The 68677-nt window shown below is 32.6% G+C and overlaps 11 protein-coding genes across 33 annotated transcripts in view; 5 read left to right on the forward strand and 6 right to left on the reverse strand.

Moving 5' to 3' along the window:
- The first annotated feature begins 5216 nt into the window (after positions 1–5216).
- On the forward strand, positions 5217–6587 carry LOC131178447 (putative calcium-transporting ATPase 13, plasma membrane-type). Its single transcript, XM_058143411.1, has one exon. It carries the CDS (start codon positions 5217–5219, stop codon positions 6585–6587), a length of 1371 nt encoding a protein of 456 aa, XP_057999394.1.
- Positions 6588–7522: 935 nt separating this feature from the next.
- On the reverse strand, positions 7523–16701 carry LOC110662585 (protein NDL1). 2 transcript variants are annotated; one of them, XM_058144491.1, is made up of 11 exons: positions 16475–16701; positions 16182–16281; positions 15676–15773; positions 15448–15536; positions 14524–14584; positions 14343–14429; positions 9187–9264; positions 9045–9101; positions 8792–8847; positions 8367–8505; positions 7523–8100 (listed from the first exon to the last, which is right to left on the reverse strand). In XM_058144491.1, exons 1-11 carry the CDS (start codon positions 16532–16534, stop codon positions 7861–7863), a joined length of 1065 nt encoding a protein of 354 aa, XP_058000474.1. In that variant the 5' UTR covers positions 16535–16701; the 3' UTR covers positions 7523–7860. The 2 variants fall into 2 exon arrangements, with proteins under 2 accessions (XP_058000474.1, XP_058000475.1); XM_058144492.1 differs by having other exon boundaries at positions 8367–8502; positions 16475–16698.
- Positions 16702–20019: 3318 nt separating this feature from the next.
- Positions 20020–22540, reverse strand: LOC110662586 (uncharacterized). 3 transcript variants are annotated; one of them, XM_021821601.2, is made up of 4 exons: positions 22248–22540; positions 21835–21916; positions 20382–21746; positions 20020–20287 (listed from the first exon to the last, which is right to left on the reverse strand). In XM_021821601.2, exon 3 carries the CDS (start codon positions 21657–21659, stop codon positions 20757–20759), a length of 903 nt encoding a protein of 300 aa, XP_021677293.2. In that variant the 5' UTR covers positions 21660–21746; positions 21835–21916; positions 22248–22540; the 3' UTR covers positions 20020–20287; positions 20382–20756. The 3 variants fall into 3 exon arrangements, with proteins under 3 accessions (XP_021677293.2, XP_021677295.2, XP_021677296.2); XM_021821603.2 differs by lacking the exon at positions 22248–22540 and having other exon boundaries at positions 20020–20305; positions 21835–22179; XM_021821604.2 differs by lacking the exon at positions 22248–22540 and having other exon boundaries at positions 20360–21746; positions 21835–22179.
- A 2935-nt stretch (positions 22541–25475) lies between these two features.
- Positions 25476–29843, forward strand: LOC110662587 (uncharacterized). Of its 6 annotated transcripts, none has more exons than XR_009147750.1 (8): positions 25476–26081; positions 26517–26618; positions 26828–26892; positions 27374–27429; positions 27514–27543; positions 27623–29229; positions 29344–29461; positions 29602–29843. XR_009147750.1 is itself a non-coding variant. In XM_021821605.2 (6 exons), the coding sequence occupies exons 1-6, from the start codon at positions 25885–25887 to the stop codon at positions 27743–27745; spliced, it is 573 nt and encodes a 190-aa protein (XP_021677297.2). In that variant the 5' UTR covers positions 25476–25884; the 3' UTR covers positions 27746–29843. The 6 variants fall into 6 exon arrangements, 1 of the variants encoding a protein (XP_021677297.2); XR_009147751.1 differs by having other exon boundaries at positions 29347–29461; XR_009147753.1 differs by having other exon boundaries at positions 27623–28850; positions 28979–29461.
- Positions 29844–30465: 622 nt separating this feature from the next.
- Positions 30466–32644, reverse strand: LOC110662588 (peptidyl-prolyl cis-trans isomerase FKBP16-1, chloroplastic). 7 transcript variants are annotated; one of them, XM_021821606.2, is made up of 8 exons: positions 32416–32644; positions 32109–32297; positions 31938–32011; positions 31631–31724; positions 31428–31488; positions 30926–30971; positions 30769–30839; positions 30466–30632 (listed from the first exon to the last, which is right to left on the reverse strand). In XM_021821606.2, exons 1-8 carry the CDS (start codon positions 32472–32474, stop codon positions 30555–30557), a joined length of 672 nt encoding a protein of 223 aa, XP_021677298.2. In that variant the 5' UTR covers positions 32475–32644; the 3' UTR covers positions 30466–30554. The 7 variants fall into 7 exon arrangements, with proteins under 7 accessions (XP_021677298.2, XP_021677299.2, XP_021677300.2 ...); XM_021821607.2 differs by having other exon boundaries at positions 32109–32294; positions 32416–32643; XM_021821608.2 differs by having other exon boundaries at positions 31938–31972; positions 32416–32641.
- A 504-nt stretch (positions 32645–33148) lies between these two features.
- LOC110662590 (zeta-carotene desaturase, chloroplastic/chromoplastic) lies at positions 33149–42989 on the forward strand. 2 transcript variants are annotated; one of them, XM_021821614.2, is made up of 14 exons: positions 33150–33778; positions 34354–34478; positions 34764–34898; positions 35869–35941; positions 36125–36198; positions 36760–36864; positions 36954–37198; positions 37300–37387; positions 37622–37664; positions 37774–37930; positions 38083–38211; positions 39007–39079; positions 42201–42365; positions 42715–42989. In XM_021821614.2, the coding sequence occupies exons 1-14, from the start codon at positions 33598–33600 to the stop codon at positions 42880–42882; spliced, it is 1761 nt and encodes a 586-aa protein (XP_021677306.2). In that variant the 5' UTR covers positions 33150–33597; the 3' UTR covers positions 42883–42989. The 2 variants fall into 2 exon arrangements, with proteins under 2 accessions (XP_058000479.1, XP_021677306.2); XM_058144496.1 differs by lacking the exon at positions 38083–38211 and having other exon boundaries at positions 33149–33778.
- A 1467-nt stretch (positions 42990–44456) lies between these two features.
- On the reverse strand, positions 44457–45760 carry LOC110662591 (DNA damage-repair/toleration protein DRT102). The gene has a single exon (XM_021821616.2). The coding sequence runs from the start codon at positions 45655–45657 to the stop codon at positions 44686–44688; it is 972 nt and encodes a 323-aa protein (XP_021677308.2). The 5' UTR covers positions 45658–45760; the 3' UTR covers positions 44457–44685.
- A 1460-nt stretch (positions 45761–47220) lies between these two features.
- Positions 47221–51022, forward strand: LOC110662592 (uncharacterized). Of its 7 annotated transcripts, none has more exons than XR_009147755.1 (9): positions 47221–47354; positions 47453–47604; positions 47682–47788; positions 47876–47941; positions 48061–48143; positions 48882–48928; positions 49507–49618; positions 49719–49797; positions 49940–49956. XR_009147755.1 is itself a non-coding variant. In XM_021821620.2 (9 exons), exons 1-9 carry the CDS (start codon positions 47316–47318, stop codon positions 50747–50749), a joined length of 666 nt encoding a protein of 221 aa, XP_021677312.2. In that variant the 5' UTR covers positions 47221–47315; the 3' UTR covers positions 50750–50978. The 7 variants fall into 7 exon arrangements, 5 of the variants coding, with proteins under 5 accessions (XP_021677312.2, XP_021677313.2, XP_021677309.2 ...); XM_021821620.2 differs by lacking the exon at positions 49507–49618 and adding an exon at positions 50739–50978 and having other exon boundaries at positions 49940–50021; XM_021821621.2 differs by lacking the exon at positions 49507–49618 and adding an exon at positions 50742–50978 and having other exon boundaries at positions 49940–50021.
- An 883-nt stretch (positions 51023–51905) lies between these two features.
- Positions 51906–52928, reverse strand: LOC110662633 (uncharacterized). The gene has a single exon (XM_021821674.2). The coding sequence runs from the start codon at positions 52926–52928 to the stop codon at positions 51906–51908; it is 1023 nt and encodes a 340-aa protein (XP_021677366.2).
- A 2130-nt stretch (positions 52929–55058) lies between these two features.
- Positions 55059–55644, reverse strand: LOC110662514 (uncharacterized). The gene has a single exon (XM_021821488.2). It carries the CDS (start codon positions 55573–55575, stop codon positions 55198–55200), a length of 378 nt encoding a protein of 125 aa, XP_021677180.1. The 5' UTR covers positions 55576–55644; the 3' UTR covers positions 55059–55197.
- A 9666-nt stretch (positions 55645–65310) lies between these two features.
- LOC110662594 (probable serine/threonine-protein kinase WNK9) overlaps positions 65311–68677 on the forward strand; it is a 3780-nt gene continuing 413 nt past the window's right edge. Inside the window, exons 1-8 of one of the 2 annotated variants that reach the window (XM_058144498.1) lie at positions 65311–65467; positions 65611–65774; positions 65865–65902; positions 66126–66353; positions 66460–66680; positions 66812–66969; positions 67048–67486; positions 67597–68677. The exon at positions 67597–68677 is cut by the window's right edge and continues 413 nt beyond it. In XM_058144498.1, coding sequence (XP_058000481.1) covers positions 65700–65774; positions 65865–65902; positions 66126–66353; positions 66460–66680; positions 66812–66969; positions 67048–67486; positions 67597–68609 — 2172 coding nt within the window. In that variant the 5' untranslated portion in view covers positions 65311–65467; positions 65611–65699 and the 3' untranslated portion in view covers positions 68610–68677. The other variant, XM_021821626.2, reaches the window with a different exon arrangement.

A 68677-nucleotide genomic window follows, 5' to 3' on the forward strand; every position in this document is an offset into this window, starting at 1 on the left:
TGTTGACCATTTAATTGTACTGGCGGAAATATGGGAGCACGTTGCCAAAGGCTTCCTATTTTCTAGTTTTGTTTGTTGAGTTTTCATATATAAAAATGGTGCTTGGTCAGTGTTAAAGATCATCACCACAAAAAGAGTTAAATTAATTGTGTTGTTCTCTTGATTACTTTCCCAATTGTTTCGACATTTGGTATCAGAGCCTGGCTGATCAAGGCCTGAAACATGTCTCATCTTGAGATTGAGAGAGCAAGGAGAGAGAGAGAGCTGAAAGAAAGAGAGGATGCCGCCAGCAATGCTTCAAATAGAGAAAGCGTGTCGAGTCAAGAGAAGGAGGGCTCGATTACGCTAAAATATCCCATGTTGACAAAGAGAAATTATGCAGCATGGGCTATTAAAATGGAAGTATTTATGATAGCTCAAGGTGTCTGGGAGCCAATTGAGTCTGAAGGTCCAGTTGATCAACGAAAGGACAAGATGGCATTGGCGGCCATCTATCAAGGTATAGGTGAGGATACCTTGCTTCAACTAGGGGCCAAGAAGACAGCTAAGGAGGCATGGAATATGCTCAAAATTAAGAACCAAGGCGCAGAAAAGGTGAAGGAGGTTAGAACTCAAACCTTATGGAGAGAGTTCGAGGCACTGGGGATGAGTGATTCAGAGACAATAGATGATTTCTCTGGAAAACTCACCATTATTGTCAATAAATTAAGAAGTCTTGGTAATATAGTTGAAGATGAGAAGGTGATTAAGAAGTTGTTACGTTCTTCTTCCTCAAAATTTCTGCAGATAGTTTCCGCTATAGAGGAATTTAGTGATCTGAAAACCAAATCAGTAGAGGAGGTAATTGGATCACTAAAAGCTCATGAAGAACGATTGCTTGGTTGTGGAGGCAATTAATTGAAACAGTTCTTCTCACTAGAGCTGAATGGAAGGCCAGAGAGGAGGGAAGCTCTTCCAAGAAAGCTCAAAATGATAATGGTGAAAGAGGAGGCAGAGGTCGAGGCCGAGGACGCGGCCGTGGTAGAGGAAGGAGTAACAGTGATTCAAGAAGAACCGGTGATGATGAGACGAAGCCACAGAAGAAAGACAAAAGCAAAATCAGGTGTTATAGTTGCGGCCAAATGGGACATTATCTTTGTAGAATGCCCATCGGAAGAATGGGAAGAGAAGGCCAATTTAACACAAGAAGAAGAAGAGGAAACCTCCTTGCTGTTAATGGAAACAGTAACCCTCAATTCATCTCAAAAGGAAGTGAAGGAAGTGGAGTCTTTTTTGTTGATGCTGGAAACGTGTGAGCTCGAGGTGATACAACAAATGGAGCCAGAAATTGCTATGGTAAATGAAGTCGTGAAACAATGACCACCCAAAGGCGAAGAGACCACTTGGTATTTTGATACCGGAGGCGAACCACATGTCAGGTGATAAATTTTGCTTTCAAGAATTAGATACTTCAATTACAGGAAGAGTAAAATTTGGGGATGGCTCAGTTATTGAAATCTATGGACGAGGATCAATACTTTTCAAATGCAAAAATGAAGAGCATTTGATTCTGTCCGAAGTATACTATATTCCAAAACTTAAAAGCAATATTCTGAGTCTTGGACAACTTGACGAAAATGGTTGCAAAATCATAATTGAAGGTGGTTTCATGAAAGTCTATGACAGATTGAAGAATCTGATTGTTAGAGTTGAAAAAAAGTCAAATAGATTATATGTGGGCAAACTTTGACTTGCTAAAGAAATTTGTCTCATGACAAAGCTGGAAGAACAAGGATGGCTATGGCACGCCAGATATGGTCACCTCAATTTTCACTCCTTAAAGAAGCTGTCCAGCAAGGGAATGGTAGATGGAATGCCCAAAATCAATCAATCTGCTCAAATCTGTGATGGGTGCATAATCGGTAAGCTTCATAGATCACCATTTCCACAGAAAGCTACTTTTAGAGCAAAGGAGCCACTTGAACTCATCCATGGAGACCTGTGTGGACCGATTTCGCCACCCACATGCGGAGGTAACAAATATTTTATGTTGTTAGTTGATGATTTCTCATGATTTATGTGGGTTTATATGTTGAAGAGTAAGGATGAGGCTCTACCATTGTTTAAGAAGTTCAAATTGAGAATTGAGACTGAAAAAGAAAGAAAATTGAAGGTTTTCAGAACAGATCACGGAGGAGAATTCATGTCTATTGCTTTCAAAGAATTCTGCGAAAATGAAGGATTACAAAGACACCTCACAGCACCATATTCACCACAACAAAATGGTGTGGTGGAGCGACGAAATCAAACAGTTATTGAAATGGCCAGAAGCATGCTTAAGAGCAAGGAGATGCCAGCAAATTTTTGGGGAGAAGCAGTTAAAACAGCGGTGTACATCCTGAACAGAGCACCAACAAGGAGCACTGAAAATTCAACACCATATCAGCTGTGGTTCGAAAGAATTCCAAAAGTACAGCATATGAGGGTTTTTGGTTGCATTGCACACGCAAAAAATTTTCCACATCCTCTCAAATTAGCCGATAGGAGTGTGAAGACAATCTTGCTTGGTTATGAGGAAGATTCCAAGGCGTACAGGTTGCTGGATCCTTTGAAGAAAAAAATCATCGTGAGTCGAGATGTAGTGTTCGAGGAAGATAAGAGCTGGTGCTGGACAGAAAGATAACATGACGTTGATACTGGGAAAATTTTCACTGTACATCATTCTAACGCAAGGGATAATGTTCCCAGTATCAACGAAAATCAAGACAATCCCGGACAAAATTCACCATCAACTCCTTCAACTCCAGCCACGACATCATCCTCAGATTCCACATCATCCTCAGATTTCTCGACTCCAAGAAAATATAGATCTCTACAAGAAATCTATGATGAAACAAGAGAGGAGGTTGGGCTTTGTTTTCTCTCCATCGAAGAACCAGCCTCCTATGAAGATGCTGCCAGAAATGTGAATTGGAGATTGGCAATGCAACAAGAAATACAATCCATAGTGCAGAACAGAACCTGGGAGCTAGCAGATTTACCGTCGGGTCACAAAGCAATTGGTTTGAAGTGGATTTACAAACTAAAGAAGAATCCAAAAGGTGAAATAGTAAAGCACAAAGCGAGGCTCGTAGCAAAAGGGTATGCACAGAAGTTTGGAATCGATTATAGTGAGGTGTTTGCACCTGTGGCTCGACTTGAAACAGTGAAATTGGTGATAGCTTTTGCTGCCAACAAGATGTGGGAAATTCACCATATGGACGTCAAAACAGCTTTCTTGAACGGTGAAATTGAAGAGGAAGTATATGTAACACAGCCTGAAGGTTTCAGCAGTGAAGAATATCCGTACAAAGTCTTAAAACTTCACAAGGCTTTATACGGATTAAAACAAGCACCGAGGGCATGGTACTCCAAACTCGACAAATGTCTGAAATCTCTTGGTTTTACAAAATGTCCTCAAGAACATGCATTGTATCAGAAAGATCAAGGTGATAATGCTATGATAGTTGGTGTTTATGTTGATGATTTGATCTTGACAGGTTCCAATCAGCTTGTCATTAATCAATTTAAGCAAGATATGCAATGCAAGTTCGAGATGAGTGACTTGGGTTTACTTAGCTACTACCTTGGCATCGAGGTAAAACAAAATCAAAGAGAAATCACTCTTTGTCAAACTGCATATGCTAAGAAAATCCTAGAAAAGCTTGGAATGGGGGAGTGCAACCCTTGCCAAATTCCAATGGAACCGAGAACCAAAATGAGTAAGTTTGGAAATGGAGAGCCTTCAGTTGATGAAACGCAGTATAGAAGTGTCATTGGGAGTCTCAGATATTTGGTGCATACCCGGCCTGATCTCGCATATTCAGTTGGAGTCATGAGCAGATATATGGAAGCTCCAAACACATCACACTTGACTGCAGTAAAGCAAATTCTCAGGTATGTGAGGGGAACTTTGAATTATGGTTGTGTTTATCAGAAAGGACAGTCGAGCCTAGAGCTTGTTGGTTTCAGCGATAGTGATATGGCAGGTGACATCGACGATAGAAAGAGCACTACTGGAGTAATTTATTTCTTAGGAAATAATCCCATAACATGGGTTTCTCAAAAGCAAAAAATAGTGGCTCTTTCATCTTGTGAAGTTTGAATATATAGCAACTCTGAGGAACTTGTCAAGGAGTTTGGCTTGACGAGTCTTGAGTAATATCGAAAGAAAAGGTGACTGCCACAATGAAAGTCGACAACAAATCTGCAATAGCACTAGCAAGGAATCCCGTTTATCACGACAGAAGTAAGCATATCGAAACCCGTTATCATTTTATTCGAGAATGCTTACAGAATGGAGACATTAAAGTGGAGCATGTGAAGACAGAATTGCAGCTTGCAGATATGTTAACAAAACCACTCGCAAGACAGAGGTTTGCAGAACTGCGTAAGAAGATTGGAGTGGAAGACATTTCAAAGTTTGGGTAACAAGTTTAGAGGAGTGATTGTTGGCAATTTAAACTTGTTACCGTTAGCTTTAATTATTGTTAAATTTTCTTATATTTTGTAAATAGGAAAATAAGTAATCTGCAGAATTTTTATTTTTATTTTTTCTGTTAGAGCATTATTAGGAGTCTTTTTCTAGTTGTTGACCATTTAATTGTACTGGCGGAAATAGGGGAGCACGTTGCCAAAGGCTTCCTATTTTCTAGTTTTGTTTGTTGAGTTTTCATATATAAAAATGGTGCTTGGTCAGTGTTAAAGATCATCACCACAAAAAGAGTTAAATTAATTGTGTTGTTCTCTTGATTACTTTCCCAATTGTTTCGACATATTGTAGTGGTAGCAATTCCAGAAGGTCTACCCTTGGCTGTAACCCTAACTCTTGCTTACTCTATGGAGCAAATGATGGCTGAAAATGCGCTGGTGCGTAAACTCTCTGCTTGTGAAACAATGGATTCAGCCACAACAATCTGCACCGACAAGACAGGCACTCTCACTATGAACCAGATGCAAGTTTCAGAGTTTTGGCTTGGAAAAGAGCTAATTGAGCATAGTATTTCAATGGAAATAGAACCAGAATTCTTTTTGTTACTAGAAGAAGGGGTTGCTTTAAATACAACGGCCACTGTTAACAAACCACATTCTACGTCAACCCTGAGATATCCGGTAGTCCAACCGAGAAGGCAATACTCTCTTGGGCTGTCCTAGATTTGGGAATGAATATCAATGACACAAAGCATAAGTGTGAAATAATGTATGTAGAAACATTCAACTCAGAGAAAAAGAGAAGTGGGGTAATGATGAGGAAAAGCAATGAGAAAGCTATTCATACTCATTGGAAGGGAGCTGCTGAGATGATATTAGCAATGTGTTCAACTTATTATGTCAAAAGTGGGGAACTAATAGAAATGACTGAGGAGGAAATGATGCAATTTAGGGCACTAATTCATAATATGGCAGCCAAAAGCCTTAGATGCATTGCCTTTGCCCACAAAAAAGTCATAGAAGAAAACAAGCAAGTCTCTCAGAAACTTGAAGAAACTGGATTGACCTTGTTGGGGCTTGTGGGATTGAAGGATCCATGTAGACCAAGGGTTAGAACAGCTGTAGAATCATGCAAGAAAGCAAACGTGAGCGTTAAAATGATCACTGATGACAATCTACACACAGCAAGAGCTATAGCTATTGAATGTGGAATTCTTAATCCTGAAGAGGACATGGACAACAAAGCAGTAGTAGAAGGTGTTGAATTCAGAAATTACTCACCTGAAGAGAGAATTACAAGGATAGACGATATCAGAGTAATGGCAAGATCATCCCCATTTGACAAGCTTCTGATGGTACAGTGCTTGAAAGAGAAAGGTCATGTGGTAGCAGTCACCGGTGATGACACGAATGATGCCCCTGCTCTTAAGAAAGCAGATGTTGGGCTTTCCATGGGAATTCAAGGTACAGAGGTGGCAAAAGAAAGCTCAGACATAATTATCTCGGATGATAATTTCATCTCTGTGGTGACAGTTTTGAGGTGGGGGAGGTGTGTCTACAACAACATTCAGAAGTTCATTCAATTCCAGCTCACTGTTAATGTTGCTGCCCTTGTCATCAACTTTGTTGCAGCCATCTCTTGTGGTAAAGTCCCCCTAACTGCAGTTCAGCTACTGTGGGTGAACCTCATTATGGACACCGTGGGGGCACTAGCATTGGCCACTGAGCAGCCCACCGATGAGCTCATGGCAAAGTCACCTGCAGGTAGATCGGAGCCACTTATGACCAAAATCATGTGGAGAAACCTTATTGCTCATTCCTTGTATCAGATAGTCATCTTAATTATTCAACTTTTTAAGGGGAAGTCCATCTTTGGGGTGGATGAAAAGGTCAAGAATACGCTCATCTTTAACACTTTTGTCCAGTGTCAAGTCTTTAATGAGTTCAATTCAAGGAAGCTGGAAAAGATTAATATATTTGAAGGGACACTGGAGAATAAGCTGTTCTCAGTGATCATTGGATTTATTATCATTCTTCAAGTGCTAATGGAGTGCTTGTATTGGTATTGCCGCTTTATCTTTGCTCCTTGGTTGTGCTGTGAAGTGTATTCCCATATCCCAATGATATGTACATTTTAATGGATAAGATGTAGGTACGAACAAACATATTAGATTTAATTACTTAAAATTAGGTCTTTAATTTCAAAATTATAAAGTATAAATTTGAATAATTATATGAGTTTCAACATAATTAACGCGGAGAGATAAAAATTTCAGCGCGGAAGAATGCGGAAATTGTCCTACTTTAACTTTGATTGGTAAAAGAATCGACTCCATTCAGCATTGCTTACAGCAACCACCTTTTGCCAACAATTTTTTCCAAGGAAACAAAGGTCCAATTGGTAACCTTGAGAAAAGCAATTCAAGGAGTAGAAGGAGATAGAGGCCTAAATGGCTATCCCATGGACCAATGACAGTGGTAAACAAACGCACTTGACATTTGAATGTTGCATTGATTATTCTTTGGAATTTTTATTTTATTTTATTTTCAATGAAGCCTCCTGGATGACGAATGGGTATCACAACATTATGACACAAATATGACATGTAACAAAGAAAAAATATGTTCAGTCCTTTTTCTCATTTTTCTGTACATTAAAATTCGAAAACCCATCTCCTTCAACCTCCTGCATATGATTTCTAGTGGGAACGTCAAAATCAAGTTATCGGCGACTATGCCTTTGCTGTGGCCACACCGGCTTGAGTTGTCTGTGGCAAGGCCAAGGCCTAGGTGATTTCTCTTGGTCTCCGGCGAAGCTCCCCTTGCATGACGTCTCTTCACACCTCCCGGAACAATTTCAGAATTAATGCATTATCGGCAATAGCACCCTTCGTTGAATTTCTCAATGATATATATTAATTGTCGGATGGAATTAACTTTAAAACAATTTATAATAAATGTGATTAGTAAAATTTCAATATCTTAATTATAAGAAAAATTCAAAATATCAATAATTAATTAATTTTCTCATTTCTGAACATTAATGAATTTTAACCCTAAACGGAAAATCCAATTAAACAATCATTATTCTTTGTGTTCTCATTTCTGATTATTAATGTATGCTACACACATTAATCCACCCCCACTATTTAGAATAATCCCACAATAGCACAATCTGACGGTGGAAGAGCTTCTTCATTCAAAACAAAGCTATCTTAATTTCCCTCAAGTATCTATATCTATTCTTTCAACACCAAAATTCTTCCCCCACCAACACAATAAAAGAATATGAATATGCTATTCTAGATATTGTACATTTATCACGGTTATGTGCAAAGCTGAAATCAGCAACTGCTGCTTCGCCCGGATTGCTCAGTAATCTTGTTGAGTTCATGAAATCACTTCAATACATCAAACTTCAATGTTCACACGTGTTTTGATTGGTTTGAGCTTGATACCCAAACTCTCAGGAGAAAGAAGTTCTGGCGCTATACAAGAATGGCTCAAGGGATTGGCTGGGCTAGAACCATTACTTGATGAGGAAGTAAAATGAGGTTGCCTATGGTAGCCAAATCCCATTAGAAAGAATTCCATAGGGATTATCATGGCATATGGGTGTTCTTCTGTCACTAGTGAGCCGCATGCTTGAACCTGTCAACAGAAAGCGGGATTTGGATGCTTCAGTCACAATGCTAATGTGTGTGCACACAAACACAAGCGATTATGGTTGTATGCATGTGTCTATGCAAGCAAAAAGCAGAGCATTTTATAGTGGCTAAAAATACAAAAGAACTAGGAGGCCAAGTGGTAAATGTCTAGTCATTTTCAACGATTAATTGTTAAGGGTTTCTAACTGGTGCACAAACTACAGCAAAAATAACATTGAGAAGAGAAGCAACAGATGAAGATCATTGTACCTCAACAAGAGCACATATTTTCTTCCCCAATTTGGCACTCATATACACAGATTCGTCGCGAAACTGACTACTCTCTCCCACAAAAATAAGCGTCTTGCATTGTAACTCCTTCAAGCCGTCTGTAAGGTCATGCCTCCTGCTTTTTGATGATAGGCATTATTATAAGATCAGGCAAATATAATGTGAGAACATAACTTGTTTGAGGAGAACAGTACTTCAGGTGAACTTTTCTGATAGTAGGAGATTTTGCAAGTGGTGGCTAGGTTGCAATTCTCATTACCAGAACAAGTTCAACCAGGAGAAGGATGTAATTACAAGAGCCTTGAACTTTGGTATTGCAACAGGAGAGGCTTGAGTCTAGTAGAAATACAAAGAAGACAGGAAAAAGAAAGTGAAAATTACTATAAGAAGCAACAATAACTCACTCATTAATTGCTTGAAGAATGCGCATGACATTCAAACTTTGCCTCTCATCCAGCAACTGTGTCCACCACCAAAAGGGATTGACATCAGTTCATTACAGGTATTAATAAATTTCATCCCCTACTAGACATTATTAGCAGTTCCAGTGTTCCACAGACAGACTGCTCTCAACAATTCAATGTTTCTTCACTGTTTACTTGGTGAAAAATTACACAAGGAAAAAGCTATTGTAAGTTGCAACAGAGATTTCCTTACCCTTCTACATGCTTGAATGATGTCTGATTCTGCGCCATGCACACCACACCTAATTTCCTACATCAGGAATTTGAGTGTCACAACACACATTAGATAATAATAATTAAAAAGAAAAACTAAAAAATGTGGTCACTATTAGTACCTTACTGAAGTAACGCTGGATAAGGCACTCCTTCAGTACACCACACATACCATAGAAGTATAACAAATTTAATAATACCTGGAAAAAAAAGGTCAAAGTTCATAAAAGTTCTAAGCAAATGCCTCAATTGACATAAGCATGTGTATCTTTTACTTTATTCTTATTTTTGTTAATCTCCACTTCTAGGAAAGAAATGTTATAGGTGTCAGCCCAAACCCGCATGGATGATGCAGCTCTGGTTTGATGTCATTTAAAGGTCGATTAACAAGTGATAATTACATGACTAAAAAAAGATAATTACAGTGGAAATGCACATTTACACGTATTTGGATAAGAATTTTTCATTTCTAATTGAATTCTTTTTAACTGTTACAGTTCAGCTTTCCATATAACCCTGGATGACGCAAATATGGCTTGCATTTTATAAACATGCAAGTAGAAATTAAAATCATAGTCTGCAACCATGAATGAAGAAGGAACAGCCATGGAAACTAAAATCTAAAATATTTTCTTAATGCTTAAAAATTTGATCTTGGAATGATGAGTACTGACAACTAACTATTAGTCCCTATAATGCTAATGTTATTTTCATTTGGTTTTTGTGTTACTCATACTAATGCTGTACAACAATGTGACTCTATTTTAGGCTTCATTTGGTTAACTAGCTAAAGTTTCTTTTTTGGCTTTTTGCAATTATTATAAAAATATAACAATAATGAAAAAGCAACTTTAGCAAGCGTGCCTATAGAGCCTTACTTTTTCCAAGTTTCAGCATGCATTTGGGATATTGATTCATGTTTGAAATGTTTATGCATTTGTGAGGCGACCATCCATTTCAAGTTGGGTGCACAAACCAATGATGAATCACATAGCAATTTGGTTTCTTTGGGTTTACAAGATCAATATCAGTTATAGATCCTGTAGTCAGTGATGGAGCCAAAAATTTAATTTAGAGGGGCCCAATTAAATTGATAAGAGAATTTATTTTAAATAAAATTGACTCGGTAAAAATTAAATGAAATTATTGTTAATTAAAATATAATGAAATCTTAACATTAGGAATTATTACAATATATTAACTACTCAACTAAACTAAACTAAACTTTTATCCCAAAAATTTATTGGAGTCGACTATATAGATTCTCTTTCTCCACTCTAAACTTACAATATATTAATGGCCTAAAATTAAAAACCTTGTCAAATTTATCTTGAATTTAATTTTTTCAAAGTAATCATGAACAATAAATTTAATTTAAATTTTAGATTAAATAAAATAAATGACATAATTTTAATTTGTGAATTTTTTTTTTAATTTGAGTATGATGAAATTATAGCAATTGAGAGATCCCAACAATATCAATGAGACTATGAGCAAAAAGTCAATAAATTTTAAATTGATGAAAAGAATATGAGAGAAATGTACTAGACTTTCATATGATAATCTTATCCAATAATTTAAATTTCAAAAAATAAAAATTGGTAATTGTGGTAAAATAGAATTGATAGAGAATAAGAGGCCAAGAGATAATATAAAATTATTAATAAACCCCTAAAATTTTATTGGGGCCAGTGCCCACATAATTTATATGGCAATAGTAAAAAATACTAATATTTTTGATAAATTATCACTGTCACGACCCCCAACTCATGGGCCAGACCAGCACTAGAACCTGGGCCAGCCTAAAGCCCTCGAGACCCGTGCCGGAAGTTCAAGGAAGTTGGTGACCTGATGATAGGGGAGCCGGCGACCGAAGCCCCGGTGAACGGCGGCCGTAACTATAACGGTCCTAAGGTAGCAAAATTCCTTGTCGGGTAAGTTCCGACCCGCACGAAAGGCGTAACGATCTGGGCATTGTCTCGGAGAGAGGCTCGGTGAAATAGACATGTCTGTGAAGCGCAACTACCTGCACCTGGACAGAAAGACCCTATGAAGCTTCACTGTTCCCTGGGATTGGCTTTGGGCCTTTCCTGCGCAGCTTAGGTGGAAGGCGAAGAAGGCCCCCTTCTGAGGGGGTCCGAGCCATCAATGAGATACCACTCTGGAAGAGCTAAAATTCTAACCTTGTGTCAGGACCTACGGGCCAAGGGACAGTCTCAGGTAGATAGTTTCTATGGGGCGTAGGCCTCCCAAAAGATAACGGAGGCGTGCAAAGGTTTCCTCGGGACGGACGGAGATTGGCCCTCGAGTGCAAAAGCAGAAAGGAGCTTGACTACAAGAGCCACCCGTCGAGCAGGGACAAAAGTTGGCCTTAGTGATCCGACGGTGTCGAGTGGAAGGGCTGTCGCTCAACGGATAAAAGTTACTAATATTTTTGATAAATTATCACTGTCACGACCTAATCTATGGGCCAGCCTAAAGCCCCCGAGGCCCGTAGTAAGCCTAACTATTCTTTAGCCCAATCGTAAGGCCCAATTTTAAGTACAATTTCTATAGCTATCTAAAGCCACACCATGTGGAATGAAATACAACATCATAATTTTCATACAATTTACATCATAACAGCAAAAAGGCAATTTGGAGCACTCACACACCCAACACTGTCAAGCAATACATATATGGGAGCTGATTCTCTATACAACCCTTAATCCAACCTTTACCAGCGAGTGTTTCTCAAGCCGGACTTTCGCTTAATAAACCAAATGCGGGGTCCCAGCGAGTGTCTCTCAAGCCATGTCTACCTCGAAGGACCGGGTCCCAGCGAGTGTCTCTCAAGCCGTGTTCTACCCCGAAGCACCAGGTCCTAGCGAATGTCTCCCAAGCCGTGTCTACCCGTCCTGTCCATATCCAATACCATACCACACGCACGCCAACGCACACACACTGCTCCAAATTATCACAAACAACATACATGGCACTTCAACAATTATGAATGCAATATAAGTGATGCATGGGTATGCTTGAACATATAATAATATCGAAATTACAATTAAAATTAATATTTTACTCACAGTACACCAAAGGCTATCGCGGCTGTTGGGTAGGAGAAAATAGTTGTCCTCAATCACCTAGATAATTATATTATGGATTTATTAGCACTAATTCAGAATAAGACTCTAAAGAGACAATAGACAGCCTAATTCATGCCGAAAATCCAGCAGAATTTTCCCTATACCCGGGGACCTACCCAACCTGCAAAACGGTTCAAATAACACTTCTAAACTCAACCCCATATCTCATTATCATTTTATGGCCTCTCTTGGACCCTCCAAAATAGGCAATAATCACAACATCAGACAAATTAACTATAAGATTTTAAAACTAACATTTTTCAAAAACTATCTAAATTAACTTTAAAAATTCTATAAACTTGTCCCGCGGTCCTTAATAATATTATAAGGCTATTGCAAAAAAAAAATCATAATTTTCTGATCATCCACGAATAATTTATAAATTTTATTTTAAATCAGTATTAGTCGAAAATGAGCAATTTGGAGTTCGGGTTTACCTATGACAAATTTGACACCTGGAACGCGTCCAGAACGTTTGAAAATGCTAGGTTTGACTATAATATCGACTACGTTCTGAGACAGGCTGCCGGGCAGCCAGATCTGGCTGAAATTGTAATCTCGGCGCCAGTGAGCTATCCTCGATCCGATTGCACCTAAATTAATTCCAAATTTTGTTAATAATTATCATAAAATTATTTTTAAATTTTTGAGAATCGAAAAAGTGCGAAAATCTCACCAAGCAATTTGGATCGTCTGATTATCGTCTTTTTCAAACGATATCTGATCTGAGCAGGACCAGTCCTATCTCGAATATTTCGCAGTTTTGAGTCCATCGATGGTCTCGAATTTTTGATCCGACGGTCGGATCGCCGGGAAATTGGCCGGAAAGTTCACTGCCTCAACTTTCTCTCTCCTCTTTCTCTTAATCTCGTCGGAACTCCATGGAACCAAGTCCTAACAGCCGATTTGGGTAGCTGAGGTCATTAGGAGTCACTTCCCGTTAGTCCTATGGTGACTGGTGACCATGAACGCTGGCGAGGGGGTCTTGAAACTTACGGCATGGGTTTCTCTTCCACACCCTTAATCCACACGATTTGCTCCTTTGCACCATTTTCCTTCACCACCATGGTCCCTCGAGTTGGTCTTGCACCAAAGGGCTGCTGGGATTGAAAATTTGTCTTGTCATCGGAAACAATGGAGGAAAGTTTTTGGTTGGAAAATACTAGAACGCGAGCTATGGGTAAGAGAAGGACAAAACATGATTGGTCCATTGTAATCTTATTTTATTTTATATATATATATATATATTTTACACGCTGCACATGCCAAAACGTTTGGTGTATATGTATTAAACAGGAAACCTTACCTAATTTTGAAATAAATAATACTTAATATAATTATAATTTATAATAAAATTTTAATAGAATAATTTAATTAATTATACCTATTAAACTTTATTATAAATTATAATTGTTGATTAAATTATATATATATATATATATTACACGCTGCACATGCCAAAACGTTTGGTGTATATGTATTAAAAAGGAAACATTACCTAACTTTGAAATAAATAATACTTAATATAATTATAATTTATAATAAAATTTTAATAGAATAATTTAATTAATTATACCTATTAAACTTTATTATAAATTATAATTGTTGATTAAATTAAAACTCAACATATTTTAAAATAACAAAGACTAATACTGTTATTTAATATTTTAGTAGCATCAATAAAATAATATACTTTCATAATATTACCCATTAAAAATAGAAAATTAAATTAAATTAGATCAAGAATTTAAATAATCTCTTAAATTAGTAATAATAACATCCAAGTAAAATTAAAAGTACAACAATATTATTATAATAAATATATAATATTAAACTTTAAAGATAATCATTTAAATTAAAATTGAAGCTTTAAAATAATTTCATAAAAAATATATAAAAAAAATAAATATTTATTTATTCTTATTTTTCAAGGCATTACAATCACTATACTCCCAAAAAATTTTAAAAACTCAAGGTCCAGTGGCCCCCTTGCCCATATGTAGCTATGCCCCTACTATTAGTGCTTGTAGTAATATTGATTGTTATTTGTTTTCTAACAATGTATCAAAGTTGAGTGCATTTTTCCCTCTTTTTATTTTTTATTTTGTGTTCACAAGTAGTATTAGCTTAAATATGGAGAAAAGAACCTTATTGTAAAGCCATTCAGTCCATGAGGGAGCTTTGCAGATAGGGGAAACAAGAATTAACCCAAGCACTCGTTCTTTATATTTTGTCTGCAAAAGAAGGAAAATTAAACAAACAACTGTTAAATAACAGAATAATAAAAAAAAAATCAGCTGATTGGGTAGCTAGCTTTTGCCAACTTACTGCAAAAAGCGTCAGGATGTAAGCACCAGCTGTCACACCTAAGCACAGGACCTCTTTCAGCCTGATTTAGAAAATCAGTTAAACCTTAAATAACCTAAAACTAACATTCATCAGAAAAGAGATCTGACTTAATCTATTACCATTAAAATCCCTCTAGGAGTTTGATGCTAAGAAGAAAAAAAAATGTGACAATATGATATATATTCATATTGGTAACAGTTGGCTAGAGTGTATCTTTTGTACAATTCACGAACTTACCTTATACATTAATACATAATGGGATGGAACCCCACCAGTAGGGCAATGATTCACTCTCTATTCCCATCATATCAGAGCTAAAGGATTTTTTTAGAATAAATGATCAAACTTTACCTCTTAATTCTTCTTCTTTTACTACTTCTTCCCTATCTTCATCCTCCTCCCCATCTCCTTTTCAAAACAATTTCCTAGGTCTTTGGATCTTTCCAATTATGTGATTTGGAAAACCTTATTCATTAATGTTCTTCATGATTATCATGTTTGTAAATAGATAGAATCAATGCCCTACAGATGATGGGGCACTAAATAAAATTGTGAAAATATATCAACTAAAATTGTAAAAAAGATACATTGTTCCAGCTGTGCTATTAATTGGAAGCAAGAAAGACTCATGTCTGGGTTACCACTTGGATTTTGTAAAGAAAAGCTAAGTTCTGTTTTGATAAAAAAAATGGGTTTATCTAAAACTGAAAAACTGTGTTTAAAGGTCAGACAATGGATTGAACTTAGAACCAGAACTTGCAAATCATGAAAATGTTATGGTTGTGGTACATGATCGTAACATCACTTAATTGATTATGTGATATGAATTAGAACAATCTAATATAAAAGTTTTTCCATTACAAAGGGAAGCAATATCATTACCACGAGAAGCTACATACATACCCAAAGAAATCAAGCACTTCAGCAACCTGGTCTGCTAAGTCATCCACACTGAGTAATGGAACATCTGAAGAAATGACATCTGCTCCCAACTGCAAGAACTCTTGAACAAAGGGTTGAGAGAAACTTTATTAGTTTCATTCAGAGTTGAAGAGGAAAGACCCCTCCAACAGAAACAAAGTTAAGCAATTAAGCAACACAACACAGCTAAAGCCAGAGAAACAAACTGACCTCATGCCCGGGGGCATCAATATGGTAAATGCAGAAGTTATGAAGCAACAAAGAAGCTGCCTCTGGGCAAAAGAAGAGACCTTGGAAACAAGACATGTCTGCGAAATCCAGAATGCCAAAAACTCAAAACAAACCAGAAAATTGCTAAATTCAAAACTCTAGAACCTGAAGTCCAGAAGCAACCAAAGCGAATGGCATACCAAAAACTAAAGGCCACATCATTACAAATACGTTTAGAGTGCACCACAAGTCTCTACTTCAGCTAACTTCAAACACTTCCATTTAAGTCAACAAAGTTTTTAATTAAAACACCACAATTAATCTACACAACTTGTCTACAAGAATGCACAAGCTAGCACCAATTTTGGAACTGAATCGCCAAATAATACCAAAAGCTATTCAATTTCAACAAATACGAACTAAGCATGGAAAACCATCGAAGTTACCGCTGAGGAAAAAAGAAATTTCAAATAGGAAGTAAAAGGGTGATAAGAAATAAAACATACAATTGAGAGCAACATCTGGGTATGTTATCAAAGCAGGCTTCTCTTGATCACCACACACATACACTGAAACTGAACCTCTACTCGTTTTCAACACATATTCCTGCAACAAGCATTAAATTAACAACAAAACACAAACACCTACAAATAAATAAAGCTGAAAATTTGTAACGACCCAAAATAAGAAAACAAAAAAAAAAAAAGTGCATTTACAAAAATAGTAAATACCAAAAGAAGAAAAAGAAATAGCTGAATGTTATTTCTTGGTGTGCTTGTTTAGTTCGTTAATTAATTACCTTCCCTTCAAAAGAAAGCATGTCAATATCTACAGAAACCGAGTCACTTGACTCGCCCATGGCTCAGTTCTTTCACACTCCCTGGTTTGTATGCCTTCCTCCCTCCTCCTCCTCCTCTCCTTCTTCTTCTTCTTCCTTTCCTTATTTTTTCTTCTTTCTTCCTTCTTCTGCGTGCACTCTCTCTGGGTTTTCCGTGTGTTCTTTGTGTTTTTTTTTTTCACAACATCGCTAAATGAGTAAATGACCAAACCACCCTAAGAGAGACAATGAAATTATGACTCAAGTCTTTCTGATTCGGATAGAATGACAAGTTTACCCCGACGTCAGAGCATTGACAAACAGGATGTAAAAAGTGACCGTTGGGGGTCTTCGTAAAACGGTCGGTGAGGGTAATTTTGTCAAGAGATAATAGTACAAAGGGCAAGAGAGGGTTGAGGGGGTTCAAGCGGCGTCGTTTTGTGAGGAATAAGCCAATAAGTTCTTTCTGGAGAAGCATCAGACAGCTGTATGCCACCTGGAAGCCGCAAAACAGCATGGTCCAGTGATCTAATCCATCCTAGTGCGCCAGCTCATCATCCCCGTGCTCTCTCCAGCTCTTACCCTCTTCAATCTTCAATGAGTTGGTTTTTTTCATAATTATTTGTGTTTTTAATCATAAATTAAATTTAATCTCCTATATTACGGAACAAAAATTTGTTTAAAAATATTTTTATTAATATATTAGTCATCCAATAGTATATTTATTTAAGTAAAAAAATGATTATGAAGGAAGAAAATGGTGAGTAATTATTTAATTTTAAATAAAAAAGAATGAGTTAAATTAAAAATAATGTATTTTTTATTATTAATTAAAAATTAAATTTATTTAGATACATTTCCTAATTATTTAAATTTTAAATATATTAAAATACTATAAAAGGGAAAGAGGGCAAGGGTTTAGCATCCATGATTAGAGGGCAAAATGAAGGGAAAAAGTGGGCACGGGCACCACTCTATATTTAAAAAAAAAAAAGGTGTTTTGAAACGGCAATCACGGGCACTACTCTAATTTTTAATTATTTTAAAAGAATTATTGTTATTATAAATTTAAATTTATATAAAAATAATTTTAAATTAAATATTTATATTAAAATTTATATACTCATTATTTTCTACACATTAGTGCTTTATAGAGTTTTTTTTTTGTCTACACATTACATAGTATTTTTATTTAATTTTCATTATTTGATCAAATAATTTTAATTGTTTATTTTTATAATTAATTAAATTTTTCAATAAAATCAAATCATAATTCTTTAAAAAATCCCATTAAAATCAAATAATTCATTTTTTATTTAATAATAATATTGGTAGATATATAAACTACAGATTAGTATTTAAATTAATAATAAATTCACAAAAATAATTTAATACAGTGAATCAAATTATTTCAGAAAAATTTGATTCAATTAATAAAACTTACATTCCTACGTGGTATTTTTTTTATTTTTTTGAAGAAAGAAAATAGGGATTTTATAATTCATAAATTATTTAATACTATAATTACTATATTAATTTCTGTAATTTAAACAGTTAAACAGGTGTAAAACAAACTCTGACAGAAAACAAAGGGGGTAAAAACACGTCTGATAAAAAAAAAAAGGGTGAATGTGAAGACACGCGAAATTGTCGCGCATGTGGCCCACGCGCGTAGAAGGGAGATGGCAATAAATGCACATGGGATTCGGGACAGAGTTTTATTCTTTAATGATTCGGTGGAATATAATATTTAATTCTTATAATAATATGGATAAAACTGTAGCGTTCACAACTGGAATTGCTTGCTGCCATTTCTGTTTTCTTTTCTTGTCCTGACTATACTTCATACTCTATGCAATTTGAATTTAAAATTAATTTAATTAAAACTAAATTTAAATTTAATAAAATTAATTAATTTAATTACTCGAACTCAAAATATAAATATATACTATTAATATATTTAATAGATGAGTCTTATCATACATCTTATATTTTAGATTCACAGTGAATCTCATTTAGACAAGAAAATGCATAATATCATCAGACTCAGGCCTTTTAAAACTCTCAATTTCTATTCAAAGCATATAATAAAGTCATTGTAACCTGAAATTACCAGTTGCCATTCTATTCAAGGGAAAAAATGATTTTGTTGGAGGTTGAGGAGTTAATGGGAAACAATTTTATGTGGTTGGTTTGTTGGTCTAGTTAAAGATGTAAAAGTAGAACAAAGGGATGAGGCTTATAATGAACTTCAATCAATTCCCAACAAATGGTCTATGTAATATTTGTAATTCAAAGTTTTCTAAACAGGATTACATGTGCACAATACATTAGCTGCTTGGTTAAGAGCAGAGAAATTTCTTAGGTCACCAATTGTTAAATGATCCCAATCTCTGCTCCCAACTTTTCAACTTATACTCCTGTAACCTGTTATGCAGGAATGCATTTCATGAAAGAGCCATGTAGCCTATGCATGAAGAAAATATATGCACGAGGATGAGGTCACAAATTCAAATATCAAAGCTTCCCAGGTAGAGACCCAAATTTAGAATTAGATTCTCAAATCAGTATCTAAGCATATATATGACTCCATAACAATCATTATCACTTGACCTTGAAAGCAAGCAGCTAGCTGAGATTCCTATATATCATCTTTGTCCTTTGACATTATATAAGCAGTTTGAGGCTCAGAACAGCAATTATCTAAGCACACATGTTTCGATCACACCTTGTTAGAGTGTTCAGTTTTGAAACTCCCAAGTTATTTGGCAATGAAACTTGCATCAAGCCTCACATACAACTAGTGTGGGGTTCTTTTCCAGAAGATGATAAACTGATGCAGTATACATTCCTTCCCATAGGTGTAGCCCTAGTCTTGATCATGATCCAAACCCATCTAGGAAAGAAGGGCATCTTAACAATTATCATGCTTCTTTTACTAGCAGGAAATTTAATAAACAATGTTATAGTTTTATAAGTTTTTGGGAAGTTTCATATTTTGGCAGGACTATTTAGCAAATTCCTATTTTCATTTCTCTATATAAGCTTGTAGCTTCTAGAGGCATCATTAATTTTTGGAATTAAATAAGCATTTTGGGTGTGAGAACTTAGGTTCTACATCATAAACCTAAGCAGAAAAACACACACATTATGTGCGTGTTCTTTTGACATAAAATTCATGCTTATAACATGAATACGAATAAAGGACAAAGAATCATGAAAATGGTCTAATTGTTAAAAGGTAGCTACAAGCTTGATACGAGACAGAGACTAGCAAATTCAACAATTTAGCACTAAAATATTATATGTATGGATGAAGAAAATAAACTATGGCAAATTAATAATAACTGCAAAGGCTAGAGTGGTGAGAGAACACATACAATCACTGCTGAACTTATAGTCATGAAGGACATCAGATCCTAGACAACGAATCAGGCAGACAAATCAACATAAATTATACTATGGTGTCATGGTTAAAGATCTTTCCAGTATTGGAGAGGCATAACCCAGAATCAGGCTAATAGAGATGGCTAATTGAGTATATCATTTCTGTTATAGTTTCATAGATACTACTCAACAATATGAAAGTAATAATAATAATAATAAGCAAAAAGAAAGGTTAGAATTTCATGCCAATATCCATCAATGACAAAATTTACATGTCCAAACTGGATCATTCCCGTATGTTTAAGTTCATGTGCAACATTACAGTATGAGACCGTCATTATGTATGAACAGGAAGCGTGCTCTGATCTTGAATGTTTTTTCCTGCACAAGTTGCAATAACAGGGGCACCTGAAACACAAAGCATTTCTTCCCATCAAATGGTAAATTAACAAGAATTAATGCTGGCATTAATTGAGATACCTCTAGGAAAAGGAGAGCATACTTGCAACTAAGACATAGCATGCTGTAGAGTGATCATAAGGGGGATTTCAACTCAAAAGCCAATGAGCCAGGATGTCCTAGATGCTGCATTTCACATGAACAAACTCAAGTCGCAAATAAAGAAAGTTTCAACCGTGAATTTAGTATTTTGTTGATAGTGGATTTTGTAAAAAAGGAAAAATAGAAACAAAATGAACAATTTGATAAGGATATACAGCCAACTGAGAAAGTGAAATTGTATCAATTGCTCAAGTAACTCAACTGGGCAACAAAGGAAGAAGAAAACTGTCCAACTAAGTGTAATAAATGACATAATCAATAAAAATCACGACTCCTAATTGTTCTGTTAGCACTCAAAAGAAAAATTTCTGAGTCTCTACTCATTCTTCCAAGCATATAAAATCAGTGAAAAACCAAGATTTTGTGATATGGAGTCCAGAAATCTCTGTGAGAAGGACCATGGCAACACATTTGGATCTGTAAGTGGTTGGTGGCTTGACCATAACTTCTCAGCTGAGAGGCATGTCTTGAACATAAAAACAGCATTTCCAACAGACGTGCCAAACAGCCAATTATGAACATCCCAAAGAACTTCCACTGCCAAACCATCAACCAAGATGGTATGATTCCCTCGGAACTTCCACCGCAGCCGTTTCACTTGCATCACAGTCTTACAGTCCACACGAACCACAAGGCATGGATCACTGATACCAATTGTGTCGCATTCAATCACAAGATCATGAATTTGACCATTGTCACAAAACTGAGCCTTCGTGCTAAAAACCTTCTTGCCAAACACGTGTTCTCTCTTGGAAACAAAAACAGCATTAGAAGGCATGGGCGTGGCACTAGTTTTCTTGAAAGCTTCTTTTCTCATATCCCCCAGAAGGAGAACCATTTGCCTGTCGACAACAACCCCCACATAAAATCCCTCTAACGGTTCAGGCCCAGATCCAAATTTAGCCAATGAAAGGTCCCAATATATGTCAATTTTACAAGAATATGCTTCTAAACTCTTGGACCCTTTTCTTTTCGAGAACAACCAGGGTTTAATATCGACCTTGCATAAACATAGATTTGCAGAATCATCCATTCCTACGCTTAGGCCTTGACCCATCAAATTCTTACTCCATGTAATAGTGATCAAGCAAGAGCGGCCTCGAATTCGACATTGATACACAAAAGTAACCAAATTCTGCGCATTTTTACTAGTATTTGAAGATGAAGAATCAGCTACTTGTACACCATTTTCACCAAAGCAAGACGGAAAATCTCTCATTTTTTTCCCTTTTACAAAGAACTCTAATTCACTAAAGTGAAACTCTCACTCAGGTCTTTCGACAAACACTTGAACCCAATTTTGCATCTAAAAGTAACAGAATAAAATTGATCAGAAACTGGGTAATAAACAGTAGTAAGAACAAGTAGCAATTGACCAAAGGAATAGCTCTTACCTCAAAAGCCCATCTCATAAACGCTTCAAAATCTGCAACTCAAGTCTTGATTTGATCTGGGTATGGTCTACTTGATGCATTTCTACAAAAGAAACAATCAATCAATAACCTTAAAGAAGGAGAGAGAAGGGAAATCTAAACTGAAGACAAAAATAGGGAATGTAGGTGGTAAAGTAATCGACGAGAGAAGCAGACAAAAAGTAGACTAGTTTCACTGTCAATGCATCTCCAACAATAAAATAAGTAAAAAAAAAATTCAAATTTTTAAAATGCAAAGAAAAATATCCATGTAGGTGTATTCTATACGTCAAGATATGGACAGGTTAGACAGAGAAAGGAGCAAAAAAAAGGCAGGTAAATGTGAATGCTATGGCAACTAGGTATTACTGGAAAGGCTGGGTTTTGAAGATTACCCCACACTGAGAAAGGAAAAAAGGGCATCTCTTTCTCTCTGTAGCTCTCTCTCATGACCTTCTTTTATCTGACATGTCTTCACATGTAAACAGAAACACCAACATTTACAGCAGTGATAGAGAGTTTCACTTGAAACCACCCTTTTTCATGGAACAGAATGAACATGGTCAAGACGTAAATTCTAAGTATTTAATAATTCATTTCCGCTTCTGCATGCATTTAATGGATTAAAGAAGATGAAGAAGAAGATGATGATGATGGGAGATGGTTTGGTGTAGAGTCCATTTAATTAAAGCAATGTTAAAAGGAAGCACGATGTCATATTTGAATTAATTTTTATTTGAGAATAATGTTTAAATTAATAAATTGCATTAATAAACTAATTTTGTTCGTTAAGAAATATGATAGAAATAAACATAATATTGTCCACATGCGTTGCTGGCTTGCATGTTAATGTCGTTGAACGCTACAATCACACCCCCCACGTACGCCCCCCCACGTACAGACAGTTTTTTTTTTTTCCAAAGTATGCTTTATTATTATTATTATTATTAAATTGAAAAATTTTTTAATTATTTTTACGCCATTCCGTTTGCGAATGCAAATCTTGTCAAAGAAACAGTTATGTGCTCGTGGCGAACACGCTTTCATCTAAGTGGTCATGTTTTTAGTTTAAATTTTCCAATTGGGAAGGGTATCTAAAGGTAAACTTATAGTGCGTGAGAGGATGAAAGTTCCCATTTAAGCGCACATCAAATTGCGGTAGTGCCAGTAAAGACGTCGAGTTCACGTGCACATGCCCTTGGTCGGATACGTGCGTCGCAGGCCAGATGGGGGCCCTTTGAATTCACTTGGGCCTCTCTTAAGCCCACTACATATCTTTTTTTTTTTTAAAGCTACTTTATTTCAGTTAACAAAATAATAAATATATATATATATTTTAAATAATTTTCAAAAAATACATTTTTTAAAATATATCAATAAATTTTTAGCTTAGTAATACTAAAATCACGTATAAAATGAAATCACTGAAACAAAAAAATAATTAAAAATATCAATATATAAAAAATTGCAGGGATGAGAATGTTAAGGTGGATGAATATTCATACTAGACTAGATAAAGTCTATAATGAGAGTATTAGAGAAAATATACGAGTAGTGCCAATTAAGGATAAATTGAGAGAAGGGAGATTAAGGTATTTTAGTCATGTGGAGCGTAAGCATACGGAGACTCCAGTTAGACAAGTAGAGCATATTAAGTTAGATGATAGAAAGAAAAAAAGGAATAGACATAAATTAACTTGGAAGATAGCAGTATAATATGATCTAGAAATATTACATATTTCTGATGATTTAATCAAAAATTATTTAGAGTGGAGTAAAGTGAATCCATATAGCCGACTCTAAATTTTTGAAATAAAAGCTTAATTGAGTTGAGTCGAAGGTTAAAAAAAATCCAATGAATATTATTTTAGTTTTTGGAACCTAAAGTGTGAGTTACTAGTTTAAATACTAATTAAAATTAAAAATTCATTAATTCTTTTCAACTCATTAATAGGACTAATTCAATTAGGTTAACTTGATGGAAAAAATTGATCAACTCAACTAAATTGTCACGGATGAAGAGTGTTCGTTGTATGAGTTAAATAGGAATAAGATTCTATTAAAATTATTATAATTTTAATAATGATTCATTCCTGTAATTAAATAGTGAAATTGATTTTAAATTTGAATCCATTTGATATTTAAGTTCAAAAATTAAAAAAAGTATTTTTTTAAAACAAATAATTTTAAATATTACTAAAAATAATTTTTTTTAAATATTATTTTATTATTTTAATATTTATATTACTAAAATATATTAAAATTAATTTTAATTTAATTTTTAATACTCTTAAATTAATATATTTATTTCAACAGCTTTCAACAAAAGTCAAAACATAAATGAATCTTGTTTGACTTTCAAAGCACTGTAATCTTAAATACCTCTAATAATAATGGATACTGTGTATAACTTTATTGAAGGTTATTGTATATTGAAAACATATGCTGGGTTTGGATTTATTCATTTCAATTTGAAATTTAAATTTAAAATTTAAAATTTAAAATTTATAAATTTAAAAATATATTGTTTAGTTAATAAAATGAATTTTAAATTTAAAATTTAAGATGGAGGTGTTTATCCAATAATATAGTTAATATTATTATTTTTAATTTTTAATTTTTAAGTGCTTATATTTACCTTACATTTTATTAAAATTAAAATTCATATTTTTTGAGAGAGATAGGGTGGGAAAAGAGGGAAAATTTATAAGCGCATTATATCTTTGTTCTTTTGGCTCCACTTCTTGTAGAAGTTGAAATCAAGAATTAGTATACTTGCACATTTTGATGGGTATTTATGGCTTTCAACCTTCAAGAAAATTATTATTATTATTATTATTATTATTATTATTATTATTATTATTTTCCTTTTGCTTTTTGAGCTATAATGAAGATAAAATTCAATCAAAACAATATACCAAATAGTTAAGTTAAAAAAATAAATTATTTTATTTTAAATATAAAAATTTTAAAAAATAATTATATTAAATTATTAAAAAATTTTAAATATGTATTACTATTATGTATCTTAGATCATAATAGACTAAATTTAAATAAAAAAAAAATCCTTCATGATTATATATGCACAAGGATACAATACTCCATGCCTTTGCTTGGAGTTAAATGTCAGCCTCAACCTTGCTGGATCAATTAAAAAAAAAAATTATTAGCACTTATCCATATTTTTTAAAACAATAAAAGTTCATTTAATTTAGCATGAGAGAATTTTACAGGATGAAAAATTAAAAATTACAATAAAATCAACTCCAAATCCTATATAAAGATCTTACAATGAAAATAAACTAACTCAATCTAAGACTCTGTAATAATCGGTGATATTACAAGGAAAATGCACTTATCTAATTCTTATCCTGAAAATGATCCATTTCTATCTTTAAAGGCACACATCAAATAAAAAGAAATCAAGCTTTCTTACTATTTAATCATCTATGTATTTTTATCTACATGAATAATAGTTAAATACCTCATCCAATGAGAAGAGCGAAAGCCTTATCTAAAGGAGGGGGAAAAAACACGATCTTGACTGCAATAAAGTAATCAAGAAATTCTTGCTATTTTGTACTGATTAGTTTTTTTTTTCTGCGTTTCTTGATTGATTTGATTCTTTCTTGAAGTCTGGTTCTGCACCAGAATAGCCTCAACATTTTGTCATCTTTTACAACTAATGAGCTACTTATCAAAAATCACCAGACAATGATGTGATGATTATCAAACCATGATCTATTACGTAGTATGATTAGACAATTAATTGCCAAATTAGGCAGCAACACAAAGTTTAGTCTAATCATTAATGCAAATTAATGAAATCCTGCTTGCCATCTGTATCGTAAGAACGATGATAATTATCATTAATTATTACGCTATCTTAGCTGGATAGTCAGATGGGTGCAAACTCCATTGTTTTGTCCTCATTGGAGATTTATCAGATTAGCAAATGACCCATAAAGCTTAAAGAGAGCGAGGTGGAACTTGGAAGTGTGTAGTTTCAGGGTCTTGCAAAGTCTTGGAGAGATGAGTGAAAACTCTCTATTTGTGGATGCATGGATGAGAGAAGCACAAGAGGTTTCCAGATTGGTGGAGGACATAGAAAGCAGGATCAAGAACGGACACAGGCTTGGAGACAATGCTCAATCCAAGCTTTTGGAGGTCGGAGTCAAGCTTGATCGCCTTGAATCACTCCTCCATAACCCACCTTCCAAACCTATCTTGTACGTTCGTTCCCTCACTTCCTGCTCTTCTGGGTTTTGCTTTGTTCGTTACTTTAGATTCAAATTTGTGGTGTGAGTGGAAGTAGTTTGTTTAATTTTGTGTTCTAAGTTCTCTTCTTTTTCTTCCCCTTATTCTCCACATCCAATGATTTTTTTGGTTGAAGAGTAGATGATGAATTTTGGTTCAATTAGATGGGAAATTTTCAATTTTCTTTGCATTGCAACATAGTTAAAGATAGGTTAGTACTTGGATGATGCTGTGTTCAAGCGGGCAAAGGTTAAAGACTCATGGATCAAATCACAATAAATAAAAAGGAGATTAGCAAAGCACTAGTAGATTATCTCTTCGAGAAATATTTCTCTGCCTACAAAGAGTGAAGAGATGACTCAATTAGCTTGCTTAAGTAATATTTAGCTGCTGCAGTATATTTGCAGAACTAAAGAAGAAACGAAATTCCGATGGGAAATGCTATCAGACCTCCGGCTAAGAACAAGGGTGCTGGCTTTCAGTCTCTATACATCACCATCTACAAAGAGGTATGATTGTTCTTGTGTTCTTATTACTTTCCAATGTTAGCTGAACCATTACATTTTCAACTCTAATGCACTTGGATTTTGGGGTTAGAAATGTATTTCAATTTTTTATTATGTTTGATTATGCACTTGGATTATTTCAATTCCTAAATCTTATTTTTGATTGGATGATCTTTAAATTGGTACCAATGTCATATTTGCATCTTTTACAGGGTAGGAGGGTCGGCTGTTGCAAATGCTCAAGGAACCAATAATCCCACCAAAAGCGATGACCAAGGTACAACTTTACACATTTAGGTTCAGGCATCAACGAGGCTGCTTGAGTAAGAATGATCTTACATTTAGATCAATTCATCACACTGTTAGTTAAGTACATGATCACTGACGGCTAGCCTCTTCGCATTATTTACTATAACAAAGCGAATAGTTGGTCGGGGTAAAATATAGAGGTGAACTGTAATAGAGTGACAACTCCTACTAGATATGAAAGGGGGAAAAGTCAAAAATATTGTGTTGGAGGTCATTCATCATTTGGGCTATTAAGACCCCTTAAAATTTATTCTTGCATACATGTAAGCAAATCTTCTAGAAGTGAACTTACACTTTTTTCCTTCTTCAGTAACATTTAACTTTAGGATAGGCATTGACAGAGACACATGAACTTGGAAATATTCTGGTACTTGGAAGGTCTGCCATCATTGTTTTAAAAAAGATCTGTATATTCTCTTGGTTTAAGTCCTCTCTATACTATGATGCAGATCATATAAAGCCCTCCATATCCAAAGATGATCCAGAGATGCTCAAACCTCTTATTGTAAGAATCATTATTCATATGAAGGTGCTCTAAATTTTCTGAAAATTATTACCTTCTGACTGTAGTTTCTGATTGTTCGTGCAGTCAAAGGATGCATCGCAAAGTCGAGTGCAGGTACATTTTTTGAATAAATGACCTAACCCTCTTTTTTTTTTCCACCTAATTAACTGTTCTATATCTTTTTTATGAGTAGATGAAGCAGTCTGCTACTTGTATTCCAATGAGTGTACTCAGGAAGGTGTGTTGGATCATCTGTTTGATTCTTGGAGTAGCTGCACTTATTTTCCTCCTAGTTATCCTCTGTGCAGCTATATAATATATGGTGCAGTCTACCTAAATCTTCCTAGTGGTGTGATATTAGTATGGCTTCTTCATGACTTCAGAGGTCAGGGCTGTGGCTGTTTACTCAGAAAAGTAGCTAAAGTTTTACTGGTCATGTACAAATTTGATAACTCTAATTCCAAAAGCCTCCTGACGGGTAGGGGACAAAAAAAGAAATGGGGCAGCAGCAGCAGCATCTTAAATCCGTTCTCTCCTTTCAAGTTCTGGATTTTTGTTTCCTATTCAGTTGCCTCAAGCGATTGGAGCTCGAAAAAAGGGGGTGGGGGTTGAAGTGGTGTGGGGTGTGGAGGAGGGAAGATTAATATTGAAGGTGATTAGATTGCTTAAAATCTGCAGAAAGAAGAAAGTTGAGTTGGAAGATGAGAATCAACAACAAATTCCGGAGGTGGCTCGGGTTGCTGGAGAATGTGAAGATGGATCAGCTCAGGGCTAACGCCAAATACTTGGTCTGAGGAATTATCCAATTTGTATTGTATTGTGGAATCATCCAATTCATGTATATTTCATTTGGATGTGGGAGTGTGGTAATAGTTGCCTAGGAGGAGGCAGCTGAGACAATTGAGGGCCTTCTAATTCTGCTGTATTGAAGTTATATCTAAAGACTCTGAAGTCGAGTTTGAGTCTCAATCAAACCCAATTGAACTTAAAAAAAAAAAAAAGAAAAGCACAACAATTTAGAACGGTGGGGCACCAGATATACCTGTAATTACATGGAGAATTATTGATGGACAAATGAAACGTTGCATCCGGAGTAGTTTTCTAACATTTTAAAACTCTTGATTGAGCAGTTGATCCACCAAGATGAATTTGAGCTTCTTCTGTCTGCTTCTGCCCCAAGGGGACATCTCTTGACTTGCAAACCAAAAGGAGGAAAAAAAAAAAGACCCTACCAAATTCCGCAGCATATGGCCTCATTCTTCACGTGTAATCAACTCTATATGTCCCCATCACAAGAGAGATGCTTTTGAAGGATTTCTTTCCATGTATTTTAATTACTTTCTCAGTCCAATAGTGAAGCAAGATTACCACTGAGTAGCAAAGGCACCTTCAAATTAATCGACCTCATTTGCCTTGTTTCAGTAAGTTAGGAGTTCAAATCCTGACAACCTCTCCAATTTTCAGATGTACCAAGTTAATGAAACCTGTTTAATAATGGAGCACACGTTATTACTTGTGAGAAACATGTGATTCTTCTGTTTCTTCACAGAAATATGGGTCTCAAGACTGAAAGAATCAAATCCACAAATCAGGGCCAATCTTTTTTGGTACAACACGGATCCAATAATGGTTTGAAGAACAAGGGGATGATACATGTATAATGACACACAAGTGGTACGTAAAGGGTACAGGACCTATACATCTGTTCTGTTGACGATGAGATGCAGACATGACACCAAACTTCCAAATTGATTTTAGCATCTTCAGCCTGCAAGTGTAAGGGAAATGCAACTGCAAATGGTAATCTATAATTCACTTTTTGTCTAAGCAAAGCAACAACATCATCATTTCTCTCTTTATATATTCTCTCTTTCAAGTTTCTTTCCTTATAGCTCTATTTTCTTTGTTCTTTAGTAGCAGTACTGCACCTACTATGAATCTATCCCATTTCTTCAAATGGGTTGGCTTCAATCCTTCTTCTCTCCATTGAAGAAGCTGTGGTTTCGCCTACACTCATCGGCTCATAGAAAGAGTACATTATCTCTCTTATGGTTCTCATAGTATATCACTCTACTACTTGTACTCAGTTACCATCTATAAATCTTATAATTAATATCCTATTTGTGGCTATATATTGTTAATTTGTTATATTCTTTTTTTTCTTTTTATTAGGTAAAGGCATATACATTTTATATGAAGACGTGAAGTCCTGCCCAAGTGAAGATGTGCACGTTCTTTGGTCGATACTTGTAGAATCCCATGCACCTTCCACTTCCACCCAAACAGTGAATTTAAGTATGGGGGAAGACGAATTGAGGTCTTCGCCCATAAATCCATTGTAAACATTTTTATATGAGGACAAATTGAATCCACTGACATTCCTTCAATGAGATATATAGTATTGATTCCTGGAATACATGTCTCTAATACTCGTTTTCTCTATAATTCAAGGAAAATTAACTTTTTGTGAGAATAAGGGTATGGTCTAGATTTAAACTGAATTGGTCAAATATGGATTTGATAGAATCATCTTGAATAGGATTAATCAAATCGATTTTAACCAGTTTGATTTGATTTTGAGTAAAGAAAAAAGTTTAAAATAAAAAGTTCATAAAATAAAGTTGACCATCAAATTTTTTCAAATCAGATCGAATTGAATCGAATCGAGACATACCAAATGGGGAATATACTATAATGCAAATGCTTTAAGTTTTTCGCAAGGGAAGCAAAAGAATTACATCAATTAGCGACGAATTTTAATCGATGACTGGCTATATTTTTTGCCCTGATTTGTTTTAGTGACAAATTTATAAATAATTATTATGATCATATTTATGAAGTAAAAGAATTGCATGAATTATCTTTATAATAAGAAATTAATTAAAAGAGATCATATTGATGATTTCTCTTCAAGTTGAATATGATTTGTTGTATGGGGTTCTTTTCTACAAAGTTTTGTATATATAGTAGTCTAGCCATAAGGAACTTGGTAAATAATAAATAATAAATAAGGATCTTGGTAAATAAGGCAATATCTTCACAAGAATGAGAACTCCAATTGAATAAAGATATAAAAATAAAAATAATTCTAATTTCATTACAAGGTATGTATAACAAAGAAAAACTCATAGGACTTTTAAGAGCTGCACCTCAAATATTAAAGGCTCATTTGCATGAGAGAAAAGGCTTCGACGAGGACCAAACTGCAACCAATTAAGGCCAATGAACATAACATAAATTAATTATAATATGATGATGCAAAATAAAGATGACACAAAAGAATCAGTTGGATTCAATGAAGTTTCAGGGAAAAGAAGAAGGGTAAGATGATTAATAAACCTCTTCAGGGACTGGCTTCAAGTTTTCATTTATGTACCCTACAGAAGGTGGAATCAATGCTCTTCTCTTCCCTGAGGAGATGGTCAGAAACAAAAGACATTTGAGGATCATGTTAAAGAATACGTTTTCACATTGTGAATCTGTGTTTAGAGCATACCTCCAACCTTCATGCCAATTAGAACCTCCTTCAAGCCCTTGATAATCTGTCAGAAGGAGCAATTTACAACATGAAAGCACTCTTCTTGATAAGAAAAAGATGATCGCACATTCTTAACAAAGTAGGTTTCTTTTTCACAATCAAAATAACTATCTTTATGCCGTTGATTAGTAGTTCAATAACCAAGTGTCTGCCTCGAGCTAAAAGAAGAAAGGAATGAGTGCCAACAATAATTAATGTTTTCTCTTTTCCCCTTCTGTTTTACCCTTTTATTTCTTCAGGGATACAGCTTGGGGAGGCACCCTTTCTCCTCTGTGAGTAGGAGTTGATCTCTGGTCTCTGATATACAATTCCCATATAGCTAGCACCCACATCCCATTCCCTTTCTTTTCCAGCCACATTAAATGCTCCCAGCATTCGGTAGAGATATACACCAAAACGTGAACCAATTGTCCTTAAAGCTGAATCTAATCTTGAGAAGAAACAAAAATTTCCTACATACCTGATTCTCATCCAAAGGAAGTATGACAGGTGAGCTTTCTCCACTGAATTGATCCACCGTGCTGTATTAAGGACGGTTAGAATTCAAAAGGGCCATCCATTTGACAAAGGATGAGACTATATATAGCATGAATCCTGCAGAGACTATTCCTGAATATGCAAGTAAATTAGTGAGAAACCCCCAGAACATAGAAGTAAAAGTACCTGTGGACAAAATATCCATTTGAGCGGCGGCATACATAATTTACTTCAACAAGATCTCCTTCTTGAGCTTTTTGACCTTCTCCTTCAATAATATCTAGAAAACAAAAAGGCAGAAATTAAGTTTCCACTTCTAAGAATAAGATGCTAATTATGCTAGGGAACATATGGCATGTTGTTGTTTCTTGCATATTAAAATCGCAATATCAACTCTTATAAATCATGCTTACAACTAAACTGCCTAAGAGTTAGTTACAGATAGAATCGTTCTTTGTATCACAAACTTGAATTGAACACTTCAAATAGATACCTTGAATCCTCACCCCACTATCAAGCTTCAGTGTCCTGTACACTTCAAATCCCAAGCAAAATCTCATATGAGAACTAGTAGTGTGTGTGCATTACAAAGAACTATACTGAGCTTATTAAAGAACAAAACGTATAAAAGAATTGAAAGAAAGGAAATAAAGCTAAAACATACAACATTTTACCGAAAACTTGAGGTTCCTTCACCTCTGGCATTGGAGCAGCAAAAACAGGACTGACACATGATAGGACGGTATTGAATCCAATAGCCTTCAAAAGCCCTCTTCTTGGCAAGCTTTTCACTGTTAGTGGAGCAAATTGACCATAAAAATCCATAGTCATAGCATCTCTCCATCTCTTACTGCTGATTTGAGCAAAAGTAACGTGATCAGTGACAAACTAGCAAATTTTGCTACTAAATTTATTAAACAAATAACTACTACAAAATGAAATGACTGCTCTAAATCATGTGGACATTTTACCTGGGAGATTGGAGAACTGGAGGAAAGTGAAACAGTGTATGCAATGGAAGCCCCTCCATTTCACCAAATCCAAATTTCAGAAGTTGATAATCATAAGACTTGGCTGTCAAGACTCAAGAGGATAGAGCATGTCCTCGTTAGCAATGGGCCATCCTATAAATGGGGTATTGGCAATTTTTTCTTTGGTACACATTTGGTCTTTGGCTCCGTTAAGTTATAGTTGGACATGTGGCTGGTCTAGCTTTTTGCTTTCTAATTTTATGTATGCGGTAAATAATGAATTTTCATTTTTGGCCGGTTGGTCTAAGAAATAAATCGAAGGTTCATGAAAAGGGGGTGAACGTGGTCCATTTCCTTCCCATGGAGAAAGAGGGGAAAAGATAAGGCGCCTTTTCTGTTAAACACAACGATCAAATGACGACACCCCATTTTCGTTACACGTGGTAAGAGGCTATACAATAATATTAGCTATTAATCATTTAAAAGAATTTTAGCTAGACTTAATTATGTAATATTCATATATTAATAAGTAAATTTTATTATATATTTTAAATTTATAATAAATTAAATTTAAATAAAAAAATTAATTATTTATATAATAATAATTTAAAATAAAAGTGTTGAACAATAATTATTTATTAAAATAGATATTAAATATATGAGAGAGTGTTTAGATACTAAACACTGATTTAAAAATCCATAAATGAGCGAGGGACAAATGTTGACAATAAACAAAGGGCCTTTCTTTGCTTGAATTCTGCAACGTCCATTGCCTTTGTTAGTGGCGGAGCCACTCAACCATCAAGGCCTAACTCTTTGCCAACCGCAATAACATCCAAAAATACGCCACTAAGAGAATCTTTTAAGAATACCTAAACAAGCTCCGTCTTAATTAAGTGACAAATTTATATTTTTCATACTCGAGCGTCTTCTCTACTCGATTTCTCAAGATGCCCCCTTCTTATCTCTCCATGAGTCTGTCTGTTATGTGCCTATAACCTTTTGCTATAAGTTGGTCATGTTAAAATTGACACTTCATTGATACAAGGCAGAAAGGGGTTCGATTTTCTTGTTTTCTACTTTGCATCTCTTTCTTGGAGGTACCTTTGGTATAACTAATTAACTATTACGGCTGAGGGAGAAAGAACGAGACAGAGGAAGATTGTTTTTAAATTTAAACTAATGGCGTCTTCAATTCTTTTTCCGGCAAATTCTGTTACTGGAACAAGAAGCAAGACTCCTGGGTTCTTGCTCTCTGGAGGTCGACCGTCGGTAGCTCAGGTGGTGAGGACTCCAAGGTTGTTCTTTGTTCGTTCTTCTTTGGACTCTTTGGAGACAAACGTGTCTGATATGAGTGTTAATGGTAATTCACTTATCTTTTAGTTTTTGCGTGCCAAGCATAGTTTTGTGCTTATCTGACTTCTGGGTGATTCTTATTTTTGTTCTTGGAGTGGAATACTGCTGTTTTTAGATATTATTGATTGTTGGAATAGTTAATTGTGGTGAATTTGAGGTTATTCATGGTGAGTTTGGTTTTGATTTTACTCTAGATATTGAGAGAGAGTTGGTTGGTATTTGGGTATATTTTTGCTATTAAGTTTGGCTAGACATAAACAACAAATGAGCTTTTGGGATGTCAGTTATTCACTTCCTCAATCTTGGAATGTGCATTACAAGTTAATTATTGATCTTCGCCCAGTGAAACAAGCAGAAAGGAACCACTATAAATGGATTCTTATTAGTATTCCATTTTATAAAACCCAAATATTAATCACATTTAGTTTATGTGACATCAGTTTGATCCTTTCATATCCACTCTCTTATTTTTGAATTTGATATGAGAAGATCAACAAGACTTTTAATGTTCTCCAATTATTTTGGTAAGTGTGCTGTTTTTGGATATTGTTCTTCCTTCTCACCATATATTATACTTGCCAGCTCCAAAGGGTTTGTTCCCACCAGAACCTGAACATTATAAAGGACCAAAGTTGAAGGTGGCTATTGTTGGAGCTGGGCTTGCAGGGATGTCAACTGCAGTGGAGCTATTGGATCAAGGTCATGAGGTGTTGTTCATCTTACTTCTAGGGTCTTTTTAATATATCAGTGATCTCTTATATAGTTGTTTTCTGCAATGTTTTTCTTTCTAATCTTGTATTTTTTTTTCTCTTATTTATATCTAAAAGAAATGTGGGTTTAAATCACAAATCTATCAAACTACATACGATAAACATCTTTCAGCATTTCTCATTTCTCAAGAGCAAACATTGTTAATTATTTCTGTAAGTTGTTCCATTTTGGAAGTTGGTCCATTTCAGTGATTTGAGCATGAATTTTATTTTATTTTTCAGGTTGATATATATGAATCAAGAACTTTTATTGGTGGTAAAGTGGGATCATTTGTTGATAGACGTGGAAATCACATTGAAATGGGACTTCATGTTTTCTTTGGCTGCTACAACAATCTATTCCGTTTGATGAAGAAGGTGGGGAATGTTTGATTGCTGTATGACATGTTAGAAATGAAGTTCTTTTATCCATACTAGCCAACAAATTTAAACCTGAAAGCTTATGTTTATTAACTTTGCATCTTGTTGTTTCTCATGATGATAGCTGATGTTAGTTCCCTTTTATCATGAAGCAAATCGAGTTCTTTATATTGAAGAATCACATGATTATGAGAAAATCATATGATTGATTAGCAAAAATCAATTAGTTGATTGATACTTGTACAAAGGGGTGAATTGTGTTCTATTGCTAGTATACCATATATATCTTGCATCTTCCATTATAAATATGGACTCTTATCTATTATGTTATACACACAAAATACAAGTGAATGAATGTAGTCCTTAAAGCTTTGTCTGTGGACGTAAATCATATGATTGATTAGCAAAAATCAATTAGTTGATTGATACTTGTATAAAGGAGTGAATTGTGTTTTATTGATAGTATGCCACATACCTTTTGTATCTTCCATTATAAATATGGACTCTCATGTGACTTTGCTATCTGCATTGGCTGGCTAAGATTAGAGATAAAGGCAGTCATTACATTCCCAATTGTGCTCCTTAACCTCTTCATGAATTAATTATGGCCGCTTGTATATCAAAATTTTCCAATATTGTGTAATATGATAATTTATGAATATATTATGTAATAATTCTTATGGGCATGGTCATTATTATGCCATTTTGTGTGAATGATAATGTTTCATGAACCACTAGATAACTATTTTCATAATATAACCAACCTTAATTTATTAATACTGTTCAATTTCTTGTTGGCTAATGGTCTCTTTAATCTTCTCAGGTTATAATATACTTATTTCTGTCCATAAAATGATTGGTGTGCTGAATCATGATCATGCTGTGTTCTTGCCTCACCATATTTTCTCAAAGTACTACAATTTCAATGGTCTCTAATAGTCTTTCACAAATCTCTGTTTGAATGTAGGTAGGTGCAGATAAGAATCTACTTGTGAAGGATCATACTCACACATTTGTAAACAAGGGGGGTGCAGTTGGGGGTATGGTTTAATGCTTAATCATTTGTGGTCAGATGTTAAATTACAATAGTTATTTTCGTTGTTCAATATTACCTTTACAGTTTTACCTGGCCCTTAATTGGTCAAAGCATTCTTTATTTTTGTCGTAGTCAGTCTTGTGTTTAGTATCATTAAATCCGCTAATAAGTTTGATTTGGATTGCAGAGCTTGATTTTCGGTTTCCAATTGGAGCTCCATTACATGGGATTCGTGCTTTTTTGTCTACAAATCAGCTTAAGGTAATCTTTACTAGTATGAAGTCCATTCTGAATTTGTGACTTTGACATCTACTTGGTTGGGATTGATGGTGAGTTATGTTGAGTATCCATTTCTTAATGTGGTTGTAGCAATGCTCTATCTGATTCCATGTGGCACTAGACTTCAGCTCTAATGTTACAAAATAAAATTCACTGACTTATATGTTAATCTTGTGGGCATAAACATCACCTTCTTGGCCAATGGCATCATACTGACTGCTCCATTGACAGAATTGTTTTACAAATCTACTGCTATTCTCTACATTAATCTCACCAAATTTTATTTTGCTTCTTTACTTGCCCTTATCACCCATGCCTCTATTGCTTTCTATTTTCAGTGATATGCTCACATAAGGCATTGCAGCCTACAAATCATAGTTTTAACATTCAACTTTGCATCAGTTAGGGATAGGGGAAAGTGCAGAAGAGAAAACTTCAGGAGTTTTGTTTGTCTTCTAATTATAGGGTTTCAATTGGTGCCTAATTTCTTGCTCCATTGCAATTCTCTTGATGCTTTTTCTCCTGAATGGTGTTGAAGCACAGACATACGATAAAGCAAGAAATGCTGTGGCTCTTGCCCTAAGTCCAGTTGTGAAGGCCCTTCTTGATCCAGATGGAGCAATGAAGGACATAAGAAATTTAGATGGTGTAAGCAATGATATATTGTTCTATTCAAGTTTTGATTAGTTATTTCTTTGCAATGGCTATTTATTTGAGTCTGCATTTTCTTCTTCCAGATCAGCTTCTCTGATTGGTTTTTGTCTAAAGGAGGCACACGCATGAGCATCCAAAGAATGTGGGATCCTGTTGCCTATGCCCTTGGGTTTATTGACTGTGATAACATCAGTGCCCGTTGTATGCTTACTATATTCTCATTGTTTGCCACTAAGACAGAAGCTTCCCTACTACGCATGCTCAAGGGTTCTCCGGATGTTTACTTGAGTGGTCCTATTAGAAAGTATATTGAAGATAAAGGAGGCAGGTACAGTTATAATGCGAAGATATAAGTTAAAATGTTAGTACCTGTTTGATTGTGATTCATTTTTTAATGTTCTTATCAAATTTGTTTATATTCTTGAGCAGGTTTCATTTAAGGTGGGGATGCAGACAGATAATGTATGATGCATCTGCTGATGGAGAAACATATGTCACAGGACTTGCCATGTCAAGAGTAAATGGCTTTTCTTGTTACTTCTCTTAGATACTAGATCCTTTATGAAATTCAGTGTTGATTTAGTTATGTGTATTATTTGTTTAAAGTTCTCCCACAAGTACTCAGATTGCTTTGATTTCAGAAATGAATTAATTGCATGCCTGTGTTATTTTTGGGAGGCTCTGCAGTCTGTATTCTTTTGGCTAGTGTTTATAGAAGCCTTTAATGGTGAGAGATTTCATTTCATTGCAGTCTACTAACAAGAAAGTTGTGAAAGCTGATGCTTATGTAGCAGGTTTGCATTCAAATACCACCCTCCTTCCTTTTGCTTTTATGATATGATCTCCTTCTTTGCATTTTAGGGTGATGATTTGTGCTGATTTTACGGTTCCCTTTGATGGCAGCATGTGATGTTCCTGGAATTAAAAGATTACTTCCATCCCAGTGGAGGGAATCAAAATTTTTTGATAATATTTATGAGCTAGTTGGAGTACCTGTTGTGACAGTGCAACTTAGATATAATGGCTGGGTCACAGAGTTAGAGGATCTAGAACGATCAAGGTGAATCTCTCTTTTACACTAATGTACCTACTGTGTGAAAGGCTTTTTTGAGGAACAAGCCTATTATCTGCTTTCATTTTACTTCAGGAGAATCTTGGATAAAGTGTTCTCGATACATTCCTTCACGAGCCCCTATTTACTTTGATTGGTAGGCAATTGAGGCAAGCTATTGGTTTAGATAACCTTCTGTACACTCCAGATGCTGATTTTTCTTGTTTTGCGGACCTAGCACTCACCTCTCCAGAAGATTACTATATTGAAGGGCAAGGTTCATTGCTCCAGTAAGGGAAAAAAATGTTACTGTTGTCAATAATTACTTTATGCTTTTACACTCAGGCAAAGAAATCTACTTCATATATCAGCAGTGGCTGAACAGTTGGATGGTTCATGGTCACTGCTGTAGGATTCTGTTTGTGAATGATTCTGTACTATGAGCTTGTCCATTTTTAATTATCCTTCAGGGTGTATAGATTTTTTATGGCACTAGAGATTTTATTCATTAGAAGCTAAAGATATACCCATAGATGTGAAGGAACCTGTAACTTTCAGTACAGATAAATCAAGTTTGCCTCTGCAAGGAAAGTAGAGTTCAAAAAAAAAAAAGAAAGAAATATTCATCCATTGAAGACATAAATAAGCCTGTAATACAGTACTATGCTTCAAGCCCAAACATTTGGTTGTTGGTTTGTGTGCCATGTCCTGATCTTCATCTAATTTTTGCAGTTGATGTTTTGTAGTAAGAAATCATCAATGGCTTGATTTAGAATTAAGGTAATGAACTAATGATAGAGGACCTTGTATCAACTATAAGCCTTATACATTACATATTCTGGGGGTCCAATTTTTTTTACTATCATTGTGTGGAACCAAAATGAATTGTCTTTTTTGCCTTTTTCTTTTCCAAGGTGCGCTTGGGACCGAAACTACAAGGTTACCCGAATTACATTAGCAAAATGACTTGTGTTTTATATTCATCTCTAAGCTTATTTATATTCTCATGCAAACATTCCTTTATGCTTTCTTTATATTCAAATATCATTATTCAGTCCAATTTGTTAAAACTGTAATTTTTCCAGGTGTGTTCTTACACCAGGTGATCCATACATGCCTTTGCCGAATGATGAAATAATAAAGAGAGTCTCAAAGCAGGTTGGTAGCTTCTTAAAAACCCCACATGATACCATAGTGCTTTTTTTTTTTTTAATCTAGGCTCCATTGCACACTAGAAATTATATGAGAGCTTAGGAGCTATGGATAGTCTTTGAAATCAATTTCCGCATTCTATAAATATCTTATCCCTTAGAATCCATTAGTTTCTATGAGATGTCATCTTAAAACTGAAAGAAAAATAGTGCCAAGGGTGCAAACTTAGTAATTTTAAAAAATTTTAATTCCTAGTGTTTCATGCAACATACAAACAATTTATACTATTACAAAACACATATTTTGGTTACAACAATTGTAACTCAATTGCTAAAAAGCCTATTTGCCATTAGGAAACAAAAAATCTTAAATAACAAGATAAAAATAAGGATTTTTACCCGAACAGGCGTAGAATCAAATTGAACATTTAATCCGGGAAGCAAAGAGTCGATCCTGTAGTCCGTCCACACGAACAAAATGATTAAAGCACCAATTTTGAACCAAAACTTATTTGTGCTTCCTTTCTTGTCTTAGTCAAAGCTTGCACAAAGATGAAGTTTAGAGTTTTCTTGGTCTTCATCTTATGGAAGTATAGAGAAATAATTTCTCTACCTTTAATTCAAGAGTGACAACTTTAAATGTCTCTTAAATTAATCACAAGGAAGAAGATGAGAGAGTTTAGTTTGAGAGAAAATAGAAGATGGAAAAATTATTTCTCTTAAAGTTATTTTCCAATCTCTAACAAGTAGAGATTTTAATTCTCTAAAGTCAATTAGTGATTGACCACTAATCATTACTAATTTTATAAGTGTTTACATCTAATTCATCAATTAAATGTGTTTTCTAATTTTGATTTGACTACTTGTCATGTTAATATTAATTAGGGAATTAATACACCATACCACTTTAGGGATTCTCATATCCCTAAAGTGTTATGGAAAACACTAATTAACCATAAATTAATTTTCTCCCATTCTTCTCAAACCATTTTAACCAAATTAAAATCTTCAACTTTATAGTTTAATTAATCAAGTTTATATTTAAATATTTTAAATATTAACTTCAATACTTGTATTGATTAATTTAGTCTCAAGTTATGTTAGAGATTTTGCAATCTAATTGCAAATTAAAAATATTAATTTAATTAATTAATTAAACTATTTAATTAATTAATCAAATTAATTATGTTTTGATCATGTTAGTCTTTTTGTGTTTGACTTTCTAGGTTTATTGTTAATTAACAATGAGAATAATATTAACTCTTTAATATTATTGGAACTATTCCATAGTTAGAGTGAAATTCCTTTATCACTCTTGGTTCTCATAAATCATGGTTGACATCTAGTATAGTGCACTATAATTACTCAACTAGTGATGAATTAATTTATACTTAACTCATGAACCTCAATCATACATACCATGCACTAAAATATCTCCGTTACATAATCTCGATTTTAGCTAGGGTTATGGTTTATGTCAAACCCTAATTACTTAGAATCATATGTCCTCATCTTAATTCCAATTCTTGATTAACAAAACTTTTCAATGAGAAACACTTTTATGGATAAGTCTATCTGTTCTGGCCAGAAACTTTATTTATCAAGAACAATTAAGATAGACATAGAATTTTACCCTTATTTACCTAGGATAACGGATTTCATTTTGACTAAACACGTATCTCTATATATAACTAGTCAGAGCTAATACACGTCCATATACTCACACCTAGTACAAATATGTAAATAGTATCAAACTCAAACTACCTATATACAAGATAATCATGTTGTCTCAGGTCAAAATATTATATGTATTATTATGATCTATATGATAATGTATTGACAAGAGTAAACTTCATGTACATATCATTTTAATGTTATTGATTCAACTTACTTATCTTATAAGTGTCCGCTATGTTTGTTATATAGCATGAGACTCACAATTCCATCTTATTAATATCTCATACTAATCTAGGGAAATAAACAAAGATGATAGTTTATACGGATAAATCATTCCCATTGATGTATCTTTGACTGTGAACTAAAATTTATAACACTTGTACTAGATTATTTCGTCACTCATATTTTTAACATCTTAAAAATGGAACACCTAACAAGTTGTTAAAGGATATTTTCAATTAAATTTAAGCAATTTAAATTAAAAGAAAATATATATGCCTTTTTAAAGGATTAATATTTGCAAGATACAAATAACAAGTTATGCTCTAAGGCATACTATTAACAAAAACATTGCATGTGCTTGCATAGCATAAGCTTGACTTCAAATGGCAGAAATTGTATATAGCAGATCCGCCATTTTCACGTTTGACATGATGGAAGCAATTTCCACTTGATTTTGTGAGGAAACAAATCCCTGTTTTTAATTTTGTTACATTAAGGTGAGCTGGGTCGCTCAGAATTCAGAAATGGTGTTTGGCGTAATTGGTGGCAGTCATTGTCTTGACGCGAATCCTTTCATCTATAATGTCAAGCTGTAACTGTCCTTTTGCACGATGTGAGCTCTTTGTACTTGGTAGTTCAAATGTGAAAACCGAGTTGGAGCTGAGGGTTTGTGTAATCTCTAAGGCTATATTTGGATTGGAGGAAAATAAGGGAGGAAGGAAAATTATGAAGGAAAATAAACATATTTTCTCTTCTCTTGTTTGGGAATGAGGGAAAATTGAAAAGAGTGAAAAATAACAAATGCATTTACTATTCATTTTCTCTCCATTTTGGAGAGAAAGTGGGTGGAAAAATTATAAAATTACTTTTTTATCTCTATAATTATTTATTTTAATTTCAAATAAAAAGAACAAAGTGGATATTTTACTATTTAAAAAGCTATTTTCCTCCCTCGTATCCAAACAAGGAAAAGAAAATAACTTTTACATTATTTTTATTTTTTCCCCTTTATTTTCTTTTCTCTCTAACAAAGTTCCCAAACATAGTGTAAGTGTTGATTTGCTGTGCATTCATTGTAAAGGATGATAAAAAAATTTTCTTTGTTTATTAGCTGACAGTGATAATGATTACTTTGTTTCTCATTTTCATATTAAATCATTTACTGTTGTTGGCCAATTATGATTCTGCATTATTCTCATGATCATTTTTCCCCCTTTTTAACAAATTAGGTTTTGACTTTATTTCCATCATCCCAAGGCTTAGAAGTTATCTGGTCATCTGTAGTAAAAATCGGGCAATCGTTATATCGCGAGGGACCCGGCAAAGATCCGTTCAGACCAGATCAAAAGACGCCTGTGAAAAATTTCTTCCTCGCTGGCTCTTACACAAAACAGGTAAAGGGAGAAAAAAAAAAAAAAAAAAAAAGGGTAATTGGCACAAGTATATGGTATATAAATGGTCTTATTATTATTGAGTTTCTAGATTTATGCTTCACTTTGGAAGGGCAAAACAGGCATCTTTTTTCCATTAAAATCTTAAAAGGCTCTTTTTCAGCAAAAACAAGAACCTGTTCATGTAGCAGGCTTTTGAGAAATTCTACCCAGTCCATTACGTATGTACAAGTTTACAGCCCATGAAACCTTGTGTCGTCTGCAAGAAATAGTGTTCCTGTTATTCTCAACACTTTGGTATTTTTTTATGGTGAATATGGTAATAAGAATCTATGGTTCTATGTTAATGCAGGATTACATAGACAGCATGGAAGGAGCAACTTTATCTGGCAGACAGGCTTCAGCATATATATGTGATGCTGGCGAAGACTTAGTAGCATTAAGGAAGAAGCTTGCTGCTACAGAATCTCCAGAAAACAGAGAGTCCGCTCCTATTACTGATGAGCTAAGTCTTGTATGATATATAGCTGGTAATGGCCTCCTTTTCTTAGTTTTGTAATTCAAATGAAATTATATTACCAATATAAAAGGTTAATTTCAGTTTATGAGGCAATCGATGCATTTATCGATTATGTGTTTAAGGTATACAATGACTGGTTGGGGTTTTTCTTGTAACAGGGTAGTAATTTCTTGAATTACCTTGTCCGAATTTCAGTTTACCATCTCCGAATTTGAATTGGATGAGTTTGATATGAGAATGAAATGATTAGGGCATCCGATGCAAATCACTTTATTCAAAATTGAACTTATTCATGTTTTCAATGTCTGAATTTATCCTCAATTCCATTAAAATTTATTCTAAACTACTCATGTATATGAATATTATTTTTTTATATATTTTTTATAATAATTTTTATTTAAAATATTTAAATTTTATTTATTTAAAATATAATATTTATTATATAAATATATATTTTATATTTAATTAATTAATTTTTTATAATTTAAATCTATCTCAAATTTAATTATATATTATTTAAATTTATTTTAATAGAGTTTGATGGATTGCGATTTTAAATCCCTCTAAATGAGATTCATACGAATGTGTGAGCCTAAGTATGTTGAACAACTTCAATTGGCATTTGTTATCAATACGAGTATTTACAATTAACTTAGTGATATTCATATTTGGAGCAAATATGAACTATCCTATTTATATAATTTTATTAGTTAAAAGCATGCAATTTTTTTGAATTTGTTCATAATTATGCATAACATATTTAATCTGAAGCAAACACACTGATATGTAATCAATGCGTAATAATTCTTTATTATTTTTTTAATAGATTTTCAAGAGAAGCTTAAATCATCTCTGTTCGTGCATGGAACAATTCTATTCAATGATTATAATCTTGCATTTGGTCAAAATGAACCCAAGAAGAGATCAAGAGTATCATGGTGCCTGGAGTGGTTCAAACCATAGTAGATGTTGTCAAAACAGCTAGGGGTATATATACATATACCATGATCAAGTTCTTAACTCTCATCTTAATTGATCACAGAAAATTATCAGTTTTGATGCAATTCAAGTGGTCGTCCCTGGCACCTATCAAATGGGTTGCACACGAGGCTCGCTTAGGATGTTATGAACAAATGCATGTTCTGCTTATGATGCCTACGGTTGTCGAAAGGACTATTTTTATGGATCACAATAGCCATCACCAGGCAGCTCTTGAAGAATTGAGAAAAGAATACCTTAATGTGCATATAAACGACTCTATAAACCCATCAAGCGTTCAATAGAGGTTAATAATGCATATTGTTTTAATTTTTTAAAAATTTCTCATTATGCACAGGATTTAAATCATTACCACAAGCTTGTTGAGGGATTGGAGGAAAATATAATTCCAATCTCGACCGAGCTCAAAGTTGAGCAGAACCTGGAGTTCAAATCCTGCAGAATATGTATTTTGTGATGCAGGACATTTTATCAGAGGCTGGAGACCAAATTTTAACATATTTTCTACCATTCTAGTGAAAAAAGAAGCAAGTAGCAAGATATGTAATGCTTAAAAAACTAGAAGAATACCATAATCAGCTGTTAACCACAGAGCAACTAAATTATTCCAAATATAACTCAGGTATGTATCAAAATCAAGCTCAAGTTCAGGACTAACACCAAATGGAAAAGATCTAAATTCCACATCCTCAATATTCCTGACTCTGACAATGATAACATTGACTATATCAGACACCATAGAGTTACAAACAACAAACACATACCAGGCATTATGCAATACGAAGCTCATTTCACCTCCACACCTTACTTTATCCATTTAAATCCATCTTCTGCTTCTTTCTCAATGGCACTCTTTGCAACCTCGAGATCCTCACCAAAAAACATATCCCACTGGCCCTCCCACTTGATGAAAAACTCTGTGTCCTCAAAATACTTCACTCTATGCACATCCCCAGCCGGAGTAAACAGATAATCTCCAACACCCAGATCATACTTTGTCTTCTTCGTCAAATTCCATACCCTCTTGCTCCCCTTCATCACCAACAAATCATGTCCAAATGTATGGTGATGTGCCGGCTCTACACTCCCTGCCTTGAAGCTCACTATAGCTGATGTTGGGCTCTCTCTTACTATCTTCATCGAACCTCCTGGAATAATATCGATCGGATCCAGCTTCCTGTTCTTCACTAAGCAACATAGAGCACATGGAGTTAAGGTTTCTTCCTTATTTTCATTGGATATATCTTCTTTTCCGACTTTTGGCATTTCCTCAAGGGAATTGTCTAGGAATGAAGATATCTCTTCGCTCCAGGGAGCGAAATTAAAAGCAGGACATGGTGCCTTGAAAGGGGTATTGAGCCAAGTGTCAAGGATCTCTATGGCGGATTCTGGAGACGTGGACATGCCAGAGACCGCGAGGACATTGCAGTTGTTAATGGAGCGGGTATTGATGGCATCAGCTTTTGAAAGACAAGTGGTGGCGAATACGCCGGGGAACTTGTTGGCGAAGATTGAGACACCGACGCCAGTTCCACAGGCGACAAGGCCTCGAATTTCAGGGGAAGGAGAAGATGGAGATGTGGCGTTGGCAGTGGAGACACGGCGGCCAACCTCGGCGGCGACCGAGTAGTAGGAGGAAGTGCCGAGGTCTTCAACGTCTATGTTGAGAGAGCGGAGATGAGAGACTAGATCGTCCTTGAGGTTGCAGCCGAAGGAGTCTGCTCCGGTTATGATTTTGAGAGGTCGGGGAGTAGAGGCTACGTCGGATTCGGCCATATGTGGAGATGGTGTAGAGGTAGGAACTGGGAGTGATGAGTAGAAAGAAACGAGAAATCAGCGGGATAGGAATATCATATGGCAGTGAGACATTAAACAACAATGATGACAGCAGCCTGATTAATTTTTATTATTATTCTTTTTGTCTGTTTGCTTCGAATTCCACGCACAGTAATTAGAGATAAGAACCAAAGACAGCTGCTTGATGATTAGACGTTTATGGCTATAAATGACATATACAGCCGCTCTACATCCGCCTCGTTCTTAAATGTTATAACCTATTCTTTATTAATTTTTTTTTTACCTATTTACAGCGAAGAATATTTTCGGACTAATTTTTATATTTTTTCATTATAAGTGCATATTGTAAAGATCACTTGTTGATCTACTGTTTGTATGGCTGCATGCAGGCTCTAAGCCATCTTTTGTGTCTTGGGTGCTTAGTTTTCTAGCCTAACGATGAAGAATGTTGTTAGGGTGTTTTAGCTTATGGTTCAAAAAAATGTTTCTCCAGGCATATGTGGTTATGATATCTCTTGGGGAACGTTATTGATTCTACCTTTAAGTATCCAGTCCCTCACGTGGATATAGGAGAATGAGAGAGCCATTAAATTTCTGCCTGCCACCCAATGCAACCGCTGAACCTTGGGCTCTATCTCGGCCGGAGTTGTTTATGCATTATGAGGAAGATGTTCCAATTGCTCCTTACCAGTTTTCTCTTCGATTGAAGATGTCCCTGATGAGTTGGGTTTCTGGGTCTAAGGATTCGGTTGTGTTGATTTGGGATAATGTAATCATGGGATGGGTGGTTTGTGAGGATAAGGCCATTCTTGTAATCCCACGTTCAATTTTGGGCTATGATACTTTAAAGCCCTTGTCTACCAATAGATTAACCCGGATCTGTGTGGCAAAATTATTGTTAAGAAAGATAATTATAATATACTACCTGAAATTTGGTTTGATTAATAAAATAATTTATTAATTAAATTTTATATTTAAAAATATATATATATTTTTATTTATTATTATCTATTATTAACAATTAGATTAAAATATTATTATTATTTTTAAATTATCATTTAAATGAGTTAATAAATTAAATATATCAAAGTGAGTAAATATCTCAAATTTCAATTAATTGAATACTTAAATATATATATGGGATTAATTTTTTTAAATACATATTATTTTTAAAATTACTTTATTTTTATATTTTATATTTAAATATATAAATTTATTTATCTTGATTTAAAAAATAATTACTTTAATTTTAATTAATAAAAATATTTTTAATATAAAATTTAATAAAAAATAATATAAAATATATTTTTAAATATAAAATTTAGTTAACGACATATTTTATTAATCAAATAAAATATTTATTGTTAATTTTTTAAATTTAATTTCACTTTTTTATTATAAATAGGATAAATTAATGATTTAATTATTTTACATAAAAGTAAAAAATTTAAATATAATTGTAATTTAATGTAAAAAATTTGACTTTTTTTTTAATGTTTAATTGGCTGTTATTATAATATATATGTATTTTGTTTTATTCTTGAAAAAATAAATTGCTTGGCAAGAATAAATTGTGAGGATAAGAAACAAGAACACTCAAATTCCGTTGCCGATTAACCGTTAACGACTTCTGGAAAATGGCGGGAATATCACCCAATCCAACCTTGAGTTTAAGGGTACTTTTCTATCTCTCTTGTGCCAAAGATTCAATTTTAAGCTCTCGTTCTCTCTCTCTGTCTCTCTCTAAGTTTTCTCTTCGCTGTCAATTTCGCAGAGAATTCATGGAATCCAATGCTGCTCAGGGGCACCAGGTAATGAAAAATGGAGCAGAGTTGGAACTAAATCTAAAACCCCACGAATTTTGAAATTCGCCGTAAGTGGAGTCACGGAGCTTCTCAGGCTCTTCTCCTTCTCTAGCAAAGATAGGTAACCTCTCCATTTTCTCTCTTCAATGGCTATCTGTGGACGTATGTTCTTGTTGTAGTCATTTGTGGGTTTTGTAGTCTGGATAGGGTGAGCTGTGAAGAAAGAGATGAGATATCTGTTTCGGGTATTGATGATGTCGTAATGATCCTCATGGGAGATTATGAGAATGCTTATTTTGTTACGGGTAACCTAAATTTTCACTTAATATTTTCTGTTAGGTTACTTTTGCCAATGTGAATTGATGCTTTTCTGATCTTTATTTGGATGGTAGGGATTTTCACTTCTGCAATTTATGCTGAAGATTGTCTCTTTGAAGATCCTACTATCAGATTTCGAGGTAAGAAAAATTATGCAATTTTTGCTGAGCATTGTGTTTGATAAAATGCTTATGTGCTTCAGCAGTTTGTCTCTAATTTCTTTGTGAGCTTTTGGATTTTATTGTCTTTGGAACTTTAGGTACTGATTTGTACGCCCGCAACTTGAAACTACTAGTTCCTTTCTTTGACTCCCCATCAATTGGACTGCAAAATATTGAGAAGGTAACCATTATCTGGAAGCTGAAGTTTTGGTTTTAGTTAACATAAATTAGTTGGGTATCAATGTAAATTCTCTTAATGTGTGATGCATCTTAAGGCAAGTGATAATTTCAGCCAGTCCCTTAGAGGTTTGTATGTTATATGTGATCTGCTCATTATAACTTTAAAATCTACATCTTAGCTTATGTCCCAAATGGCACAGGGGAAATGAAATAGACTGGATAGAATTGGTGTTTTCTATATCACTGGGCTTATATCTAATGTCCTTATTATCTAAATAAAGAGAATACCAGCAAACTCTCAGACCGAAAATGATCAGTTTATACCTCATTTATAAGAAGGAAGTGTTCTTCCTTAGGTAACTTGTGGTCTAGGAATCATGTGTTTGTTTTGAAGTAAGGTAGATTTCTTTGATAAAGGTTTAAAATATAATATACAATCCTGTGTTAAGTGCTTCCTTGCTCATTTTAAGGAAGTTGTCCCCTGATGGCTTAGACAAGAACAATTCATCTTTAGATTGAGTGGATTTAGTTATCGATGTTAGGTAAAAGGTGCATTATGGCACAAGTATTGAGATCTATTACATGTTGAACTGTTCAACATCTTTTAATAGCTCTTTTTACACCTATTAAATGTTATGAGCTCATCAGATCTAGAACATATGTGCTGATCTTGATATAAGAAAATAATTGTTCTTATTGGTTTGCGTTGTTCTTGTGCTAATGATTCTTTTATATGCAGGGTGTCAATTCTGAAACAAAATTTGTGCTGGCAAAGTGGAAACTAAGGTGCCTAAATTGGTTAACTCTGTTTTATATGTTCAAGGCAATATCAACTTAGCTGAGCTCATTTTCATGTTTACTTCTAAAGGTGGGGCTGGGTAAGGGAGAGATTTATTCAAGAATTGAAGCTTTGTTTTCTATCATTAATGGACAGATAAAAGCTTACCCAAAAGCATAAGAAAAAATAGAAAGAAAAAAAGCGGCATCACTCAATGTCCACCGGTTATTTATATGTCAAATATGTGCTGTACTAAGCTTTTTTCTGGCCCCATCAGTACTCCTGCATATAGCCATATACAACTCTGATTGTTGTTTGGACTTTTATATTTCCTTTGACACATTTCTTGAAATAAATGGAATGTGGAAGAGGCTCGAAAAGAACAATAAGGAAAAAAAGAAGAGCACCTAAGGGATGAAGAAGATTGTTGCTGCTTGAAATGTTTTCATTTGCCTGAAATAATACTGCCTCTTAAGATGTCATGTGTAACTGTTGATAAAAATATCCATTGTTCCTCCATTTGGATTTGGGTTGATGCCTTTTTTAAATTAATAACTGCAGTGCATGTTTATGCTCAACCTTGCAGATTAAGGAATTTGAATATGCTACTCTTCTCACTCATTTCTCAAGTTAAAGGACTTGTTTGGGTGAAGGACTACTGGGCTAATTTGCTGTTACCCTGTGCATGCTAAACAATTGTTTGTTTCCTTGTCTATGGAAGTGCTTCCTTGTTTTTTCATCAAAATTTTCAGATTTGGCACCATCAGTATTATTCTGAATTAGTTTATTTAACTGCAGAACCTACCTTAAATTTCCATGGAGGCCTTTTATTTCAATTGATGGAAGCACAATTTATGAAATAAATGATGAATTTAAAGTGAGATAAAATCCTTTCTTCTTTCTTTCTTTTTCTTCTAACCTCACCTCCAACCTTTTGCACTTTTTTTTATCTTTGCAGAAGTTGATTTTGTGTTTGTAGTGCCAATATTTAAGAGAAGTAGCAACTTTTAATTTGACAGGTTGTTAGGCATGCTGAAAGCTGGAATGTTTCAGCACTTGAAGCAATTGGCCAGATTTTTACCCCTAGCTTTGGGAAACCAGGTGATTGAATCTAAGCAATCCCAAGAAATCTATAGATGCTATAAAATTGACAAACAACTAATTTCTTTACCATTCATTTATTAGAATTGCCAATGTAAACTATGTGTTCATATAAATATTAAATATGTAAAAGTTGCAGTTTCGTAATAATACTTATGGTTAGCAGCTGCTGAAAGCAACTCTATATTTGATGGATGCAGGAAGACTACACTATTAAAAAAGAAAAGTAGCATTCTTTGTTAATGATACGAATATGGTTTTGATGCTTGTACTACAGAAAAAAAAAATGACAGTTTGTCTCAAAGGCAATGGTTTTGCTAGTGAGAGAGCTGTAATTATAAAACAAGCATTGCAGTTTTTTTTTTCATATATATATATATAGTTTCCCTTTTACACTGGTTTGCTAAATGATTATAAAGGACAGAAGCATAGAATTGTAATGATGGTAGGAAATAGAGCAAATGCGGTGGAAAGTGAAATAATGAGAAGGAGAGTTCTTCAAGTTATGCGCAGAAAGTCTTAATGCTTTATAGAAAAAGGCAAAACAACATAATAGGATTCTTCAGTACTTGTATGTGGAGGGTATATTTGAGCATCTCAGGCTTTGATAATGATGATGCACGCATTTACAATATTTCTCTGTTTCTACCTGCTGCCCTGTGGGCCTAATGAATAGTCATTTTGAAATTGATTTCTTGATTTGTTTCTTTCTTCTAGCAGCGATTTGAAGACTCTAGAAGTGTAGTGCTTCTGCTTGGAAATGATGATTGCTTGTGTTTACTCATTGGCGTTCTTCATTTGACTTTAATGGGATTGAAATTCTTTGGAGACAATCCCGATACCATTACTATTTTTAACCTATCTTTTGTTCAAAATGGTATTGGTTTCTCCAAATTTGTCTAATATTCTCAAGTCCTATGCTAGAAGGTAGGCTTAGGCTACCTCCCATCAGAATTATAGGCTGTGCCTTTGATGAATGGAAAATTCTTGTTAATACCAAAGTATCTGTATATTATTATAAAATGGTGAATGAATGAATAAAATTAATTAATTTAAAATGATTCACAACTCGCAAATAACTAAAAAAATTCTTTTAATATAGTAATTCGATGCGTAATTTAAAGTCAAAATACCTACAATTCCAAATAATCTAGACCTGTCCAACTCATTACGTTTGCCACCTCTCACCAGTAATTCATTGGAACAGTAATATCATAGCTTTATACCAACAAAAGTTCATAAGCTCCCTTATTACACAAACTGAGAAAAAAAAAGGTAATAATAATTGAATTAATTTCAGGAGGAAAGTTTATTTCAATTCTCTCTCTCTCCCCCTTCAAAGAAAACACTGTTTCATGAAGGTGTTTTCATTTAGAAATTAAGAAAATTCTTATTTAGACCTAATTCGTTATAAAATTTATATATTTAATATATGGTTCTTACTATATATCTTGAATTTATGATGAACTGAGTTTAGATAAAAAAAAAATCTTAAAATTTATGATTAAGTCACATATATTTTTTTTTCTTTTATTTTTTTCTAATTCTTCAAAATTTATTTATAAAATAAGAAGAATTAAAAAAAATCAATAATATCAAGAAAGGGATTTTTAATTTCAGTGTGAGTAAGTTGGCATGAAAATTATATGATACTGTAAATATGAAAAAATCAATGAAAAAAACAAGTGGTTGCATTCACATAATATTATCAAATTAATTAGCCAACAAACGCCTTATATTGAGAAAGAAAAAAAAATGACAAGGGATATAAGCAATTAATAAGAAAATCAAGTTTAAATTCAAACATTAATCAAATAATATTAACCAATAATCATATATTAAATTATTAATGAAAATTAACATAGAAACTCTTGTGCTTCTTCTTTAGTCCTTCCTCCAAGCATACAACAACAAAGAGAACCCTCCATTACTCCCGCATGATCTAGTAGATGAAGAACATGAACTTCTCCCACAGTCGCTACTCTCCTCTGCCCACTGCAACACACTAGAGCACGATGGCGACGGCGAAAGTGACATCGCCGCCGGCTTCAATGTGTGCCCTACCGATGACAAACTCTTCCTTATCAGCCTCTTCTCTAGGCCTACCATCTCCGGCCACACTCCGCCATCACCAACTTGGAAAATAAACACGCCATGACCATTACTGTTACTACCATTACCACTACCAGCACCACCGCCATTGTTATCATTGCCGACCCAGTTGAAAACGTCCCAGAAGAATTCGACTTCCATGCCACCGACGAAAATTCTTTCATTTCCTCTGAATTTCCATGTCAGTCTCTTTATGACGAGGCTTATTTCGCCATCAACTTTTAGTACAAGCGTTCCTCCATTGCATTCTATTTTAATCTCACGTTTGGACCCCAAGAACTTAGCTCTAGATATGTAACTCTTACGTCCAAACACATGCTCCCTCCGAGACAGCAGAATCGGTTGATAATCAGCTAGTTGCGGAGTCATGACGAACCCAGATCGCCGAGTCAATTCGGTATAAAGATCACCAAGAAAGAATTCTAGATTTGCATTACAGGCAATGGCGATGTAGAAACATGACTCTGGCTCAGCTGAGTTGTGAGTGAACTCAGCGCGAGTGAAGTCCCAGTAAAGCTTGATTCTTTGGTAATGGCTATGGGTCAAGTAGATAGATTTGGAGCCTGGCTTGTTTCTGAAGAAGGAGAAGGTCGATGGGTAGAGAGAGATGGTGATGGAGAAAGAATCTGCAGCATAAATAGTTAGGGAATGAGAAAAGAGGGTTTTCGACCAAGTAAGTGTGAGATAGGTTGGGGAGTTGCAGAGTTGAGTTTGATATATGCATGTTATGAGACTTTGAGGCACTTGAGAGCCACTTGAGAGTGTGTTGGGGTGGCTGAAACATGCTGGGATCATGATGTTCAATCTTGTGTCCTTGATCAAACCATTCAGCTACTGAACTTTGAGAAGCTTGTATTGTTGATTTGGGTTGATGGGTTTGCTTGGATTTTGTAGTTTGGTGGGGAAGATGGATTGTAATGAGATGGAAGACTGCTTTGGAGATATGATGGCATATTTTTAGCTTTAAGGATACAAGTGGATAACTCTAGAAGAGACTTATATATACATTTAGGATTTTTTTATAGTTTTAACTCATGAAAAACTCTTACCTATATTTAATCAGTGAGTCAAGCCATGTACCTTAAATGTTGAATTCAAGTAAATTAGATATAGAAAAAAAAAATCCTTAAACTCATATACCATAAATCCAATATACATATAAATATAAATAAAGATGTAAATTTTATCATATATATTTTTTATTTTGAATATTCATGTTGAATCAAGATAAAACATTACATTGTAGGCTATAATTGTCTATCTCATTTAATTTTATTTGTTAGAAAGACTATTACAAATGATAAATGATAAATTGTGTTACAGTGAATTACAAAATTTTTATATATTTTTATTATTTATTATTTATACACTTACTATATTTCACAATAAAATTATATTATTTATTTATTTTTTATAATTATTATTGACATAGCTCACTATAATGACTCATTAGTCATTAAACCAAAAATTTTTATCTCATAATAAATTAAATTGAAATCCTAATTACCTCTCTCCTTCATAAGAATTTCTATAATGAGAAAAAAAAAAGTCTAATTAATTAACCTATGAGAGAAAATGGGCAGCGAATAGAATGATGAAAGCAGCAGAGGTATCATGATAGCAATGATCAGTATTCAGTAGTAGCTAGCTAAATCTTTTCAGCATTTCCTTGATTTGCGCCTTTGAAAGGGCTTTGAAATCTATTTTCTTATCATAAAGATGTGAGCTGGGTTTCACTCCCACTCTGTCACGGTAATTTGTTTTTCCTTTCTTTAATGCTTTGAAAAGGTCTATCCCTTTTTATATTCCTTCTTTCCCATTTGCCATCTCTAAAGGGGATAGGGCCAATAAAAAAGGTTAGTCCAACCACTTTGCAGCCCTTTTCATCACTTCACCCGTTTGGAACAAGTACCAGCTTTTGGGTTGTGTTCTAAATTTCTTTTTGGGTATGGGGTGTATCAATCTTACTTATTCCAAACATAGGAGGAAATTAAGAAGTGTGCTGCAATTTTTTTTTTTTAATTGTAATAGATAAAGGTAGTGTGCTGCATTTTTTTTTTTAATTGTAAAAGATAAAGGTTTTTCAAATGTGATAGTCGTAGCTTCTTTACACTAAGACGTGTGATCAATAGATAATGTCCTTTTAACTTTATAAAAATGAATATATTATTGAGCTCAAGAAAAATTTCAAAGCATCAAGAATATAGACAACCCATTATCAATCAATTCATATATGAGATAGAGATAATATCTAGTCTTTATTTACTCATGCAGAGAGTTAAACTAGAGTTAGAAACATTCAATATAAAAAGTCTATCAGTAAACGACCGCGCTCGATAATTTACTGCATTTAATTGTAAGAGGGTATATTCTTTTAACTTTCAATTGTTTACTCCTAAGAGTCTATATTAATTTGATGCTTTCTTTCCTTAATTCTTGGTTATGAAGTGAACCAAAAATGTTTGCATCTTTAGTTTCATCCTCATCATAAGTGATGCCTTTTCTTTCCTAGCTACTTCTCCATTAGAATATTATATATGCATGTATTAATTGCATATGATCAAATAATACACTAAAATGATTAAAGTGATGATCTATGTATAGTTCTTAAAAAAAAAATTAATTATCCAAAGTGTTTGAGCATAAGTGAGCTTTTATTTATATAAAAAATTCTTATAGTTTAATAGGAAACATCAAAGAAAAGGTTGTTGCTTAGTATACTTGCATCATTAATCTAAGATAAAATTTATATGAAATTCATCATCATCAATCAATTACCAAAATAAAATCGTTATATAAGCAATAATTATATTAACTAATTTTTTTCAATTATTCACTTTAAATGAGCAAAGTTTAATTGATTTATACCATAAATATACTCACAAATACAAACATTGTATCTACAGAAGCAGTAATTGATTAACATGAAAAAGAAAGAAATTTCTATCATCTTTTCCCAATAAAAAGAATGATATATAATGCATTATTATTTATTTTTTTTCCACTTAATCTTGATCAAAATTAACTAAGATGAAGAAATTAAAGATATACAGAAATAGGGTTTTCATTTCTTGGCATGTTCATGTTGGACTGCCTTCATGAGCAAGCTTTCAGAATCAAGAGCCATTAGAACAGGAGAATTACCGATCCCACGAGCCATGGCGAACATAATCTCCTTCATTAAGGACCTAAACTGTTGACGATCAATACTCCCAATTTTATCCTCATCAAATCTTTCGAAAATCGCATCGTAAAGATTATTCATGTCTTGTATTGGCTGAACCATGAGCTTGCAAAATCCTGCACAAAGCTCATTACGTGAAATCACTCCATCACCATCAGCATCAAGCATTTCAAAGCATTCCTCAACGCAGATTTCGAACGCTTTCTGATCTTCTACAAATTCGATCACCGTTGGTCCATTCACAACAGCTAAAGCCATTCTTTAATTTTCTTGGATTGATGTATTCTATCAGCTTTTCGTTCGGTTCTTTTTCTTGTTCTAAGTTATATGCACATACCATTTGCATGCTCCCATTTTTAAGGGGTTAGCTCCCAAATGGTTGATGAGGCATTATTCTAGCTAGTTCAAGAGATTAGAGGGCTGAACCTTGTGAAGGCCTGGGGCATTTTTCTGTGGCTTCTTAATGTCCAATTGGTTTAATGAAGTTGGCATATTCAACTCGGAAGATTATAAAATATTTTCGATATACATAAAAGTAATGTTTATCCTTTCATAAAAATGTAAGCATTCCTTATAACATTGAAAATAAATTTTATATAATTATGAGAGATAATGCATATGCAATGAGTCTCACATTTCTAGTGATTGGAATTTTAATTAAAAGTTAAATAAAATCAAATTTCTTAAAAATATTAACATTTTGATTCAAAATTATTTGCAATCCACAAAGTGACTCAAAAAAAACTCAAAATAATTTAAATGAGTCCAACTCAAATTCATTCCACCGCCCAACCCATTTGCTAGCTCTACATTTGAATTTGCAGCATGGAAGTTAACCTACGTATCCCTAATCAGACCCAAATTATGTACAAATGATTGAACATGAATTGGGCTTGGGCTAGAAAAAAACTTAGCCCGAGTAAACTTAACACAATCCAATAATATATATATATATATATATATATATATATATATATATATATATATATATATATATATCTTTTGAATGTCACATCACTTTTTGCCTTTTCAATTAATTGAATTTTCTAAATTAAGAAGAAATAGTTGAACGCTTCAATTTCTATTTAAGTATTTTGTTCATTAGTTGAATTTTTAAATTTTTAATTATTTTTTTATTTAATTAATAAACTATTTATATATTTATATGTGAATTTAAATTATTTATTATTATTATTTTAGCCAGTATTATTACAATTGTTATATTCTTTTTAAATTTGACTCAACAATTAAATATTTTTGTTATTATTCTAAAAAACTATATTTTTATCATCAAATATATTTTATTTAATTTAATTTATTTATTATAATAAATAATAAATATTATATTATTATTAATTGATCTTAAACTAAATTGTATACATATATTAATTATTAAAATTTTATCTTGATTAAATAATTTTAATAATTATTGTTAAATAATAGTTTTGTTTTTAAGGGTAAGTATAATATTTGATGTTAGTGTAAAATATGAATTTTTTTTAAAATAACTATTTTTTATTTATTAATTATATTAATATAATAAATATAAAAAATAATAATATCCGCATCACGTACTTAATTATTATTTATGCAATGCTTAGGTAAATGATATTTATTTTTTTTAAAATAATATTATAAATTAATTTTATAATATTAAGAATAAAATAATTGATTGATAATTATTTTTATTACATGATAATAGATTAGCCTTTTTTGTGGTAATGGTAGAAATAACATATTAAAAAATTAAGATAACTTATTATATTACAAAATATATTCAAATATCTAAATTTTCTTATTTATTTTCGCTAGCTAATTGACTTCCAAATTTCATACAAAATGCACTTATACTATAAATCATGATTTTATAATTAACTATTAAATAAAAATCTCTCATTACTTTAAAGAAACTTTATCCCAAAAGGAAAAGGGACTTTGGTATTATATTAAAAACCTATTAAACTTAAAATTTTAAATTTATAAATAAAAATTTTAAAAATAATTTTATATTTCCTATGCCGTTTTGTTTTTTCAGTTGTTACATGATATTTATTGGGTTTCATATCATATTTTAAAAAAATTATATAAAAAAAAACTTCAAAGGTTAATATGAAGTTTAGGTGTCATCACCCTATTGCCACATGTCAGTAAAATATTCTGACAAGCGTTTTCGTGGTGCTCTCATGTTTCATCGTATTTGCAATTGTCATGTGTTACCATTAAGTCAATTTTATTGGGTCCATAATTGACATTAATTTAACCATAAAAACACGTATTCTTTAATAATTAGGATTACTTTAACATTATTAATTTTGAATGCAAAAAGAAAATATGTATTTAAAATCAATCAAGGAATAGATTTAATTTTGATAAGTAAAAATTGATAAAAGATATTTTTATTATAAATATTAAAAAAAAAAAAATGCATATATTACAATGTGTTATTAGAAGAAGCTAACATATGTTTAAAAATCCTACATTAAAAGGATTAATTGTTTGTTAGGTTAAAAAAAAAAAAAAACTCATATCATAGTACCTAGAGATGGCCAAAGAGACGGAACTCCTAAGGATTAGGTGCACAAATGCACGGGATAGGAATCCCACTTTTGCCAATGTAGGCACGTGGAGAGCAACCCTAACTCCAAACAATCCACATGCCCATTTCACAATACAATAAATTTTGATAATTATTTCTAAATTTATTTAATTATAACATTATAGTCTCTTAATTTAAAAATATAATATAAAATATTATCAACTGTTAAATTTTACACAATAAAATCCTTCAAACTTTCAATTATCGCTTTTTGATTAAACATGAAACGATTTCAATATAAAGTTTAATCGATATTTCTTTATCTCTTAAACTATGTATAAATTGAATCATTTTTTTATCTATAAATAGACTAATTTTTCACGTGTAAAGAGAATAATTTTATACTTTGCATAAAAAATAAGAGAAAAATATTGACTAAGCGCCATGCGGAAGCTGTTCACATCAATTTCTAACTGAAAAATCAATAATTGAAAATCATAAGGATTTTGTTGTGTAAAATTTGAAAGTTTATATAAGTTCAGGGATAATTGTTAAAATTTATCCCCTAAATTATCTTAAACTATTCAATAAAATTGAAATATTTTTATATTCAAATTAAAATCATGAAATTTTAAAGTCAATCTTAATTTGAATTATTAAAAATTTATCATAAATCTATAAATATCATTATGATTGTTTTTAATGAAAATAATTTCTCATTAACTAAAAATAAATATAAAAATACAGTGCAAATTAACACATTATATTTTTATATAAATAAAATTAATTATTTATAAAAAAATAATAAAAATTATTTGAAATATCTAATAATGTTGATAAAAAAAATAAATTGATAAATAGACAGAATGTATATATCACTTTTTGACTTTATGATATTTTTATGAGTCTCATTAAATAATTTTTAAATTTAAATTTTTTATTGAATAAATAATTATATATCGTAGTATATTATTCTCTAAAAAAATAAAATAATTTACTAATAAGTGCACATAAAAACTTATCAATATAGAGGAATAACCCCATTGAAGGAGAAAAGCACAAAAAGAAAATCAAATTAGAGAAGTAACACAAATTCACTAACATTAATAAATCTGATAATTTATTTACTTAATATCTTATTATTAATGATAAATTTAAGGAGATATATCTTTATTTTTTTTCAAATGAATATAGATTTTAAAGTTATTATAAAAAATAAAACTTCAAAAAGAAAAAGCATAAGAGTAAAAATGAAGGATTGTTACACACTCGTTGATAGCCATTGAAAATTGAGATCAAATGGAAAAAGGAAAAGAGGAGAAGAGAAATAATGAGAAAAATAAATTTTAGAGATTATTTTTTTGTTTTTACTGAAAATTTTATTGTATTAGTAATAAGATATTCGGATTTATTTAATATTGTTATTGAAATTATTATTAAAAAATAAATTTTTAAATATATTAATAAAAAATTAAAATAAATTAAATTTAGTATATTTTAAGTATAATACCTTTTAAAAATATTTTTTTAACCCCTCACACTCAACTTCAACTTTAAATGAAACTTCAAACAGTTAAGACAAAATTCAACTCAAGAAAAATATTTGGTAGTTGAGTTCATACGCCCAAATTTTATATTCTTAAAATAATATTTTAATAAAATAAATATGAAAAATAATTTAAATAAAAAAATAATACACCTAATAAGAAAAGAATAAGAGAAAAAGGGAAAATATGAAAAAAAAAAAAAATCAAGGGGTAGGCAACAAAGACCATTGCCTAAAATCACAGGGCAAGTGATGAGGCTTAGGTTTTATCAACGTCAAAATCAAGAGCAGAGATTTTTAGATACCCACAAAAAGACAACTCTTCACCAAAATTGTACAAGTGTTGAGCTAAGATTAGGACCAGACAAGTTGAGGTCCCAATAGGGGCGATACTACGTGTATATTGGAGGGGCCATGGTCCTTAAAAGATTTTTAAAATTAAAATTCTGTCTATAAAATTTAGTATAATTTTTTTAAAAAATTAATATTTACCCCTTAAAATTGTAAAATAAATTCTAGTATATTTTTAAGCAAATTACTATTTGCCCCTCTAACATTATTATTTTTATTTTAATCTGTGCATTTATTTTATTTTATTTTTATTTTAATCCTATATTTTATTAAGATTTCATTTAATTTTTTCTTGATATTAATTTTTGGCCACCCAACCTTTAATTTTTAGGTCCCAAAAAGCACTAGATTAGTTAGTTGGATACACCCTCATGGATATGTATGTCCATGTGAAGGTAAAGTCCTTAGTATCATCAATGTGCCCTAACCTCCATACTTGTTACGTGACTGGTGGGCTGTTTGCTGGCTCTCTAGGGACATTTATATTTGTCTCATGCAAGCTCTTATGTATATTATTCTTTCATCAATTTCAGCATATACCGCAGTGCTTCGAAGGGGAAGAAAATTTTAAGGACATGTACAATTTAGGTGTATGAGATCATTTTTTTTTTTTTGTATGAAACTTAAAAATAGAAAACAAAGGAGGAAGTAGGACAATCAAATAAATGCTTTTTTCATACAAATGTTTTGAGGGTGTGCAAGTAACCAATCAAACAAGGGGAAAATCTATTAGGGTATATTTCATTTTTGCTTTAATTTAATTCCATGACTCTAAATTTTCTCTTATTCATGGATGAAATGATGCCATCAAGTTAAAGTTTGGCCAAATATATATGATTTTACTTTGTGTGAAACATGGCAATAGATCATAAAAAAATATATCGGAAATGAATTGAGTGTTGGATTTAACTTAAACTATAAATTATAAGGGTAATAATCACTTATTGTTAATCTCATATTAAATACCTGATATTATTCGAGTAAAATAAGGTCAAGTAATTAATATTTAGGTATAAAAATTCAATGTGATAGTCAAAGTGTTAGCGCTTGATTAGAGTAAAAGTCGAGTTAAAGATCACTCTATCATCTAAAATCCAATTGGGTCAAACCGAGCAAAAGATAGTTCAGTCTAGCCTAGACCGAACAACAACGAGAGAACGAAGCAATGCTATCCCTTGGGAAATAAGCCGAGCAAAATTCATACCGAACAATGATTATGTCAAACAAAGGACAAGCTAGATTTATAAGAAGAAATCACATAATGTCAACCAAAGATTAACTCCGAGAAATAAGTAATTATTATTTTTTTAAAAACCTATAAATATCTAAGAATAATAAAAAATCAGGTATGTATATACACTGTCTAAAATTAATATTGAATTATTTTCTCTTTATCTCTCTTTATATTTCTATTTTTTGACTTGAACATCGAAGTGGCTGGCTAAAAGGCCACTTACCTCGCTTTTTATTTGTTTTACAAGTCTACAAGGCAATGAGACTGAACTCTTGAAGCTCACGGCAATATTAATACCCTTTAAATTGAAACAATAAATTAAACTTTATGAACTAAATTATTATAAATATTAAAATGGTAAGAGTAAAATTATTATAAAAGTAAAATATAATGTATTAAATTATTACAATTTTTAATTCATTGATTAATTGTAAATTTTAATAGAATAACTATTTTATTGATAGAAAATATATGTTGAAAATTAACTTATTTCTTTTTAAAAATAGATGAATTAAATTATAATTTTAATAAACTAACTTATAAATTTTTCTTCCTCTAATGAAACATTAAACGAGTTTTTACATATTAGAAGATTCGAAAGCAAAATCCCGTAATTAAGATTTTCAAAATTTAAATCTATTATTTAAATTTAACCTTCAATAAAATGGTGTGAGAGACCATTACAAGAAATTTTAAAAATAATTACGAAAATTACAGACCACAAAATTTTATTGGTAATTTATCGACGATTTACCAGTATTTTACCAACGAAAAAGAGAAATAAAATTTAAACTAATTTATACCGATGAAATTATCGACTGATTACCGACGAATCATTTACCGATGATGTAATTTTGTGGATAAAAGTAGTACCTAATATTGGCGGCAAAATTAATGACAAAATAAAAAAAATACCGACGAATTTTTTTTTTGATAATTACCAACTAACTCATATTTAGTCGGTAATATTAAAAAGAAAATTAAAATTTTTTGAAAAAGTTTAAAAAATTTTACTTATGAAAAGTTTTTATCAGTAGCTACCAATAAAATTACTTTTTGTATGTAATAATAAGAAGAAAATAAAAAATAAAATTTTAAAATAAATACTTACGAAAATTTTTAATCGATAATTATCAACGAATCATATTTAATCTGTAATTTCAGAAAGAAAATAAAAAACAATAAAAAAACTTAAAAAATTTTACCTATGAAAAATTTTCGTTGGTAATTACTAACGAAATCACTTTTTGTAAGTAGTATTAAGAAGAAAATAAAAAATAAAATTTTAAAATAAATACTTGTGAAAATTTTTCATCGGTAATTACCAACAAACTATATTTAATGGATAATACTAAGAAGAAAATAAAAAAGAAAAATTTTAAAAGCTTAAAAAAATTTACCTACGAAAAGTTTTCGTTGGTAATTACCAACGAAATCATTTTTTGTAGGTAATATTAAGAAAAAAATAAAAAATAAAATTTTAAAATAAATATATACGAAAATTTTTCGTCGGTAATTACCAACGAACCATATTTAGTCGATAATACTAAGAAGAAAATATTTTTTTTTTCATCGGTAATTGCCAATGAACCATATTTAGTTGGTAATATTAAAAAAAAAAATTTTTTTTAAACATAAAAAAATGTACCCACGAAAAGTTTTCCTTAGTAATTATCAACGAAATTATTTTTCATAGATAATATTAAGAAAAATATAAAAAAAATAAATTTTTAAAATAAATACTTATAAAAATTTTTCATCGATAATTACTAACGAACCATATTTAGTCGATAATACTTAGAAGAAAATAGAAAAATAAATTTAAAAAGTTTAAAAAATTTTACCTATGAAAAGTTTTCATTGGTAATTATTAACGAAATCATTTTTCGTATATAATATTAAGAAAAAATAAAAAATAAAATTTGAAAATAAATACCTATAAAAAGTTTTCATCGGTAATTACTAACGAATCATATTTAGTTGGTAATAACTAAAAAAAATAGAAAAAAAAATTTTCAAAAAATTTCAAAAATTTTACCTACGGTTTTCGTCGGTAATTACCAACGAAATCACTTTTTATAGATAATATTAAAAAGGAAATACAAATAAAATTTTAAAACAGATACCTGTAAAAATTTTTCTTCCGTAATGATCAACAAATTATGTTAGTCGGTAATTCATCGATAAATCATTAAAAATGTGAAATTTCTATATCGTTTGTAAATAAATAAGAGAGAGTAAGTTTCTTTACAAAAAAAAGTACTCCCTAACATAAGTTAATTATGGTATAACCACTATGTGGGGCCTACTTTGAGTCTCACTAATATTTTTTTTAGGTCAATTAAATCTTAAAAAATTAAAAATTAATTTTCCATTTAAATTAAAATAATTAGTATTTAATTTAAAAATAATAAAAATTTTAAAAATAAAAAATAAAATTAAAAATTAAATTAAATTGAAAATTTTAAATTAAATTTAAAATTTAATTTAAATTAAAAATTAAAGTAAAAATTTAAATTAAAAAATAAAATAAAAATTAACTATGAAAAATTATCATTGATAAATACCTATGAAAATTTATTGTTGTCGGTAATTATTCACAAAAATATTATCAATAAATAATCGATAATTTATAAGGGTAAAATTTCTTACGAAATTACTTATAAAAAAATTTTAATTTATTTATGAAATAATTCATTAATAAATTTAATAATAATATTTTTTTCATCAATAAAAATTACTTACACTAATATTTATAATTAAAAAAACTTCATCAATAATTCATCAGTAATTATCAATTATAATAAAATATAAATATATTTAATTGATAATTTTTATAATTATTTTTATAAATTTTTTTAATAAACCCAAGTAACGTTTAATATTTTTGGATTGACTTTAAAAAAATAAAAAAATAATCATCATCAATTAAAGTAACAAGTCTCTTAATTATATTTTTAAATAGAAAATAATAAACGTCAAATCACGATAATTAATTAAAATAATATAATTAAATTTAAAATAAATTTTTAATTCATAAATTAAATGTGGACCCTGATTAAGAGATTGTAAAATCTGGAAAACCAAAAAGGTCAAATTGGAGGCCTATGGAGGTGGTTTTAATCAATTTCTTGCATGGTTGAACAAAGCATTAATCAAACTTGTAACTTCTCTTACAATTAATCTCTTAATTTCAGTTTCAAGGCTCTATAATTATAATCCCAGTTGGGTTTAAATTAATGAGACGTAAAACTTTGAGCGAAGATTTATTTCATAAGAAAATTTTATTTAAATTTAATTTATTATAAATTTAATATATAAATATATAAAATTTATATATTTAATAAATAAATATATAAAATTTATATATTTAATAAATAAATTTAATCATATATTTGATATAAATTGAAAAAATAGATAAAGTGTTATTTTCACGTTTATTTATTAAAAAGTAAACAATAGAGAAATAAAATAAAAATAAAATTAATTTTAAATAAAATTAAAAAAATTATATAATAAAAGATTTATATAGTTGATTTTAATTAGTTTAAAATTAAGAATTATTTTTATTATATAAATTATTAAAATTATATGTATATATTATTATTGAAATATATTCTTAAGATTAATATTTTTTTTTTAAATTGAAATTCAATAATAAAAATTTTGTTTTTCTTTTGTTGTTTTAGTATTTAATTGGTAAGATGATGGCTTAGCATTTTTGTAAATTATTTTTTAATATTAATTATTTTTTTAAAAGGCTTTAATATTATTTTTTTAATTAGTTAAAAATGCATTAAAAATAAAATTTAAATTAACAAATTGAAGAGTATTTTATTTTTCGAATAGACTAGCTTCTATTATGGAGAATTCACCAACCCCTTTGAAAGAAAAATTAAAGAACATAACTTCATTTTCACACCTAATGGATATTTCTGTTCTTACCTAACATCAAACTATTTCCTGAAACTTCTTGCAGAGAGTGTTTAATAAATAAAAATGAAATAGATTTTGTTGGGAATCCCCAAGAATTATATATAAAAAATCTGAATTTTTTTTATAATAAATATTTTAATTTATATTTCTTTGTGATTTTGTTGAAAATTTGTAAATTTTCTAGTATATTAATTTTAAATTGTACATGTAAAAAAATTCTTTTTTTTTTTTTTAAGTAAAGCTAATTTTCTTAATTAAGAAAAATTCTGTTATTTTATTATATTTTGTAAACATGATCCACAATCCCACGTTACATTTGAGCATGAAGCTCAAGTGGGTCCCATTGTGTTAAGCAGTTTTTCTTTTTCCTTTTTACAAAGAAAAAGAAAATTGCAGGCCTCCTTCAAAGGCGTTTTACAGAAGAGGAGAGAAAATGGCCCACCGATCTCTCAATCTCTCTCATAATTTGTCATGTCCCTTCATAGGGTGGGTGGCTTTGTGAGTATCCTCTCTTAAAATGTGGCAAACAGATGCAAAATTTTGTCATGTAACTTTCTTTCTTCCTCTCTGTCTCTCTCTCATGGAAATTATTGATTATTTCTCCTCTTTCTTTCAGATAAAGTTCATAGAAAAGTGATAGTTTAGTGACAAAGAAATAATCTTTTTATTGCATTTCGTACTCTGACTCAGGGATAGGAGAGAAAGAATACAAGGGGGATCCTAAATTTGCAATAAAGGAAGGAAACTGCCACCCAATATACATAAAAAAGCTTTGGAGAATGAATGGTCTTTCACATCTTCAGCCAGATTACTCTGATTTTGTTGAAGTTGATCCAACTGGAAGATATGGCAGAGTATGTAGTAGATACCTTACCTTCTCTCTCTCTCTCTCTGCTTCTCTTTTTTCTGGAGTTTGATTTGGAGTATCATTTTTCTTTTTGAAGTACAATGAAATTCTTGGCAAAGGAGCTTCAAAGACAGTGTATGCATCCAAATTCTTCTCTTTCATTTAATTGTTTGAATGCCATTTCAGATTCTTCCTTCCTTTTTGTTTTTCCTTTCTTCTCTGTTGGTTCTCTTGTTTGAATTTGATGCTTGCCCAGTTGATAATTTTGCAAAAGTTGGCATTTTTTGGATCTTTCTTTGAGTTCTGGGAAATGGTTAGGATATTGATTTGTAAATTATTGGATGTTGGATTGATGCAGTTATAGAGCATTTGATGAGTATGAGGGGATTGAAGTTGCTTGGAACCAGGTCAAGCTCTATGATTTCCTGCAAAGCCCTGAAGATCTTGAAAGACTCTACTGTGAGATTCATCTCCTCAAGACATTGAAGCATAAGAACATAATGAAATTTTATACATCTTGGGTTGATATTGCAAATAGGAACATCAACTTTGTGACTGAAATGTTCACTTCTGGGACTTTGAGGCAGTAAGAATTGTCAAAAATCTAATGATTCCAATATCCTTTAGTTTGTGGGTCTTCTCTATTATTTATCATTTTAAGTGGGTTCTCTTTCGTTTTGGGCCTTCCATAGGTACCGGCTAAAGCACAGGAGAGTTAATATTAGAGCAGTGAAGCATTGGTGTAGGCAGATCTTGAGAGGACTTCTTTATCTCCATAGCCATGACCCCCCTGTGATCCATAGAGATCTAAAATGTGACAATATTTTTGTCAATGGAAATCAAGGGGAAGTGAAGATTGGAGATCTTGGCCTTGCTGCAATTCTTCGAAAATCGCATGCTGCTCACTGTGTTGGTATGCTTAATTGACTAAAGTCCTGTGAAATCTCTTTATCCATCACTATGAACGGAGCTGAAAGAATTTCTCAAGTAATATTTACGTTGTGGCATAATTTTTTCTCGTCTCTGGGCCTTTTCTTTCTTCAGGGACACCAGAGTTTATGGCCCCAGAAGTGTATGAAGAGGCATATAATGAACTGGTGGATATTTATTCTTTTGGGATGTGCATTTTGGAAATGGTCACTTTTGAATATCCGTATAGCGAATGCACTCATCCAGCTCAAATCTATAAGAAAGTTATCTCTGTAAGACCTCTCTCTTTCTCTCTCCTTTTGCTCTTTCTCAGAAATGATAAATTTGATTCACCTACTTTATCATTTTAGGGCAGAAAACCTGATGCTCTGTATAAAGTGAAGGATCCAGAAGTAAGGCAGTTTGTGGAGAAATGTTTGGCAACTGTATCACTTAGGCTCTCAGCTAGGGAGTTGTTGAATGATCCATTTCTCCAAATTGATGACCGTGAATCCAATTTTAAACCTGTAGATTATGGGCCAGAATTAGATGGCATGGGTCCACTCATAAGGCAACCTTACCTTGAATTTCATGAAAATACTTATCCCTACAATAATGGATACTCAAATGGCTATAGCTATGATGCTGAAAGTGAATTGGAATATCATCTGGTTGATTTCGAACACAGTGGAATCGAGCTGTTCGAGTATCATGATGAAGAACATTCTGCAAATGTTGACATAAGTATAAAAGGGAAGAGGAGAGATGATGGTGGAATTTTTTTAAGGCTCCGAATTACAGATAAAGATGGTTAGCAAACTTCTTTTCTTCTTTTCTCTTACTTATCATTTCTGTACAGTGTTAACTTTCCAGTCTTCCCTGGTGAATGTTCAACCTGGTACTTTATTATCTCCTTGCAGGTCGCATTCGAAACATATATTTCTCTTTCGACATTGAAACTGATACTGCATTGAGTGTGGCCACTGAAATGGTTGCAGAACTTGATATTACTGATCAAGATGTGACTAAAATTGCAGATATGATTGATGGTGAGATTGCTTACTTGGTTCCTGAATGGAGGCCAGGGCCAGGCATAGAGGAAACACCTCGCTTTGCAAATCAAACCTTCTGTCACAATTGTGCTTCCAATCGTACCTCTAATGGTTCACTTATAGATTTACTATCAAACAATCCCTGTTGTAGGAATGGATGTGCTTCCATGCACGGCCGATTTGAAGAGATAACATTCCAGGCTGATGAACCTGAGCATCATTTGACAGAAGATGCTCCTAACATACTGAGCCATCCGGACTGCTTGCACTATCAGGAAATTTGGAGTCAACATGAAAGCCGTGAACTTACTCCAGTGGGCTCTGGAAGAAGTCATTCAGATGAAGAATATGAAAGAGTTGATCAACCAATCTCAGCAAAGGATGAGAATAATGTAAAGATGGAAAATGACTTCCAATCTGATGAAGGGAAGTCAATTCGACACTTGAGATGTTCTGGTTCTCTTTGCAGACTTTCTTCATCGTGCAGTGACCTCTCAGACAGTAATGAGAACAAAACCCAGCAAGAACTAAGATGGCTTAAAGCAGAGTACCATAACGAATTGGCAAAACTTAGAGATCAACAATTAGGAAATGTATCGAAATCTTCAACTTCTAGCAATAGATATTGCAAACCAAGTAATGCAATGAATTCATTTCAAGAAAATAGCAATGGAGATCTCTTCAAATCTTTAGGCCATGAGAAGTTCTATTCTTCCAATTTGCATATTGATGTCAATGCAAGGGCCCGAAATTGCGGGGCAATCAAGGAATCCCCAAGAACAGGTGACATGGTCACTGCCAAGAGTTTCTACAGTAGGTCATTGCTTCCACACTCACTTCACAGGACAACGTCCCTCCCAGTTGATGCTGTTGACGTATAATATTTGTAAGACACTTATTTTAGTTCTTTCACAAGTTCCATATTACACAGGCTTTATCATTCTTATCC

This window comes from Hevea brasiliensis, chromosome 3 (genome assembly GCF_030052815.1).
Source record: "Hevea brasiliensis isolate MT/VB/25A 57/8 chromosome 3, ASM3005281v1, whole genome shotgun sequence".
NCBI classification, from domain to species: Eukaryota; Viridiplantae; Streptophyta; class Magnoliopsida; order Malpighiales; family Euphorbiaceae; genus Hevea; species Hevea brasiliensis.

Excerpts from the sequence above, each read along its gene's own strand:
- LOC110662588 (XM_021821606.2), bottom strand. The coding sequence starts at position 32,474 with ATGGAGGGGCTTCCATTGCATACACTGTTTCACTTTCCTCCAGTTCTC. Across the intron at positions 31,725-31,937 it reads TAGTGGGGTGAGGATTCAAG|ATATTATTGAAGGAGAAGGT; the intron begins GTATCTATTTGA and ends TTTGTTTTCTAG. Across the intron at positions 30,840-30,925 it reads AATTGGCATGAAGGTTGGAG|GGAAGAGAAGAGCATTGATT; the intron begins GTATGCTCTAAA and ends CCATCTCCTCAG.
- LOC110662592 (XM_021821617.2), top strand. The coding sequence starts at position 47,316 with ATGGCGGGAATATCACCCAATCCAACCTTGAGTTTAAGG. Across the intron at positions 47,355-47,452 it reads ATCCAACCTTGAGTTTAAGG|AGAATTCATGGAATCCAATG; the intron begins GTACTTTTCTAT and ends TCAATTTCGCAG. Across the intron at positions 50,022-50,738 it reads CCCTAGCTTTGGGAAACCAG|CAGCGATTTGAAGACTCTAG; the intron begins GTGATTGAATCT and ends TCTTTCTTCTAG.
- LOC110662633 (XM_021821674.2), bottom strand. The coding sequence starts at position 52,928 with ATGATCCCAGCATGTTTCAGCCACCCCAACACACTCTCAAGTGGCTCT.
- LOC131178447 (XM_058143411.1), top strand. The coding sequence starts at position 5,217 with ATGTATGTAGAAACATTCAACTCAGAGAAAAAGAGAAGTGGGGTAATG.
- LOC110662591 (XM_021821616.2), bottom strand. The coding sequence starts at position 45,657 with ATGGCCGAATCCGACGTAGCCTCTACTCCCCGACCTCTCAAAATCATA.
- LOC110662586 (XM_021821601.2), bottom strand. The coding sequence starts at position 21,659 with ATGAGAGATTTTCCGTCTTGCTTTGGTGAAAATGGTGTACAAGTAGCT.
- LOC110662587 (XM_021821605.2), top strand. The coding sequence starts at position 25,885 with ATGAGTGAAAACTCTCTATTTGTGGATGCATGGATGAGAGAAGCACAA. Across the intron at positions 27,430-27,513 it reads AGATGCTCAAACCTCTTATT|TCAAAGGATGCATCGCAAAG; the intron begins GTAAGAATCATT and ends TTGTTCGTGCAG. Across the intron at positions 27,544-27,622 it reads CATCGCAAAGTCGAGTGCAG|ATGAAGCAGTCTGCTACTTG; the intron begins GTACATTTTTTG and ends TTTTATGAGTAG.
- LOC110662590 (XM_021821614.2), top strand. The coding sequence starts at position 33,598 with ATGGCGTCTTCAATTCTTTTTCCGGCAAATTCTGTTACTGGAACAAGA. Across the intron at positions 37,388-37,621 it reads CAGGACTTGCCATGTCAAGA|TCTACTAACAAGAAAGTTGT; the intron begins GTAAATGGCTTT and ends ATTTCATTGCAG. Across the intron at positions 39,080-42,200 it reads TAAAGAGAGTCTCAAAGCAG|GTTTTGACTTTATTTCCATC; the intron begins GTTGGTAGCTTC and ends TTAACAAATTAG.
- LOC110662585 (XM_058144491.1), bottom strand. The coding sequence starts at position 16,534 with ATGGGCGAGTCAAGTGACTCGGTTTCTGTAGATATTGACATGCTTTCT. Across the intron at positions 15,774-16,181 it reads CCCAGATGTTGCTCTCAATT|ACATGTCTTGTTTCCAAGGT; the intron begins GTATGTTTTATT and ends TGGATTTCGCAG. Across the intron at positions 8,506-8,791 it reads ATTCTTCAAGCAATTAATGA|CAGGAGGCATGACCTTACAG; the intron begins GTGAGTTATTGT and ends ATCATCAAAAAG.
- LOC110662514 (XM_021821488.2), bottom strand. The coding sequence starts at position 55,575 with ATGGCTTTAGCTGTTGTGAATGGACCAACGGTGATCGAATTTGTAGAA.